At 38.9% G+C, this 72,089-nt stretch overlaps 1 long non-coding RNA gene across 2 annotated transcripts; it reads right to left on the minus strand.

Annotated features, from left to right (window-relative positions):
* Positions 1-5,610: 5,610 nt before the first annotated feature.
* On the minus strand, positions 5,611-23,396 carry LOC129457584 (uncharacterized). Of its 2 annotated transcripts, XR_008649313.1 has the most exons (4): positions 23,298-23,396; positions 21,032-21,188; positions 8,387-8,599; positions 5,611-5,764 (listed from the first exon to the last, which is right to left on the minus strand). It is a non-coding gene; the product is annotated as an uncharacterized lncRNA (long non-coding RNA). The 2 variants fall into 2 exon arrangements; XR_008649314.1 differs by lacking the exon at positions 8,387-8,599.
* Between the last annotated feature and the right edge of the window lie 48,693 nt (positions 23,397-72,089).

Consider the following 72,089-nt stretch of genomic DNA (forward strand, 5'->3'; position numbering starts at 1 on the left):
CAAAAATTATGGGAGGACTTTTTTTTTTTTTTTGAGACAGAGTCTCACTCTCGCTCAGATTGGAGTGCAGTGGTGTGATCTCTGCTCACTGCAACTTCTGCCTCCTGGGTTCATGCAATTCTCATGCCTCAGCTTCCCAAGAAGCTAGGACTACAGGCACGTGCCACACCTGGCTAATTTTTGTATTTTTAATAGAGACAGAGTTTCACCATGTTGCCTAGGCTGGTCTTGAACTCCTGGCCTCACGTGATCCTCCTGCCTCAGCCTCCCAGAGTGCTGGGATTACAGGTGTGAGCCACCGTGCCTGGCCAGGAGGCCATTATTTTGAAAGGAGGTCTTGCATTTGACCCCAACAGACCAGACCAAACCAAAGTCACTCATGCTAAATGCCACATAATAAAACTGAAACTTGAAAGAAAAGATCCCCAAACAGATCAGTGTTTCCTAAAAACCATAGATTTTAGTCTGCCTGAGGCACTGTAATAAGAAAGTGTCTTCAGCTTTATCCCTTACCTAAAAGTAACCTAAAGTAACTTTATGGTAACCAATCAGCTTTTTTTTTTTTCTATTGTTTTGTGTCCTTGCTCCCACTTTATGAAATCCACTGTTTTGCCATTTCCCAGGGGGGTGTTCTGATTCTACTTTGTAGAATAGAGGCTGCCCTGATTTGTGAATCACAAATGAAAGCCAATTAAATCTATGACTAAATATCTTGTAATTTTGTCTTTTGACATAACCTCAATAACTAATAAAAGAACAAAAAAATTAAAAGGTAGAAATGAGAAAGTTAACATACATATACACACAGTCACACACACACAAGATAGTCATCCCAGGAACACGTAGAAGAAATAGGGAAGGTGAATATAATTCAAAAATGTACCAAGATTAGAGGGCTTTGAAGAACAGACAATTTTTATGTTATTTAAATAAACTCAGGCTATGAAAGAAGATGGAAAGTTTGTCAGTTTGCTTTATGGAGCAAGCATAGCTTTAACTTTAAAACTAACAAGCATAGTTCAAATAATTAAAAAGATAGATAGAAATATGATATCAGATATAATATATTATTAAGTCTGTTGTCATAATCAAATATATGAGTAAATTTAGCAAGATCTATTATATCCTCACATTTTGAAAATATATTTTCTAAATTCAGTGGAATAAGAAAAATAAATCAGCTATATGTGATAAGTAATGCTTACTAAAAATGGTAGCAAATACATCCCAAAGAGAAAAATATTCAGACAACTTCAAAATCAAATCATGAACTTCACGGCGATATTTGTCATCACCATTATTACCTTTCCTCTCTTGAATCTTTTAAAAATGTAATATAACAAGAAAATTAAGTGACTATTATAAATATTGAAGAATGAGCAGTATAACTTTCATTGAAAAGTAGTTTAAAATACAAGAGAATAAAAAATAGAATTATTGAACAGGTTTTATAATGTGAAAAATGAAAGGAAAAAATAGCTTCTGCTGTTTTAGAAAACAGTATATAGAAATTAAAATGGGAAAAATAATTCATTTTTAATATTGTAAACAAATGTAAGAATACCTTGTACAAGATAGCAGAGAAACTGTCAAGAAAGTGCTTATATCTTATTGAAAGAGAAAATTCAATTTGCAACTAATGGAAATAAATGACTTGCTCTTTAATTTAAAAATTTAAGCATTATAATTAATTTTTCCAAGATTTATAAAATAAAATTATTGGCCAAGTTAGATATATTTCAGGAATTTAAAGATGGTATAATATTACCAATCCATTATCATAATCATTTGTATCACAAATTAAGAGAAAAAAAGATATGTATCATCCAGTTTTGCTGAAAATATATTTGTAAAATTCAGTAGGTATATTTTGTCTAGTTTTTATGATTAATTTCTAAATCTTAAATTTTATCCCAAAGAATACATGTCTGAAATTATCCAAAAAATATGACAAAGAAGGACCATGTAAGAATATTTGACAAAAGAGTTATATTTAAAACAACAACAAAAAAACAATAAGAATTTTGCCAGAAAGTACAGGAAACTACATTTACAATCTAGAAGGTAGCACATTCTTAATCAATAATGAAAATACAGAAGTTAAGAGGTAAAGTCTACGTATGTCAATAAAAACCAAAAAGCAGAAACAAAGCCGATAAACATTAATAGAGATGGAAAAATCAAATTGCATCATTGATAATAAATCGTAATGTCTGTAGTATACAAATGCTTCTATATGTTGCCAAGAAAAAAACGAAGAGTACAACAGAAAGATTGGACAAAAAATATGATTTACGGAAGTGCAAATCAAAATGGCTAACAAGTATATTTTAAAAGTGCTCCATTCACTAGTCATGATGGAATGCAAATTCAAGTAACAGTGAAATACCACTTTACCTCCATCGGACTGAAGTAGCCATTTTGGCTGCTTGATATGGAGAAAGTTTACTTCAAGTATTGCTGGTGGAAATTCAAAGAACTTCTGCCTTTGGAAAACAATCTAGCAGTAGCAATTTAACTTTAAAAACATTTACTCTTTGAGGTAATAATCTCATTTCTGGGAATCAAGAGCCTGAAAATCAAAGCACCTATATATAATGCTCATGATGGGAGTAGGGGATGGGAAAGAGAATACCCACTGATCAGTGAACAGGTATATAAATTGTGGCATATTCACAACATGAAAATAATAATTATTCAAATGAATGAGTATAGTGAAGTTTGACAACGTGTGTATAATAGCTGTTATTGTAAAACAAATTACAACTAAGGAAAACATACCATCAGGTTAGCCTATACAGCACTTCAAGAGCACGGAGAAAAATATGGAAAGATATAGATTGATGCATACGTTCTCTTGTTGGTGATGGCAGGTCTTACATACTGATTTATGTAAAACCAATTGTGGGGATGTATATAGACAAGATTGAGGAAGAGAATAACAAGTGTGTTGAGGCATTTAGAGTTCCAAAGGTAGGATGCTCACAAAGTGTTAATATGAATCACAAGAGACCTAATATTCCTACTGACTTGGTTGGGACTTAGATAGAAAAAAAAAAAAAAAAACAACTTCAGAATTAATCCTCTGCTGGGGATGGAGAACCATCTCCTCAGTCACAACATCCGTGAATAACCAACTATTTACACATATCTTTTTTCCCATTATTCCCTTTCATTCTGGGTAATCACTTTTGAAAACCTCCTCCAAAGACGGAAAGCTAATTTCCTTGGGATCAGATATATTCCCTAGGAATGTAAGGTTCAGAAAAGTTGAGTAGTGTAATCTGTGTTTCTTACTGTGGTTCATATAATAGAATGACAAGATTTTTGAGGAATTGCATGGGGCACAGAAGAGTCCAGCGTGGCTTACTGGTCGAGGTTGTGAATGAGTAGCTACAGGAAGGGACATTAGTCCTAGGCAAGGTGACTGTCAGAATCTCTGTGAACCATCAGAGTGATGGAAGGGTAAAACTGGGAGGAGACTGGATGAAATATTGGGAGTTAACTTTTTTTTTTTTTTTTTTTTTTTTTTTTCCCGAGACAGAGTCTCACTCTGTCACCCAGGCTGGAGGGCAGTGGTGCAATATCGGCTCACGGTAACCTCTGCCTCCCGGGTTCAAGCGATTCTTCTGCCTCAGCCTCCTCAGTAGCTGGGATTACAGGTGGGCTGTAATTACAAAATGCCCGGCTAATTTTTGTATGTTTAGTAGAGTCAGGGTTTCACCATGTTGATCAGGCTGGTCTCAAACTCCTGGCCTCGTGATCCGATACACTCGCCTCGGCCTCCCAAAGTGCTGGGATTACAGGAGTGAGCCACCGTGCCTGGCTGGGAATTAACTTTTAAAGCTTCCCATTCTGATGAAGACATGAACTAGGGCATAGCTTGATTCCCTGAATGGGAGGAAAACAAAACACCCAACATGGTATCTTGCATTTTAGCAAAAACAAAAATAAGTAAAAATGCAGTCATGGCATTTAAGGGAAGAGATCTGGGTTCAGATCTTAGCCCTACCATGAACTTGCGCTAATTGCTCGGTTTCTTCAACCCTCACTCTCATCTGTACATAAATGGTCACAGAAACCCTTGTCCTGTGGAGCTTTTGTGAACAGTAAATGGGATCTTGGCACGTGGCACTCAGGGATCAGTGTCTGGTATCATGTTTTTGCATGAAATAAAATATCTGGGCGAGAAAATGTGCTGGCCCCATATGCCAAGAGTGAACAAGAAAGCTTCAGTGCACAATCAAGTCTTCCAGGAGTATGTCTGAAAAGGTTCCAATGGAAACGGACACTAAGTGGCAAACAAAACGCTTTGTCAGCCTTAACTGGGAAGATGCTGGTAAGGAAGTTATTAATTAATCACCAACCAGCCATAAGGTGTTATGGAGCCCGCTAAGTTTAAATATGCTTTATTATCCGACATCCAACATATGGCACATGGTTATGAGGTGGATGACACTAGTTTTAAAGGTCATCATTACCCAAATAAGCGGATCTGAAATGGAGAAATTAGTTAATGCTCTCATCTGCTGATTTAGTGTGAACACATCCAAGACAGCCGAGGCACTCCAGATGGCAGGCAGCAAAAATAGATAAGAAAGTTGATGTGTGTTAACTGTTTCTTAATGACACCGGTGGTTCACCAGGGGAGGACGGGTGAGGAAGAAGGAAGGAATCCTTCGCCAAGTACTGATCGAACTTAACGGGTGAAATGAAGATCTCTTTACCTGGTTCTCAGGAGATTAAATTCCACCTGTAACAAATGGAAAACCTGCCCTTCCATCCATATTACTGGTATTGCTACTGAGGATGATGATGATTTGTTGTTTCGGCTACATTTAATAAGCACGTCCATATGCTTGGCACTGTTTTGTGTTTAACGTTCATCTTTTTAGTTATTTCTCTCAACAACGTACTGAGGCAGTTATGGTTAAGAATGGTGGCCGACAGGTGCAGTGACTCACGCCTGCAATCCCAGCACTTTGGGAGGCCGAGGCGGGTGGATCACAAGGTCAAGAGATTGAGACCATCCTGGCCAAGATGGTGGAACCCTGTCTCGACTAAAAATACAAAAAATTAGCTGGGCGTGGTGGCACGTGCCTGTAGTCCCAGCTACTCAGGAGGCTGAGGCAGGAGAATGGCGTGAACCTGGGAGGCGGAACTTGCAGTGAGCCGAGATCTCGCCACTGCACTCCAGCCTGGGTGACAGAGTGAGACTCCATCTCAAAAAAAAAAAAAAAAAAAAAGAATGGTGGCCAAGGAGCCAGATTTCCTGGATTCCAATCTTATTTGTGTGGCTTTCAACGAGTTACTTCTCTGTGGCAGTTTGTCTGTGAGGTCCAGATGATGTTACTATCTATCTCACAGGTAACTGTAGGCTCACATGAGATAACACATATAAAGCACTGAGAAGAAGAAATGTTTGGGACATAGTCAATGCTCAGTAAATATTAGTGCCACCTCCTCCACCCCGCACCCAGGTGATTTTCTCCTTTTTTGCATAAAAGGAGAAGGAAAGTTTCAGATGTTAAAGAGGATGACCAAGCTCACTTGACTCAAATGTGCAGACAGATTCAAGTCTGCCTTCTACACTTGTGTTGCACTGTCCCACGCAGCAAATCTTTCTCCCAAATGCACGCAAGTGACATTTTCAGGATAGCAGCAGAGAAACAAGAAAGGTACTTGCCAGTCTTCAGAACACCACTGTATCACAAGCAGGAAAATTCAGGAGCGTCATCAAGGCCAGACCCAAGTTATTTTCCTTCTATTAAAAAACAAACAAAACTGTTCAGACTTTGGGTGGGATGGTGAGGAAATACATTGGAAAAGTAATCTAAAATCATTAAATCATAATAATGACAAGTAGCATTTAGCAAGTCCTTATACTGCGTGCCAGGTGTTGGATTAAATGTCTTATATGCATTTATATTTTTCATCCTTCTGGCAACTCAACGTTTGTCCTGTCATTATCCACATTTTACACATAAGAGGATTATGGCAGAGGAAGGATAAATATCATTCCCAGAGTTGTATAGTTAAAAAGTGAAAGATCTGGGATTTCAACTCAGGGATTCAAGAGGCAGGACACATGGACTCTACGATTGCACTCTCCTGGCCTGGCTTGATGGATTAGGGGCAGGGATCCTCTCTCAAACCGGGGCCACACTTTAAGAGCCAGTGGATAATTAGACTTTAGAGCCTAGATTAGAGTCACAGAAAACTTCCCAGTGCCACCACTTTGTAGTTGTACAACACTGAGCAAGTCCTGTAACTCCTCGGAGCTTCAGTTTCCTTATCTGCTCAGTAGGAGTATAAGTCATTCTAGTCTTATTGACTATGTAAATAGTCATTAAAAGGATGCAGTTAATAAAACCTATCTCCTAGAGCTGTTATGGAGATTAAATAAAATACCATGTATAAAGTACCTAGTAAGTATCCCGGAACACAATAATAGCTCTCACATGGTGGTCAATAAATAAACTTGTCACAAAATTATTAAGTCCTCTCTGTGTACAGAGCACATGGAGAGAGAGAAAGATGAAGTCACATTTCCTATCTGTAACAAGTAGATTTAACAACTGAAAAGATCCAAGAAGAAACATAGATGCACACCCAGACCCCAGGACACACACACACGTGCACACGCAAATACCAAGAAGCAAAAAGTGACTGTGTCTGTCTGGGGGCCTGCAAAGCACTAAGAAAACTTGAGAATGAGCACAGACGTTCAAGTGGAGAAATTACCAGAGGTTTATGGAGAGAGGACCATCTGAGCTGACTCTGAAAGTAGCCAGGCAGACATATAATTATTCTTATTTTTTATTTTGAAAGATTGAGTGCTGACTATGTGTGAGACACTGTGTTTGGAATTTTGTGCTTAATTCTTGTAGCCCCCAGCTGGCTAGAGGCTGGGGATTGCTATTCTTATTTGACAGAGGAACAAACAGGTCTGAAAATATTAAGCAATTTGCCTTAAGTCACACCGTGTGCATGTGGCGCGTGGGCCTTGGGAGTGGGAGTGGCACAGGCAGGAAGCCTTGTTTCTTTGTACTTAAGCCCCAAGCAGTGATCTTGTCATTCTGCCCCGTGATTTCCTCTAGTGGAGTACTGGCAAGCTGAGCTCTGTAACTTCACATTCTCATCCTCTTTACTTAAAGCTGGTCCCCCGAGGAAGGCAGCGGAAATGTAACTGCATATACAAAACTGAGCTTGGAACATCTGAGACAAAGCTGGGGGAGTTCCAGGGAATCCTGATGAGCAGCTGTTTGGAGCCCCAGGACAGCTGTGCCATTTGATGACTCCCATTCCAGTTGGGCATAAACCTACCTCTGCAACTACCTGCCATACCCCCACTTCCTTCTTCTGAATGCAGGAAGCTCATCTGAGCAATAATGTGTAGGAAAGGTTGTGGTTCTCTCCAAATCCATAACAAACACACCCTCGGAAAGAGAAACTTCAGGTCTTTGTCTCTCTTTTGCACATAGTATGTTGTTTGGGAGCAGGGTGATGATGTTTCTCACTGGAACATGGGAACAATTCCTTTGAATTCCCAATCTGTTCACAAAACACATCCACCAGTCACTGCAGAGATGCAGAGCCTGGGATTCATAGGATACTTGGTGTCTTTTTATGAACAATGATGCCCCACTTACCTAGAGGCCAGACTTCTAGCAACTTTACCAAAATGTATTCCTGAAATTTGAAATAAGAGAGAAGGGCTTGCAATAGACAGAGATGGTTTTCAAAAAGCCCTTTAAACACATGCACACACGCACACACACGCGCACACACATACACACACATACACACTATGGGATGAGCCTTTAGAACTTCAGTCAGTACACACAGGCTCTAACTCTATACATGTTTCTAATAAATCTTTTTACCTGGTTTCCAACTCATAGAAGACAATTAGGGAGGTGCCTTCTACTGCTTGGGGCACTGACAGTAGGAAGGTTAGATAAAGCAGGTTACTTGCCAGCTTAGAGAAAGATCCAGATACAGAGACCTAGGAATCTCTGTCCTCCAAAATAGTCACACACATGAGCAATAATAACAAAATAAGCAAGTGGCAGTGTGGAGTCGGAGAACTCTACAATTAGTGTCAGTATTGGCAAAAGAGAGAAATGGCAGTCAAGGGGTGAGGATATAAGTTGGCGGGGCCAGTAGCCCTAGGAGTTGGAATGCATGTCTGACTCAGAATCAGATCCATTTCCTAGGAGGTTGTGGTTTGGCATGGAATTATCACGAGAGTAGGTGAGTCCCAAAGGAGCGGAAGTGCAGATTGTCCTCCATGCACAATAATGCTTTTAGCCTTTGACTAGGTGGGCTTCCCAAAGGGCCAATTAATGCTTTCCTTGGCAAAAGAATGCAAATCAATCCAAACCTCCATGACCATGATCCTTGGAGAGTTTCCTTTGTGCTTGGACTGATATGAGTTGTTTAGTTTTGTCTGAAACAGCAGCCTGAGTGCGGCCAGGGCTTCCTTGGAGTTACTCAGGTCTCCAAATTCCTGGGGCCTCTTGTGTGTCGGAGCACTGCTTGGAGTGTCTCCTTCTGTGCAAATTCCTGAGTCCAGGATGTGGACCTCTGTTCCCTGCTGTGGGCAAAGGACACAGGTCGTTTCCTTTGTTTATTTTTGCTATGGTTTGCAACAAGGATAGATCTGAATCCTGGCAAAAACGGGCTGCCAAGACCCCACTGAGATCAAGTAGAGGACTGAGAGGTGAGGAGAAACAATTGTATGTCAATGCTCAGCATAAAGAATGCAATTCTAAGCCATGTTTGGGGCCACAGCTAATTAGAATACCACATTCTGACTTCACTCACGTATTCCATGGTTCCCTAACTCAGGAACCACCAGGTGAGAGAGATCTCTGGTATCAATGCAAGGAAAAGCTGAGCTTCCCTTGAAATACCAGCTCTTCTTTTCTACTCTCCCCCAAGCCCCTCTTTAGTGTTGTGTTACAGAAATCAAGAATCACGTAAACAATTGTATTTCCTGCATTTTTTGGACACTGGGAAGCTTAAATGAAAATCTGGGCCAATATTTAGGCTTCCATAAGGCCATGTAGAATGCTTATATAGTGGCTATTGCTTTTCTCTGAGGGTCGTTCCTTTCCCTGATCAGGAAACAGGTTCACTCATTTACTCAACTACAGGGATGACATTGGAATGAGACTGGCTCCATCATAATAAACATCCTCCTAGCCAGAGTGAATTGTCCAGAGATGTCCATGGGACCCAAGCTGTGCCAACTGGGGTCCTACTCTAAGAACTGGTAGAGAAATGCAGATGTTCCAGTAAGTCAGACCATCTCCTTGCCTTTAAATAATGGAAAAGTGAGGACTCGGTGCACAGAGCAACAGAGATGAGAAACTTATGGAGAGAGTCCTGACAGTGTTCAGAAGCTATTTCTGGTCAACCTCAAGGCCATTTCTGCCATTGTTTACTACTGCAGTATTTTATATGCAGCAATTAATTCTTCATTGGTCCTCAGGCAATTTCAAGCTGGATTTCCATCACTTGCAGCCAGCGTGCTAAGTCAGGATCCTGGCTCACTAATCTTTTTCCTGGCTTTTGTATTTGCTTTCCTGTATTTTCTCCTCATCTTGATTCCTTCAATTATTTGTCATTTTTCTTCTGTATTACATATAATTTCATAAGCCGCCCTCAAATTCTTTGTGAAGAAAAGCAGAGTGTAAACATGAATGTAGTATCAAGTAACTTCAAATCCAGCACTTTTTCTCTCTGCCACAGCTATTGATAATGGCAGACTGTGACATCAAGAAAAGGTTAGCTTGGTTTCTGTATTTCTGTTTCAAAAAGCCAAGACGTATGTGATACAATAAATTACAGTTTCTTTTAAAAATAGTTAATATAAGCAATTACCACTGGGATCAATACTAAGTCTTAGTTATCTGGAAAATTCGTTCATGTGAAAAAGTATACTCACTAATTTGGCCAAACACACACAATATCACCGTTCAGTAGTCGCCCCTTATCTGTAGGGAATATGTTCCAATATCCCTATAGGCTGCCTGAAACTGCAGATAGTACTAAACCCTATATACGCTTTTTATTCCTATACATACATATCTATAATAATGTTTAATTTATAAATTAGGCACAGTAAGAGATTAACAACAATAACTAGTAATAAAAAAGAATAATTATAAAAATATAGTGGCATAAAAGTTATATGAATGTGCTCTCTCTCTATCTCTCTCAAAATATCTCATTCTATATTCACCTATTTTTGGACTTTGGTTAATTGTAGGTAGCTGAAACTGCAGAAAGCAAAACCACCACAGAAAAGGAATGACTATGGTATTTAAAATATATGTATATATATATATATATATATATATATATATATATAAATGAAGTCAATTTACAAGACAACCAAAAGCGACTTAGTGGCTGTTATTTTAGTTTTGATATATTTTTCAGAAACAGTTCTCTAGGCTATAGAGACTTCCTAAAGCATATTTTAGCCCAGGTCCTAATTTCTTGGAGAATATTATACATGATGATTTTGTGTGCATGTCTCTGTATACGTTGTCCAGTCAAATAAATACTTCTGGCTGGGCATGGTGGCTCATGCCTGTAATCCCAGCACTTTGGGAGGCTGAAGCTGGCAGATCGCTTGAGGCCAAGAATTTGAGACCAGCCTGGCTAGCATGGTGAAACCCCATCTTTACTAAAACCACAAAAAAATTGGCTGAGTGAGGTGGCGCATGCCTGTAATCCCAGCTACCTGAGAGGCTGAGGCATAAGAATCACTTGAACCATGGAGGCAGAGGTTGCAGTGAGTTGAGACTGGACCACTGCAATCCAGCCTGGGTAACAGAGCGAAACTCTGCCTCAAAAAACAAAAACAAAAGCAAATAAATACTTCTGTGCAATGATGTCTAATTTGATAGAGCAAATCAAATGATTATAGGACCAGTTTCTTTGGTGATCCATGGCTTTAAACACAGAAACCTTCTGGATTTTTATTTTAAATTACATTCTTTTATAAATAAGTCATCTTGGAGGGGTACTTATTCCAAATGTGAATGATACAACTGACCCAACCCACTAATGGGAATACAGAGATTATGTTGTCACACCCCGAGGTAGTGCTGAGCCTGTTGACAGGTGATACTTAATGGGGCTGAAGAGGGTTATTGAGGACTGTCTTTATCTAATGGATAATCTATTTTTGCCATAAACCCCCAGTTGGAATTAATTCTTTCCTTGGAAAAACATGTAAAACACTTGTCCGTAAACCACAGTGGTCAAATGACTCTCACCCCTAAATACAGACACCACCAACTCTATCACCGCTGCAGAGAAAGCAGGGGCAGAATTCAGCATTCAGGTTGGCAAAAAAGAGAGCTCCTTTGAATACTCAAACAAGCATGGATATCAATAGGAAGCATGTTGGAAGGAGGCAGAAATAAATGGAGGTATACCCTTACTGATGTATACACTTAACTGAGAGATAGGGGATCTGGACTGGTTCAGGATTCATGGCAGAAAGTGGGGTCACACACACATAGAAACCCACAATATGGCTTTTTCCAGTTGTGTGCCCATCAGACACAGTTGTCAAGCATTTCTACCAGCACTTCTGGGAAGAGGAATAAGGTCAACATCAGAACCGGATCGAACAGCCCTCTCTATAATTGCACTTTTCTTATTTCAGATGATAGTTAAAAATGCCTTTCTCTGCATGGCACATTTCACAAAGTTTTCAAAACAGAATATAGGCTCACTCATGCTTCACAATACAAGGTATCCAACAAAGCATGGTGAGGCATACATGACCTTTGCATTTGGGTCACCCAGTTCTGTCTTATGCCACCTCTGTGACCTTGACAAGTGCCTTAGCCTTTACAGGTTTCAAGCTTTTCATGCTTAAATAGCGATATTAATAGTACCAATTAGAGTTGTGAGGATTTATAAGATTATATGTATGTAAGGAGCTTGGTTCCATGCCTAGTGCATTTACATGTTTAATAAATGTTAGCTATGATAATTTTATTATCATCATAATTAGTATTATTACCAGGATTATCATGTTCATAAATCCTTTAAGGGACTTCATCTTTCTTTTAGTTATTAAAGTAGAAAGGATGGGAAAAGAAAGATGGTAGAGAAGGACCAAAGAGTAAAGAAGATAGAGAGGGATGGTAGAGAAGGAAAAAGAAAGAAAACGGGACAGAAAGAAAGAGGAAGGAAGGAAGGGAAAAATAAGGGCGAAACTATGATCTTATTAGGATTGGGAAGTACTGTGTATTTATTTCAATTAAGATTCAGATGACCAGAACAGGACAAAGCATAAAACATGTCTGTTTTGTAGATGTCTGCCTTGAGTTATTTCTGCTTGGGGATATTAGGCATTAGAATAGCACTTATAGATTCAGCTTTCAGAAGGCATGCCAGGATCCGAGTGGCTGGTTACAATAGGAAGAGGATGAAGACCTGTCTAGATTCCTGAGCGGATATTCAACAGTAGCTCGACCCTCAGTCTGCCAAGAGGCAACACATTGAATTCAGACTTAGCTGGGATAGCTAAGCAAGTGGAAGTGATGGGAGAGTAATGGAGAAGAGATATCTAGATAGCCATCACTACCAGCATCAGAGGGAAAAAGGGGTAGCCAAGTAGCAGCCCAGACAGTAAACAGAAACCCTGTGGTGAGGATGGAGTTTTGACTCCAGAGAAGAAGTACAGAAGCCCCCTTACGGGAAAGTTTCCTACAAGACAAAGTTTGGAGGGAAGTCCCAATCCTGAGTGTTGAGCAAGAGTCTATATAAATAAGATCAAGTTTCATCTCCACTTGCAACCCTTCAAAACTTTCCACTTCCTGTAAAATTCTAACTTCTTTTTAGGGTTGGCAGGTGTCTAAATGATAAGATTTGGCTGTACACCACAACCCCCCCACCAAATCTCATCTAGAATTGTAGCTCCCACAATTCTCATGTTTCATGGTAGAGACTCAGTGGGAAGTAATTGAATCACAGGGGCAAGTCTTTCCCATGCTGTTCTCATGATAGTGAGTAAGTCTCATGAGATCTGATGGTTTTATGAAGAGGAGTTTTCCTGCACAAGTTCTCTCTCTTCTCTGCCGCCATGTAAGATGTGACTTGGTCCTGCTTGCCTTCCACCATGATTGTGAGGTGTTCCCAGCCATGTGGAACTGTGAGTCAATTAAATCTGTTTTCTTTATAAATGACCCTGTCTTGGGTATGTCTTTATCAGCAGCATGAAAACGGACTAATACACTAAGTGATCTGGATCCTGCCCAGTCTTCTGAACTCCTCTTTTGCTACTTGCTCCATTTCCTTGAACATACCAAGCTCTTCTCATTGTGGGCCCTCTGTACTTCCTTTTTCTTTTTATTGTAATGTATTTCTGCCCATCTCCACATGATTAGCTTTGTCTCATCACTCCAGTCTCAACTCCAATGCCATTTCCTTATAGAAGTCCTCCTCTGCAGAGTAGACTTATTGTATATGGTACCACCATGTTTATTCCCATTAGAGCATGCATCAAAATCAATAATCACTTTGTTTCTTTTTTTTAGTCTTATTATCTCTCTCCCACTGTTTCCAGGGGCCATGCTTATCTTGTTGCATTCCACACTGCTATATCCTCAGCACCAAGCACAAGATCTGACAGTGGACAGATGCTCCAGAAATACTTGTTAATTAGGTGGGTGAAAACTCTTAGGGCTGAATACGATGCTCTAAGCTCATGTGCTATTAACTGCTCAAGGTTAACATGGTAACCTGGTTAGGAGTTCCTGCCTCAATAGGGCTCACTAGAATCAGCCAAGTAAGCTATGACATCTGTTTGGGTCACAGTATGTGTATTCCCAATTTGGCTACATGTTGTAACTTAAGAACAGATACTTGGTGGAAAAAAGAAGCAGAGGATCACATTAGTGTTTCTCAAGGACAATAGGTATGAGCAGTAACGGTATTAGTGGAGGGTGTATTATGCAGGGCACAGGAGAAAGAATGCAGCTTCTCTTCCATCTCTAGCAAAGAGAAGGAAGAACCTCTTTTCACATGTCACTACTGAGGGCTGCTTTGTAGAATTCTAAGAGTGGAAGGAAGAACTCCACTGCCTCCTAACTTACAGGTCATGTCAAAAGAGAATTAGAGATTTTTCTTCTATGAACACTGCATCATTTGACATAAAATAGAACATTTTTTTTAAAAGTTTAGAAATATTTTGATGCTGTTTGATATTGCCATCCTGAACTTTTTGGATATCTCATAATATTCACAAAAGAAACTTTTAAAACCCAATTTTAATGCTTTAGTGCCAGTTTGCAAACCAGGTACTATTCTCATCTGACTGAAGATTTAAAAAGACAAAGAAACAAAAAACCTTTTATGAGAATTCAGTATTTGAGAAATATGGTTTCCAGTCACTCAGAAGAGCTGTAGAGATGGAAAACATGTGGGGTGAATAATATATGCTGTAGACAAGGCAAAATATGTGAAAAACTTATATTTGTACTTTTGTTTTTGCTATGCAGTTTACACAAATCACTGCCTAAGCATTAATATTTATACTCCTAAGCGTTTTTTTCTACCATGCCCATCAAACTGTCGCATAATCAGGGTAGTCAGTATATCACATCACACAGGGGAGAACAACTTGTCGGCCTCAGTTCCTGTAAATATTTTTCTTTTGTGCTGGATTAAGGTTATCCTCATGGTAGGGGTCCTTGTGGAAGTAAAGTTTGCCAACATATTTTATGATTTAAAAAAATATGGACACTTCATGACTCTACAAAAAGTTGGTGTTTATGTTCTGCATGGAAGATATGTTTCTGACCTAGCCCCTGAAGTTTTTGAGGTTTATTCATCCTGAATTTATTTTTAAGCTAAAAAGAGGGCTCTTTTCTGCAGAGAGATATTTTGCTTGGCAGAAAACACAAATACCAAATTTGTTCTTGGGTTATGGCATGTTAGAAAGTGTTCCTGCTACCCCCATGCTTCCTAAAGAAGGTAAGCACTTTTGTACTACTTTTGCTAAAATAATTGTAGGACTGCTTACTATCTTCAGCACATAAGCAGGTAAAGCTCTTTGCCCTGGTGTCTAAAAGCATGTAGATTTAACCTCAATCTTCCTTTATCATGGTATTAATTTTTCAGTGCTTCCCTTTTGTGTGAGAGAGGATAGGATGGCACAACAAGCGTGTGAGTTTAGGATGAGGCAGACGTGACTTTGCATCTTGTTTCTGCTTCTTCATATGTGCCCGATTTTACTTATTCCAAATATAACTGCAACATTTGGATCATATGGATAGGCAGTATCAGCAAGTGGTTAAGCCTTCTGACTCTAGAAAAAGGACAATCTGAATTAAAATACTAGCTACACGTGACCTAGTACAAGTGACTTCGCTTCTCTAAAGCTTTAGTTATTTCACCTTTAAAATGGGGATGTGTAACAGTACCTATTTCACAGTTGGTTGTGAGCAGCATATGTATATCAGCTAGCTGTTGCTGCATAACAAACTAACAGCACTCAATGGCTTAAAACAATAACTGTTTATTATGGCTCATGAGTCTACCGGTGATTTGGGCAGCTCTTCTGTTTTACCTGGGCTCATTTTTGCTTGTATGTTCAGCTACAAGATGGGTAGGTGGCTTTGCTGATTCTGTCTGAGTTCTTTCACGTGTTTGGGAGTTGGGTAGCTCAAGATTCTATCATGGTCTTTGCTGGAAAAACTGGGTTTTCTTTCTCCAGTAGGCTACCCTGGACTTATACTCTTGGTGGTTGGACAAAGTTCTACGGGAGAGAGAAGGTGGGGAGAGACAGAGAGTTTGAAAGAGACAAAAGGAGAGAGAGAGAGAGAGAGAGAGAAGGAGATGGAGACAGAGAGAAAGAGAGATTCAAAACCTATTGAGGCTTGGGCTCAGATCTAGTATAACAACATCTTTGCCACAAAACAAGCCCAAAATCAGAAAGGCAGTTACAAAGTTGCAGCAATATCCACAGCTACAGGGAAGTCAATTATTTTGGCCAAAAATACCACAAAATTCAAAATGCTTAGCATAAAGGTGATCATATTGTAACTGCTTAATAAAAAGTTTTCTGTCATGACAGATTGGATATTGAACGATAGAATTATGCTGAGGATTAAAAGCTCATAGAGACAACCCTAACTAAAGTAACAGCATCTATGATGCAATAAGTTATCACAAAATAGTGTCAGTGATGCCCCCTGTGGCCTAGACCAAAAACACTGTATCTCCTCTTCTTTTTAGATGTCTTTGCTATGAATGCTTACCCACCCTAGGATGCTGTGATAGTTAATTTTATGTTTCAACTTTTGACTGGGCTAAGGGATGCCCAGAAAGCTGGTAAAACTTGGGGCTCTGTCTGTGAGAATGTTTTTAGAGGAAATTAGTATTTGACTTGGTAGACTGAGTAGAGCAGATTTCTCTTCCCCATGTATTTTATATTTATAAATTGTATTTTCCTTTTTAGCTTAAGAAATATTGGCCAATCTGATAATATGTGGGTAGAAGCCAACCAATCCTTTGAAGACCTGAACAGAACAAAAATGTGGAAGGGTGAATTTGCTCTTTCTGCTTTAGCTGGAATATCCGCTTTCTGTTGCCTTCGGATGTCAGTGCACCTGGTTCTCAGGCCTTCAGACTGGGGAGTGGCACTTACATCATTGACTCCTTTGGTTGTCAGGCTTTTGGGTTTGGACGGGAACCAGATTTCCTGGGCCTCCAGCTAATGTATGGAAAGTTTTGGGTCTTCTCAGCGTTCATAATTATGTAAGCCAGTTCCTCATAATAAATCTTTATCTATATATCCTATTGGTTCTGTTTCTCTGGATGCCCTTTCTCTATCTCTATAGGTCACAAAATCTTCTCCAAGGTCTTACTTCTGATTGTTACCATCCCTCATGAGGTCATCCTCCCACTAATCCTACAGAGACTCTATCTGCACATTGTGTCATCCAGCTACTTCCTTCCTAGATTTTGGTTATGTTGACGTTTTTATCTCCTTGTTGATTCTACTCACTTCTTGAGCTCAGAGACTGTTTAAAAATCGTGTTTTATTTCCTTCTGCACATGATAACTACTTAGCAAATATAGGTATTTGAGAATTAGTGTGTACAAGAGAGAATCAGGGAGAAAAATAAATTGTATTTTCCTTCTTAGCTTAAGAAATATTGGCCAATCTGATAATATTAAATTATTCTTTCACCACATACTGCATGGTTAACTTGAAGAAATAGAAAGACCTATAATTAGGTTCAATATCTTATTTTCTCTCTGTTTACTTTTATGTTTAAAATTTTACCATTAGAAATTTGTTTCTTATGTCTCAGACATTGTTACCCCTTAGAATGGCTCCTCTATAAATTACTTTTATGGTAATTGATGCGGTGTTTCTGTATTAGTCTGTTCTCATGCTGTTAATAAAGACACACCCAAGACTGGGTAATTTATAAAGGTAAGAGGTTTAAAGGACTCATGGTTCCACATGGCTGGGGAAGCTTCAGAATCATGGCAGAAAGCAAAGGAGAAGTAAAGGCATGTTTTATATGGGCAGCAGGCAAGAGAACTTGGAGGAGTTCAGGAGCTCCCATTTATAAAACCATCAGATCCCATGATACTTATTCACTACCAAGAGAACAGCATAGGGAAAACTGCCCCCATGATCACATTATCTCAACCTGGCCCTGCCCTTGACATATGGGGATTATTACCATTCAAGGTAAGATTTGAGGTGTGGACACAGCCAAACCATTTCAGTTTCAAATGAGGTGTTTACTTATATTAATTTATACCTAATAACCCGCTTATCCAGATGCCAGCCTGTTCTCTTGACCCTGCTGGTCTCTTAGTCTTGACCTGGAGTCCACTGATACGTATTCAAATTGGCAACTGTTTACATTCCCCAGAAATAATCACTTTGTGTCCAAAGACTTAGAAAATAATTTTGATTTTGCTTTATATCCCTGACAAGTGAGGAATGTGAACTTGCCCATGTTTTTTATACATTTTACTGCTCTACTTTTCTCCAAAGTCAAAATTAAACCAACATCCACCCTGAGGGTAGGTGTTACAACTAGTCACAGGTGACATATGACTTTCTTGTCATCCTACAGGCCAAATTTTCTATGCTTTGCAAAACTATTCATTTCCAGCTTGTCAGAGAGCCTTATATTGTGTTTTCTGACTTTTTTTTTGAAGGGGCGTGTCAAACTGGTATTAATTTAGGGGTTTATTTTTTAATATCAATGTTAGATTTACTTTACTCTGCCAACATTTCCAGAAGAAAGGCAGTGGATAAATACAAAGCATCATTATTAAGTATTATTACATTGATGTATAAAACACCACTATTATTACTGTCAGTTTGGTCTGCTGGAATTATATGACACTTAAATATTTTAGGCCAGTTATCAATACCTGTGATTTTTGCCCATGTGTTTGATGTTTTCATCCTTTAGAACCATAGTTCACTAAGCAGGCAAACTATTTTATGGAGGCAGAGCACAGTGGGATGGAAACTGCATGGGCTTATGGAAATCAAGTTTTAAATTCGACTCTCTAAGCACTGGATGGAGAAGCCCTATCTAAATGGCAGTCCCTGCAGAAAAATGGGCTGCATTGGTTGACCTCATGCTCACCATGACCAGCAGCATAAAATAGCTGCTCGAAAAAGCAATCATGAACTTAGTCTAATAAAAATCAGTGACAAAGAGAAGAGATAAGTAAATCATCTTCTTTTATAGAGACTGCAGCTATGGTCACATGCTGCATTGGGGTATTGCATTTGAACAGGGTGTTGAAAAAGCATGACATCTCCCCCACCTGCAGGAGAGTTGAGGCTGTTAAGATATTTAGGCTGGAAAAGAGATCTAAGCAGAATGATGATAGTAGAAAAATGACTGGGTTCAATCGTGTGATTGGTAGATACATAAGAAAGATGTTAGAATTGTTCCTCTTTTCCAAAAGGCAGAGCAAAGCCAAAGAAAGTGTTGTTTCAGAGAAGTTAATTTTGGCTCTATGAAAAATTCCTAGAGATAAGGATAATTCAATAGGAAGTACAGCTACCTAAAAATGAAGAGATCATTTTGTCACTGAACATAGAGTGGGGATAGTATTATTCATTACCGTGGAGGTGGGCAACGAAATTACTCAACTGGGTTGAGTGTGCCCATAGATGATCTAGCTATCTTTAAGATTCCATGGCCTAGTTGGGGAAGATTAGGAGAGAGTTGAGTTCAGAGCTGGGGCTTACCTGAAGCTTAGAAATTTCATAGGTAGAGGTCACATGAGATGGGAGAAACAGCAAAAGCAAAGCTTATGAGTAAGTATGAGTTTTCCTGTGAACATGAGGAGAATGATGAAAAGCACTTATGTGGAGTGCAAGATTCATGGAGAGGGAGGAAGATAAGTCTTGATGTACATAACATGAGTCTAGAACATCGAGGATACCCTAAGGATTTAGTCTCAATTATATAGGTAACTTGACAAGTTAGTAGGTTAAAAGAGGTTGGAGAAAACATATTTGGATCAGTATTTAAGGAAGGTGACCCAAGTTCCAGAATGTACTGAAATGTGAAGTGTGGCAGAGAAGGAGAGAAAATATGAAATTAAGTGAAATAAGCCACCTCTAAATTCACATCTCCATCCCATCAAGAGAGAAGGTCACTATTCTTTGCATTATATTGTATTAACCAACTTTTCATGTCTGTCTCTCACACCATGAGCTTGAGGTTAGCAGAGTCTCTGTCCCAATGACCACTTTATCTGACTCTTAATAAGTGCGTAATTTGTAATTATTGAATAAGCATTTCAGTTGCAGTGTAAAATGAGGAGAGCTTGGGCATGTGACAAAGACAAGCAAACAAGAAAATCAAATAATTTTTGGAATTATGGAAATAGATCATTTGAAGAGTCTATGATGGTGGGTGGTTTGGGTCTGGAAGTAGAACCTACCCTGAATCTTTGATGAATATTTATTTATTTCTAAATATTTTGAGCCCTTCTCCTTTTGTTGTTGTTTTATTTTTTGTTTTGTTTTGTTTCTACAATAAAAAAGATATATATTCCTAAAATGGAATAGAAATAGAATATAACAACTCATGAGGATGCCAAAATGCCCCCCACCCCATATTTTAAAGATTAATCTCCTCAGTTGTGTAGCAAAGGTAGGTTGTGGTCATAGTTGTTTGTATAGGTGAAGTCATAAATTTTCCCTTGCAGGAAATCATAGCCAGAAAAGTAGAACTGTAGTCAAATAGGAAGTAGAACTTTAGTCAAATAGGAAATGGAAAATTTGTATAGCAGGTGGATAGCTAACAAGCCAAATTCTCAAGGCAGGTGGAGTGGGTTGGTGATGAAATATTCTGTTCTACTCCTGAGAATGGAAACAGATCTGTGCATGAGTCTAATGATTGCCTGTCCTCCTCTCCCTGATCGCCTTCAAGTTCAGGGGATTTTTGGTCGACTGAGACCTCTGTCCAATTGACTGACCATGTACACCCATGGGCTTGGTTCTCCTGTGGTCCAAAGAAACGCCTCTGGACCTAGACAGACAGCCTGTTAGAAGATTGGATCATACACTGAGCTTCCTTTGGACTCAACTTCATGTTCAAAGTTGAATATATTTGATTTATAGTAAAATATTTCAGATGACCTTAGGTAAAGGAATATTGTAGAAGGAACATGAATTAGGAACCAGACACTACTGAGTTTGATTTGCAACTTCATCACTATATGAGTATGGAAGCTCTTTACATCTCTGGGACCCTTAATCATCTCATCTGTTTAAGAGGAATAATTTTAATACTTAAAGTATGTAAGAGCCCTAGTACCAAAGCCAATTCTAGTAGAATTCTTCAAATTATTGAGTATTTATAATTTAACATATTTATATTGTGTGTGTGTGTGTGTTTAAATAGTGCATCCATTCTTTACTTATCTTTAAAATGACATCTTATGACTTGGGGGAATTGTCAAAGGTCAAAGGCAGAATGAAAACAAATACCTCAAGTTTCTTGATTTGCAGGCTTGTACTATTTCTACCCCACTACTCTTCTCCAGGAGATGTTAAATGACAGCCAGGCCCATAAGAATTTAGATGTTGGCTCTTCATATTTTCGTCACTGAAAGAATTAGCTTCACAGAAATTGTCCTTGAAGGGTCTAAAGTGGATAAAAGTAAGCTTCATCCTAAATGAGGAGATATCTAACAAATTGTCAAACTTTCTGGAACTGTATCTCTTATAGCATTATTAAGAGAACTGATATATTTCATCATTTGTAAATTGAATGACTTCACTCTCACAAAGGTAGCACAAACCACCAGACAGCAGATGTTTGGGTTAATATGGATATTTTATAATATGTGGAATCATAGTACAGTATGAAGAGTCAAATCAGTGTGGGTTTGAATCTATACTTTCGAGCCTAAATGAATTGTACGAATTTGCCAAAATTACTTACCTGAGTCTCAGTTTCCTAGTCAGCAAAATGGGTATATTATCCCTAATTTAAAATTAATGCAATATGAAATAATGAGCATTATATATCAGACAACAAATAACTAGTACATAAAAATAAAAACATTTTATTATCCTTCTGCCTTTGAAAGATGTTGCTTTATAAAACCTCTATTGCTGACAACCTTTTCTGCAAAAGAAACTCAGTGGCTGTGAAGTCTCCCTAAGCCTTTATTAGGAAATCAAATCCAGTTGCCGATTTTACATAGACGTTGAAAGTAAAGCCCCAATGACAAAGTCAGGCAACTCAATATCTTTGGCATTTCTGGTGTCAAGACCTAGCCAGAGCTGTCACGGATGATGTGGGTGAAAAGTCTCCCATTGTATTTTTTATTTTTCAAATCAAGGTCACAAGGGACAAACACATAAATTAATAAAAGAATGCCCTGGAAGCCCTAAGAAGCCCAGGAGGCTGAGAATACCCCAAGCCCTAAGGCCAGGGGTACAGAAGGACAGTACCACTCATGAGCTCACATTTGGGCTGGCTCAATGAATGCAGCACTGTTTTTCTGCATCGCTGAGATCACAGCAGGTTTTGACAAATCCCTTTATATCCCCCACTGAAAGTGAATTCATAAACATTGCCCCTTTTGAAGGGAATTTAAAGATAGTTCTATTTTGTGATCACACGTCAAAGTAGGGATGACATTTCTCTTGTTCTTAAGTGAACTGTTATTAGCCTACAAACTAAATCTGTGGAGGGTCTTAAGGGGGGAATTAACATTTAATTTTCAGAATGTAAAAAAAAAAAAATGACAGCTTTGGCGGTCATATAGGTTTATTGCCTGGAAGGTAAATGCACCTTGGATCTCTTTTATTGCTGTGCATGCCAGGGCTGCACAAAACTAATTTTAAGTTGATATTGGAGGAATCTAGAAGACTTTGCCCCTCTTCTAAGGGAGTCGAGCACTAAAATTACAGTAGCTGTTCTTCTGCTTGAGATTCTGACTGCCTCATAAAGAGAACATGAAACATCCAGACATGATGGGATAAAATACGTGTACTAGCATAGCATCATGCTACGACCAGGATAGTCCTGTTCTCTTAGCTATTTGACCTGAGGCAAGTAGCTTCACCCCGTTGAGTCTTACTTTTCCTCTCTATAAAATGGGAATGTAAGCACAATGTGATGCCACCATACTCCCACAAGAATGCCAATAATAAAAAAAATAGATGTTGGCATGGATATGGTGAAAAGGGAACACTTCGACATGGCTGGTGGGAATGTAAACTATATACGTACAATGGAATGCCACTCAGCCATAAAAAGGAATGAATTAATGGCAGTCACAGCAACCTGGATGAGATTAGACACTATTATTCTAAGTGAAGTAATGCAGGGATGGAAAACTAAACATCATATGTTCTCACTCATAAGTGGGAGCTAAGCCATGAGGGTGCAAAGGCATAAGAATAATACAATGGACTTTGGGGACTCGGGGAGAAAGGGCGGGAAGGGAGTGAGGGATAAAAGGCTACAAACTGGGTTCAGTGTATACTGCTCAGGTGATGGGTACACCAAAATCTCACAAAACACCACTAAAGAACTTACTTATGTAACAAAATACCACCTGTTCCCAAAAAACCTATGGAATTGTTTTTAAAGGGAATGTTGGTGCCATCTTTATAATACCTTGGAGGATATATATAGCACTCTGATAAGGTCCAATTTCTCATGCCAGTGAGAAGGTGTTATGGATCAACTTGTGCCGCCCACCCCAAATTCCATATGTTGATGTCCTAAGCTCCATACCTCAGAATGTGACCTTATAGGAGTGACTATAAAATGCAGGTCCCAGAGTTGAATAGGACTCTCCTTCTCCACCAAAGCCCTCTCCAGAAATGACTGGCCCTTCGGAATACTCCGATTGGGATTTAATTGTCTCAGAAACACAGTTGTCATGACAACTGGATATAAAGTTTAGTTCCAGAACTTAAACCTAAATATGTTAAAATCTCCACAAGACATTTTCTTTGACTGGGAGTGAATTAAGAAAAGCATGTGCATGCACACACAGACACAATCTCTTAAAAATGTTAAAAAGGGACTATGTCCTCTGACTCACACATCAGTGTTCTGGAATAGGAGACATTCATTACCATCACCCTTCTATTCACTCACCTGACATTTATTCATTTAATTGGCATTTACTGAGCAACTACGATGTGCCAAGCACAGAAGGAAAGTTCTTGGCAGATGAACTGCTTACATCAGAAAGCTTGAGATTATTTGAATATCTGGATTGAAAAGTGGCATATTTACTTGTGACAGATTAAGGACCACCATGAGCTTCACGAGAAAGGGGGGCTATGGCTTGCTCATTCATTTCTTCTTCCCCAGGGATGTAATGCAGTTCCAAGGACTTTATAGCTGCCTAGCAGATATTTACTGAACAAATGAATGAATGGTTGAACAAAAGACAATTCAAAGACAGCACTGAAACCAGTCGGGGATTCTTGAAGCATTAAAATTACAACTAAAAGCATCTAGTTGTGGATGTAACATTAATGTTAGCCAGTATTTACTGAGCACTGACTATGTTCCTGGCTCCAAGCACTCCACAGATGATGGTACAGGTTTTGCGTAATATTTGCAAAGCTCTTTGCTGAAGTGAGGCATAGCCTCATTTTATATATGAAGTGAATGAGACTTTTAGAGCTATCGTGAATTGCCTTTGGCTATACAGAAACACACAGACCTGCATTTGAGCCCAGGCCTGTCCAAATTCAATGCTTGTGCTCCCTAATGTAGCTGCTCACCTCCCTCTTTCTTTAGACTCTGTTGCCTCCTCTCTCCAGAGAAAAGGAAGAGTGAATGAGAGTCGATTTCTAAATCTATTAGTTGCTCGTTTACACCCTCTTAAATGGTTTTCATTAATTTTCATAAATGACAGCACTAAGAAGAAATCTGAAGAATCTCGATGTGTGTTTTGTCTTCTTCACTGTCTCAGGAAACCATCCAGAGATTCTTTTTTTCAATCTTACAAACAAAAACCCCCCAAAACTAAAATATGATCCACCTACAATACTTTCCTACAGGATCATAATGTAGCTCCCAATGATGCCCCTCTTGGCAGGATTTTAGCACCAATTCCAAAAAATGTCAAGGAATGTCATTGGTTTGAATTTACATAATTAATAGAGTACGGTATTGATTCAGATTAGTAAACCCGAAGCCTTGAACCTGAGATGTGAGTTAATTGGGGTTAAATGGTATCATCTCTTGATGGAGAAAAATGTTTTAGCCTGGTTCTGTTGGATTCTGCAAATTATTGCTGCCTTCCCAGTCCCCATTCAAATAAGAGAGACTTCTCTTCTGGAATTGATGAATGTGGAGTCAAACTGAATGTAACATAACAGGCTCTTTAATTAAAAAAAAATGAGAGTAAAGCAACTTGACCTTCCACTTTAAAGGTGAGTTTTCCGGAATAAAGTACAAATACTAGATAAAGTTGCTTTGAAATTAAAGGTATGTCTGTAGGGAGGGGAAGAGGAAAGAGTGACAAGTGTATGATAAAGGCTGACTTATTTTTAATGCACAGTATGAACATTCCAGTGAGTGACTCTCCATGTGTCATGAACTTGACTTACCACCATGATATATGGATGCTTGAATTCTGTTCAACATTGCCTATCTGCTGAGCCTGACACTGTGCTGGGCAACTGGCACAGAAGCTGACAATGCTGAGCTAGACCTCTATGATTACTTAAAGGGTTCCAAGACTAATAAAATATGGAGATGTAAAAGAAGTAATCACAGTAGGGCAGCACGCTATGGGGCACAGCAGCAGGTATGGCCCACTCTGCTTGGGCAGGTGGAGTTAGACTGCTCGCAAGGGAAGGAGCCCAATCCGGCGACCTTTGAATGTGGACGATTTGAGTTACTCAGAGTTTGAGGAGCCTAGGACACCATGTCAGAGGTGTTTGCATGGGTGAGCACAGCTAGTGTTGGAACTCACAAGAGATTCAGCATGACTGGAATAGAGAGAAACGCGATCTCACAGCACCTTGTCCTTTTACTTCCTAGCCTTTGTCAAAGTTGCAACTCATTCGTTCATCACGATTTTTTGTTTGTTAGATGGAGTTTCACTCTTATTGCCCAGGCTGGAGTGCAATGGTGCGATCTCAGCTCACCGCAACCTCTGCCTCCTGGGTTCAAGTGATTCTCCTACCTCAGCCTCCTGAGTAGCTGCGATTACAGGCATGTGCCACTATGCCCAGCTAATTTTATGTTTTTAGTAGAGATGGAGTTTCTCCACGTTGGTTAGGCTGGTCTCAAACTCCTGACCTCAGGTAATATGCCTGCCTCGGCCTCCCAAAGTGCTAGGATTACAGTCATGAGCCACCACGCCTGACCCATTGTGATTGTCTTTAACAACACCCTCATTAGGCTGAAAGCTCCATGAGGACTGGAATTCTAATAGGCTTGTCCACTACTTATTCTCAGCTCAAACAGCGACTGGCAGATTTTAAACAGCCAGTATCTGTGGATTGAATAAGTGAATGAATGTGTATACAGGCATGTCACAACACGAGATCAGAATCAGGCCATTATCATATAGAGAGCCTTGAATGCCACTATATAGGTGCTCAAGAGATAGTTATTGAATAAATGAACAAATGAATGAATGAAAATCCAAAAGAACACTGAAACTGCTCTGGGAACCATGGAATCTACAGTGAGGGGGAGATTTTGAAGGATCCTACAGAGGGCATTGACGTGGTTTATTCTAGGAAAGAATCACTTATTAGGGGCTTGTGATGTCGGTTATTTGAGGACAAATGAAATATAGCCCTATTTGATGAAGATTATAATCCAGGAAGTAAAGGGATTTACTTTATACCTTTAAATATTTTGGACGCTTCTCTACATGCAAATATCTAGATATTTTTTCATTCAATGCAATGAAAAACAGGATCCGTACTGAAAATAATTATTTTTACCATCATATGTATATTTTCTAATGGTACAAACCATAGTGAGAAACAGCTACAGTTCCTCTATATTAGGGACCAGAAACTATGGCAGGAGGGGCAAATCCAGCCCACTGCTCATTCGTGTATAACTGAGCTAAAAATATTTTTCATATTTAAAAATTATTTTTCAAAATCAAAAAAAGAATAAAATTTTATGTCATGTGAAAAGCATGTAAAATTCAAATTTCAGTGTCCATAGATAAAGTTTATTGGAACACAGCTATGCCTGTTCCTTTTTGTATTCTCTGTGGCTGCTTTCTTGTTACAGAGCAGAGTCGCTAGTAACTACAATTTGGCCCACAAAGCCTACAGTAATTACCATCTGGCCCTCTACAGAAAAAGTTTGCCGACCCCTGATCTAGATTCACAGTAATTTTTAGTGGCACGATTTGTGCCAGTATCCATTTTGGTGACCTTCCCTTAAAGGAGTTCCTTTTCCCGAATCAGTGGTTCCCTGCAAATTAGAATGTAACCACATTTGGGGAATTTCATTTCCTACTTCTCAAAATGAATGCCTTGCAAATGATGATTGATTACACCTTTGATTAGGAAGTAAGGGGACATACTGCTTAGTATGAAATGCAAAGCTATTTAGGTCAGGGCAGCATAGTTAAAATAACAGCAGCTTAGGATCAGGAAGCCCATAGTTCACCCTGCAAGCTTGGGCAGCTCACATCCGTATCAGGACCAAGGCCCCCTTATTTATCCAACTACAGGGCCTAGAAAGCAGTCTTTAAGATTTTTTTTTTCCCCTGAGGCTAAGAGTCTGTAATTCAGAAAAGTCACTGTGCTCAGAGCTCTACCTACTCCTAGTAGATATACGTTTTACAAAAAAAACACTCATTGACCACTAGATACCTTTGATTATTTACCCATGTGTGGAGTTAACAAGAACTGCATGGGAATGAAGCACAAGCTGGAATTTCAAATCTTCAGGAAGCATGGGAACACTTAGAATTCTGTAGTTCATCTCGTAGCTTTGGGAGGCATTTTGTCTTTTTATCTGGAGGTGGCTGGGGAAAGAAATTTACTTACAACATTGTGGAAGGAAACAGTCAATTTTAAAAAAGGAAGTATGGTTGCAACCTGTAGTTACAACCTCTTCACCCCATGCCAATTTCTCTATGCTTTAAAAATTGCAATCTCTTTCCTGCTTAGTCCCATGATTATTCTACCTTAGAGTTTCCTGGCAGAATACAGGCAGCTGATAACCAGGGAGGGATTCAAACAAACAGCAAAAGTGACCAGTGAGCACTCCTATGTGGTTTTTCTGGGCCCCTAAGTGATCGCTCATTGTTCTCCCTTTTTAGGCCAGATTGTGGGTGGGAACATTAGAAAGCAGCTTGCAAAATATCAATGCTTAAGTGACTGTTCCAGTCGTTAAATCATAATACAGCGTGATTTCACTGAAATGAAGTAATTACAGGAGGGAAGAAGAAAAGTCAAATGATATAAAAACAGGTCTTTTTGGATTGTCTAAGTACTAATGCGCTCTCTGATGCATATGCATTTCTCATTTCTGAAACACTCACCACACAAAAGGTTCCACTCTGTTAAGAGTGGAGGTTCGTGTTATTTTGGCTCAAGCTCTCATCCCCAAATTTGGGCAAAGATAGCTGCACTTACAAGCCCTCAAACATTTCAACTACAAAGAGGCTGTAATTATTCTAAATCAACACATCTCATGTTTTAATATTTTCATCTGAAATATACAATTCAATCTCCCTGCTCTCCAGCCTTTACATTTAGCAAACAGCATCCTTGTTCAAATCTTGGCCCTCCTCTGTCCCAACTGTGTGATCTTGAACAAATTGCTTCAAGTTTTCAATCCTCAGTTTCTGCATCTTTTTAAAGAGGGATAATAATAGAATACACTTCATATGGCTTTTGTTACCTTAAATATAGATGAAAAGCACTTCCTAGTGCCTGGCACACAGTAAGCACTTACCAGATATGAGCTATTATTCTCTGCCCTTTGGGTTCAGATGTTACTAGTCTGGGAATCTGTCCTTGCTTCCTGAGGGCTGGTAAGGAGGCTTACCCTATTACCCTTTCTAGGCTTTTCTTTCTCTTACCATTATTTTCACTGTTGTATCATTATCTAGCTACTTCCCTCTTTTCTAAACAATGGGTTTCTCGAGGATTGTAAACCTGTCTGATTTATTTCTCCATCTCTGGCTTCCTTCTCAGACAGATACATAGTTCTGGCCAAGAAGTGTGGTTTTGAAGAGGTAAGTATATAAAAGCAGTATGCATTTTGAAGCAACGCAATCATGGAAATTACTTGTCTATGGAAACCTGCTGCTCTAAGAATAATAAAGAGAAAAATCCAAAACCTTAGCAAGGAATCTGTATAGCTCCTCCCTTGACTTTCAGCCTCTTCTCAGAACATGCCTACTCTCTGTATTCCCAGCCACAATAGAAATTTTTGAGGACCCCTGGCCACAGGATCTTTGCAAGTACTGCTCCCACTGTTTGGGTCTACCACACTTACCTTTCAGTTCACAGCTCAAGTCTCACTTCCTTGGAGAGCCTTATGTCACCTCTCAGTCTAAGTCATGTCTGCTTGCTACATGCTCTCATAGAAATGTGTTTCTTCCTATTTGAGCTCTAATTTCAGTTTTAATTAATTATTTAGTTTTGTGATTATTTTAGTAATGTCTATCATTTCTCAAGAGATAGAAAATTCCATGGAAACAGGAATTATGTCTGTTTTTTGCTGTTTGACATCCTCAGGGTTACAAATAATGCCCAACACATAGTAGGAACTCAGTAAATATTTGTTAAAAATTAATGAATGAAGAACCAGCATCTTGTATTTCAGAAATGGATATGAAACAATTTTAGTTGCTTGACAAGGCATTAAAATTTTTTATTCAGTTAGTCTAACCAATGGCAGGCTTTCTACATGTTTACCAAGAGACAGGGCTTCACCTGCCTCACCATGCCAGGCTTATTTAAGAAGCTGTATCGCACCGTTCCTGCCAATACTGGGTGAGACATAAACTGACAATGATCAAAGATGGATTAAACTCCCCTAGGTGAGAAGTATAGGCTAATGGAGGACTGGTTCTTAAGCTGCCCACGTGGCCTTTGCTTACTTTATCATTTTTTAAAAGCTTTTGACCACTTTTTTGTGGGCTCTCCTGACATGTCTGGGATATCAGTTTAACTCCATTTGTTTCTTTCTGGTCACAGCCATGATTCCTCCACAGACTATTCTGTTCTGTTTTTCCTCCCATACCCACTCCACTCTTTAGCCCAAACTGTATCTGTTACCTGATTTCAAAGAATATTCCACCTAGGAGAGACCCAGGTCCTGTAGACTTCCTCTGGACACTTTTGGCAGTCATTGTTCCCAGCTGATTGGGCAAGAGATGAAGGACGGAGGATAGAATCATGAGTAACAACGTCTTAGGTTTGCTGATTGGGTAAGGAACTCAAGGTTTCAGGTGAGGGTGGGAGAGGAGAAGCAAGATGTGCTCTCATGCCTTCTTCACCAGTTTACCTGATGTGGTTGAAACACACCTACGCCAATAATCCTTAAAGATCACTCTTCTAAGCTCAGGTATATGATCTGGAAGCTAATTACAGGTATGAGTCCTGCTGTGATTCATTGGATGATCTGAATATTGGTGTCCCCTGAAAAGTCATACTTTGAAAGCCTAACCCCTAAGGTGATGATATTAGGAGGTGGGACATTTGGATGGTGATTATATCATGAGGGTGATGCCTGAATGAATTGATTAGTGTCTTTATAAAAGAGGCCGAAGAGAGTCCCCATTTCCTCTTCTACCATGTGAGAATGCAGCTAGGAGTCTCTGTCTATGCACCAGGCAGTGGGCCCTCACCAGATACTAAATCTGCCAGTGCCTTAATCTTGAACTCCCCAGTCTCCATAACTGTAAGAAACAAATCTCTGTTGTTTATAAGCTACTCAGTTTATGGTATTTTGTTATGTTATCTAGCAGCCAAAACAGTCAAGACTTGCAGCCCAGGTCATCTTCCTTCATCCCCTCACTCACAGCGTACAGTGTCTTAATTTGCAAGTCTTTTTATCTTTGGTTTCAACGTATCTGTTTTAAATGAACTGGTCTTTGTTCTTCGCTTTTTTGAAATTATGTAACTTTTAACTCATTTCATAAAAAAAATTCCTTCCATCCCTACTCAGCCATTCTTGATTCCTCCACATTCTTACTTTCATGTTCAATTTATATGCATTTTATTTATCCCCAGAAAGCTTTTGATACCTTCAATGACCTGATCTATTTTTCTTCATTCCATTCCACAGTCTTGGTTCAAACTGTCATCATTTTATTTACTGCAAAAAATAGTTAATTAGTAGGCATTTTTTCCTATTCTACCACCCAAGAGGCTGACAGTGTCATCTTAAAACAGAACAAAACAAAAACTATACTTATTAAATTGTAATTTCAAGCAATGGGCATCTTCCAATTTCTCTCTCTTCACCTGCCTCATCCCGTGCCCTGAATTAGGTACCCCACCTACATAAAACTTTCCACCAATACCTTCTACAACTCCAGACCTTTGAAAGGACTGCTAACCCCTGATGAGATCCAGCGGCCTTTGGTCCAGTGGAAAATATCCTTTTACCTGCCCTTCAAGAATCAGATTGGCCAAGCGCAGCAGCTCACATTTGTAATCCCAGCACTTTGGGGAGCTGAGGCGGGTGGATCGCTTGAGCCCAGGAGTTCAAGACAAGCCTAGGTGACATGGCAAAACCTCATCTCTACTAAAAATACAAAAATTAGCCATGAGTGATGGCACATGCCTATAGTTCCAGCTCCTCAGGGGGCTGAGGTGGGAGAGTCACCTGAGCCTAAAAAGTTGAGGTTGCAGTGAGCCGTGATTATGCCACTGCACTCCAGCCTGGGTGACTGGAGTGAGACCCTGTCTAAAAATAATAAGATTTTTAAAAAATCATATTTTCTCTGAAGCCATTTCTAACTTTCCAGAAAGAATCAGTTATCACACCTTCTGCAAAACCATAACTCTATACATAAAGCAGAAATAAATACTTTAAAACACAATGGGATTTCAAAAAGTTCATGGAAAAATGGAATTAAAAGTTACAAAATAAAGACAAACTTTATTTCTCAACGTAAGCTCCACTAGGTGTAAGACACTTTTATAAGCCACAATAATAGCCATTCGGACCATCCCTAAAAAAATTGAGAACCCTGGGAATTTAACCACCTCAATGCAATCTTTTTTATATTATTAACTGAAGAAAAATTGCTGCCCTTTACAGATTTTCTTAGAATTAGGAAACAAAAAAAACAAAGTCAGAAAGCGTCAGATCAGGACTGTAAAGTGGATGCCCAGTGATTTTCTACAGAAACTATTGATAAATTTCCCTGGTTTGATGAGAGAATGAGCAAGAGCATTGCCATGGTTGTGAAGGATGCTTAGGTGAAGATTTCCTGGGCATTTTTCTGCTAAAGCTTTGGCTAATTTTCTCAGAACACACTCATAAGAAACCCTTTGGCCCTCTGGAAAGTCACCAAGCAAAATGTCTTGAGCATCCCCAAAACTGTTGCCACAATCTGGCTGGTCCATTTTTGCTTTGACTGGACCACTTCCACCTCTTGGTAGCTGTATTATTCCATTTTCATACTGCTATGAAGAAATACCAAGAAATAGAAAAAGAGGTTTAATGGACTCACAGTTCCACGTGGCTGGGGAGGCCACATAATCATGGTGGAAGGTGAAGGAGGAGCAAAGGCATGTCTTACATGGTCGCAGGCAAGACAGTGTGTGCAGGGGAACTGCACTTTGTAAAACCATCAGATCTCATGAGACTTATTCACGATTACGAGAACAAGATGGGAAAAACCCACCCCTATGATTCAGTTACCTCCCACTGGGTCTCCCCCATGACACATGTGAATTATGGGAGCTACAATTCAAGGTGAGATTTGAGTGGGGACACAGCCAAACCATATCAGTAGCCTTTGCTTTAATTGTGCCTTGTCTTCAGTATTGTACTGGTAAAGCCATGCTTCATCTTCTATTACAATTATTTGAAGAAATGCTTCAGGCTCTTAATCCCACTTATTAAAAATTTCCACTGAAAGCTGAGCTCTTTTCTGTAGCTGATCTGGGTATAACACTTTTGCCACCTATTGATAGAGTGAAAAGTTTGTTTAACTTTCATTTTTCATTCAGAATTGTGTAAGCTGAGCTAATTGAGATGTCTAGGTATCGGCTGTTGTTTATACTGTAATTGCCAGTCCTCTTCAATTAGAGCATAAACAAAATGAAGTTTTTCCTCCAAAATTGATGTGGCTGGTCTACCACTGTGGGCTTCATCTTCAACATCATCTTGTCCTCTTGTACCCATTTGCAAACTGCTTATTTCTTTGGGGCACTGTGTCCCATAATTTTTTTTTTTTTTTTTTTTTTTTGATACGGAGTCTTACTCTGTCGCCCAGGCTGGAGTGCAGTGGTGTGAGCTCCACTTACTGCAAGCTCCACCTCCCGGGTTCGTGCCATTCTCCTGCCCCAGCCTCCTGAGTAGCTGGGACCACAGGCACCTGCCACCAGGCCCTGCTAATTTTTTGTATTCTTCGTAGAGACGGGGTTTCACCGTGGTAGCCAAGATGGTCTTGACCTCCTGGCCTTGTGATCCACCCGCCTCGGCCTCCCAAAGTGCTAGGATTACAGGCATGAGCCACTGCATGCGGCCTCCATAAACTTTTTTTAAACATCAATGATTTGACCATTGTTCCACTCAAACTTTACCATAAATTTGATATTCATTCTTGTTTCAACTTTAGCAGAATTCATGTTGCTGAGAGAGGTGCTCCTTTCAAACTGATGTCCTTCTTAGTGCCTCAAACTAGATGCCCTTCAGACATGTTATAACAAGTCAGTATGAGGTTTTTTTTTTTGGTGCAAACATTTTTTAAATCAATGAATAGTTTTTTTTGTAATATGCATTTTCTAAGAAATTTTTGAGGTCCCCTCATAATGATCTCATGGCATCTTTCTATCTTAATGAATTGGGAGGTTTGTGAGTGTGAGACCTATGACTTACAGTACAAATGTTCCCTTTGTGCTCAGTACAACACCTGGCACATTATAAGCATTATAATATTTTCAGTGAATAAAGAGTTTAGCTTAAAAATATATCTTTTTTCCTTTGATAACAAGCATTTACTCCAAAAAAGAAATGTGTTCCCTCCTGACATTGAAATGGTGTTTTGTTGAAGCAGCAGCCATTTGAGAAATACAAAAAGTGGGGTAACATCTGCATTTTGATGTGTGTATGTCTGTAGTAAATTGTCGTTTATGATGATCAAAAAGAAAGGGAAGATAAGGATATTTTAAGACAGACTACAAAAATAACCTAGATTGTGATTCTGCCATTTTAATTTTATCTCAGTTCTGATAAATATTTCTCTTTAACATGCTTGCCCTCCTAAAGAGTGCTGATAAGCCCTCCAAACAGATCCCCCCACTCCTTGCATTTCTAAGCCTTTGATTTAGGTTCTTAGTAAATGCTAAATGATAAGAATAATCTTCAATGATGTTTGTGAATTTTTGGAAATACTCTTTTCATCTAATTTTCCTTTTCATAGCTTAATCTATATTAGCATTCCAATGCTTCTCTTTAAGTACGATCTTTATTTCAAGAATTCAAGTCATTCCAATTTTCTATGAACATTTTTTGAGTGCCTACTGTACCCCAGGCTTTAAATTGAGTGCTGGTTGTTCTGTAATACATAAGACAGTGTGTCTAAGCTTAAGAGGTTCCAAGTCTGAGCCAAAGATTTAAAGGAATAAGGACTTAGTAACAATTGTATTAAAGGAAATATGTTTAACGTAAGGGAACGATTAGACTGACTGTTGGGAAACTGGATGGCAGAGTTGACTTCAGAAAGTGATGGCTTCTGAGCTGGGCTTTGAGGGCTGAACAGGAGTTTGCCATTACACAGAATAAGAAGCAAATAAAAAGATTTAATAATGTGTTTATAAACTAATATCACAATTGATTTTAATCAAGTCCAGAGAATGGATATTACAGAGGAGGGAGGAGAGATAGGGGGATGATGTGATTTGAAAAAACTTTCCCCTTTTGACATTTTTGCTGTGATTTCATTGTCTTTGAGGCCGCGGGAAAAAATACTTTGTGAGGGCTGCTTTGATGTGTATGAATTATTCATCATTAAGAAGTCAGGCAGCTGACACTACTCTTTATTAATGCTATTGAGTGTATTATGGCCCCCCTGGAAAAGCAACGTGTTTTTTTATTCCTCTCTGCCCTGTGTGAGGGTCATCCGCATGTGTAGGAAGGTCTTGGTCAGCTTCTCTCTGATTGGTGCAAATGAGAGGACATTTTGAGCCTTCCTGTCCTGTTGTTTTTTTTCTCTAGTCTTTTTTTAGGATGAAAACTGTTTATCATTGGAGACACAGGCACACATACACACACCCAAGCTGCCTGAGTGTGTGGGTTGCTTGCTTTATTAAAAACCCAGAGTCTAGTCAGACGGAAAGACACGACCACCTAGTCCATTAGCGTTCTTGCTCTGACACAGGCAGCTTGACCTGGGAGCAGCCAGAGCTAACGGGATGTCTCATTAAAACAGCTTTCGTCAGAGTGTTTTCCCCACCATTTAACATTCTCCTGTGCATTGTGCAGGATGTAGTGTGAGGAGCCAGCTGTCTCTTCTCAGGACAGAACAATGTAGGCAATAGAAAGACTTCAATGCGTGCTGAGGACCTACTGTGTGCCAGAATTACCCAGCTCTCTCAATATCTCCACTAAAGCCACCATGAATTGTCATTTTGCATACATGCTAATAGTATGAGTCAAAGCTAACATTCATACTTGTTGGCTGGGTCTCATTGTTCTATAAATGCTTATATAGATAGATTATATCATTTACCCTAAGAATTCTATGATAGATGCATTATTACTGTTCCCATATTACAAATGAAAAAAGCAAGAGTAAAACAGATTATGTTACTTGCTCAAAGTTAAGAACAAGTTTATTTGATAAAACCATACTCAGTGTGTTTGCTCTTTGTACAATATCATTATACTTCTAATCTGGTGTTTTATCTCCACAGTAGGCTAAGCAGCATAGAATAAACTCAATAACAAGAAAAATGCTTGGGTTGGTGGTTGTGATTGTCATTGTTACAATTAAAACCAGCAATTGCTGAGGTCTTGCTATATGCCATGCCTCGAACTAATTACTTTATTTACATATCTCATTTAATTCTGTTTTCAGCCCCATAAAGTAGGTTCTCTATCTGTTCCTATTTCACAAATGTAGAAATAGAGGCTTAAATTAGTTAAATACGAATGTCAGCCTACTTTGATTCCAAATCTGTATGACTTTAAATCAGAAGGAAGAAATGATGGTGGCTAGGGCTAGGGTAATACACTGAGAGAAATGAACAATTTTGAAAGATGTCTGTGATTTATGATTGATAAAACTTGGCTATTTATTGTTGAAATGTAATTCAATTTAATAGCTTTTTATTGGGCAAAGCTACTGGTATGAGATATTATGCTAAGCCCTAAGTATATCCAGGTAACTATCACACAATCTCTATGTTATGATTCTAATTAACAAGAAGATCAATGAACATGTGAATTTTATGATACATGTGTCTACCTATATGTAAATATGATACATGAACAAAAACAGTGATCCACTGATTTATTTTTATTCATGAAATATGCAAATAATAATAAGAACAAACACTTGGCATTTGCTTGTGTGATACCTATGCATTTATTTTTAAAATCTTCTTAGAAGCTTGATGTGATAGGTGTTACTATCACTCCCATATTACAGATGATGGAAACAGAGACACAGGGAAGATGAGTAACTTCTGTGAGTTCCTAGAGCTAGCCATAGTCTCTGAAAACAAAATGAGGAAACAATTACTTCCACCTGGCTGGGGAAGTGTGAGTTATGGTCTGGAATAAATCCTACAGAGAAATAAAATTTGAAACGGGGGAAAGTAGAAACAATCTCCAAGGAAAAATCAGATAAGTACTGAAAACAGTTGATAATTTACACAATAAAAGTGCAAGTTGTCTCTCAGCATATGGCAAACTCTTGGACTCATGCAAGTTAACATTGTCTTGTTTTGAATTCTAATTGCACAACTTACTGAGCCTTCATTTCATGTGAAAAAGTGTGTTTTGAATACCTATCTGATAGGGTTGTGATGAGAGTTAAAAGTGATAAAGCAGGTAGCAGCCCCAGCATAGTCGGTTTCGGACATAGTAAATGCTCAATAAGTGTGCAATCAGTTAATCAATCAATCAATAAATGTGGAAGATATTGTAATGGGCCACCCTTTTGTGAAGCTGTGGTAGTCTCAGCAACTAGGAGTGCCATCTGCAAATGACTTTCAACTCTTGCCCCTGCAGGGATTATCTCATGTTGTGGATCTCAAGATCGTGATCCTTACTGGGGCAACCCAGAGTCAAGAATTGATCACTGTAGGGGTATAAGGTTCTGGCCATTGGCTCTGGTTCAGAACAACTCTGATGTACCATTCTAACTGCATGGTTCTCTTTGGGGTCAGCCAAATCTGTCTTGTCTGCATCACATCTTGAATTTTTTGAAATCTTACTTACTTTCTCTTACTTCCACAGGTACTGGTTCTAAGGATACCGCCGATAGACATCTTTCATGCTAAAACCCATTCCAGAACTTACTTCCCAGCTATCTTTGATGTTCATATTGTCAGAGGTGGTAGCCGCTGAAATAGGCAAAGACATGGAGCATATCTTGGGTCCAGGTTAGTGTCTTAGGATGTGTGACAAGTGCCAGCTTGCTAAGAGACAGCTCTAATATGATGTTGTTTTAAAAGGGGCTTGCATTTTTCCTATGCCAGCCAACAGGACCCTTCACTTAAAATGTTAATTGTTAATAAAATCACTACTCGTCCATTTTATAGGTAAAGGAGGTGGGTGCACACAAGTGAAAAGATGTTGCTGAAGTCACGTGGCTTCAAGCAGTAGAGCTGACTGACTGTCCTCTAGTCCAGTGGTCCCTACAGGATGAAAGCTTCTCTCCATTACAGATCATGTGTATATTTTTTTCTTTGTCTGAAGTTATCTGGGGCTGAATCAGATTTGCCACCTCTTCACACAAAAATGATGCTGTCTACCTTACAGGACCTTGGGAGTCCACAGGAAGGTCTTTTTACCATCAGCATTCTCTCCTATGTTCAAGGAGTGTCAGCCAAAGATGGCCAGGTAAGTGATGGAGCTTTAAAAGGTTAATTACCATTAATCATTATGAAAAGGTGGCTTTTATCCATTCATAAATTCAGAATAAATTTATTTTGCTGACAAGCAAAATGTCCCATTTGCCCTGTGGACCTGGTTCCCATTTTGAAAAATATATATATTTTTTAGATTATGGTCTTTGTATGAACTGCTGTCTTTTCCAACACACCATGTGGGGAAAAGCTTAATTAAATTCATAAAGTTGGTTAAGTTATTCCACATTTATCAAAAACCTTTAGGATTACACATATATGAGTTTCTGTGCAGACTCAGATGTACAGTTACATATCTATGAATAGAGATACACAGAGGTTGTTAACCAACACCTTTAAAGTGTGTTCTACAGGTGACTCACAGATGAATCTTACTTTAAAACTTCTACAAAACGTTTCTTGTATTATATTTTAATAAACACAAAGCTTAAGCATTCAAGGTTGCAACCTGCAAAACTCAATCTAGCCCAACTCTAGGTTGCAGTTCAGGTATTATTAAAACTATCTCTATCCTTCATTATCCTTTAGAATGTATTTATTAATTGCTTGCATTTTCATGAATGAAACTATGAGGCAAAATAAGGCGATCTAAAATATTAAAAGTAACAAGAATAAATAATATCTGCCATTTTACCATTTATGTGTCAGGTTCTCTACTGTGATGGTGAATTTTATGTGTCAATTTGGACCGTGGGATGCTCAGGTACTTGGTAAAACATTTCTCTGAGGATGTTTCTGGATGAGATTAACATTTAAATTGGTAGACTGAGTAAAGCATATTGCCCTCCCTAATGTGAGTGGACTTCATCCAATCTATTTGAGGCCTGAAGAGAGCAGCTGATTCCTTATAATAAATCTATTTTTATATATGTATACATTCCAATGATTTTGTCTCTTTGGTGAATCCTACTACCATTTATAGTACTCAATAGTATACTGGTATGATATTATCTTTCACTACCCATTCCGTATTCCCTTTGCCTTCAGCAAGTACCTTAGTTGATTGTGGTTCTTTGCCTGGTGGGGTGACCCAAACCTTCATTCCTGATGAGTCTGAGCCATTAGTAGGATTGAATTGTTGTAGTTTTTCATTGACCTTAATCACAGGGCATGACCTTAATCACCCTAAAGGATTTCTTGTATTCCAGACATATTCTTCCTACCTCCATTGGGCAGAAGTGCTTCCATTTCTCCTTGGTGGTCATAAGCAGTCACCCCAGTCAGCACTGGGTGACTCCCTTTTTGCCTGTTGATTTAGAGGCAGGGGAGCCCAAAGTGACCTGGTGGCTGCCTTAACTTCCTGTTTAATGCAATCATTGTTGGGTCCTAGTGGAAGCACTCCTCCCTTTGGAACTAAGTAAGACCTTTAGGCCAGTAGAGCATAAGGTCACAGCAAATAGAAAGCAAGGTTTGGGGTGGAAAGATAAAGAGTATGCCTTAGCTGCACTCATCTACTTGAAAGTATCAGCATACCGTCTACCCTGTGTCTAGCTTCCTGCCCTGGTAATTAAAGGGCAGGTAAACAGGTCAACTAAGGCTTCAATATGGAGACATTTTTGGTGGTCTGCCCAGTATTTATGGACAATTTTCTTGGCCCCACCCCATCTTCTTTTCTGTGGCCCAAAGGAGAAGACCCTCTCCCTTCCTCCACAAAAAGAGATAGAATAACATCTTTCTGAGAACACTGAACTTCCCCCAAACCTGAATTCTATCTTCTTGTTTAATCAAGGAGGACAGGGTTGGTGTTAGGGTAAGCTCCCCAAATTGCTTCCTTTCAGTAAGCCCTGCAGAAAAATGACCACAAGAACTAGCATTCTTCTGCACATATAATTGACATATTTATTAGCATTGTCAGCATTTAAATATGTATTCTTTTTCACTTATTCCCCCCATCCATTTCTCTTTTGTTATTTGCTTTTTCTAAACTACCCTTCTCTCTTTCTCTAACTTTGCCCCATTCTGTCTCTTTCTTGGTCGCTCAGAAATTAATTTTAATAAAAAAGAAAAATTATTGCTCTGATATTCCTTCTACTTGTACCATCTAGGAATGAAAAATCTTAATCTTCACCTGTCCCAAACATCTGGGCGAAATGAGTTCTCCCCATCCCTGCCCAAGTTCGACCCTCTGCTATATCTTCCCTGGTTCCGTAGCACCAACGGGATGGAATGCTTTCCCTCCAACTGCTTACCTAATTTTAAGGATGCAGTGGAAACACACACACACACACACACACACACACACACACACACACACACACACACACGGCAAAGGTTATAAGATTGCTAAGTATGTTCCTTTCTTGAACATTATAATAAGGGCACTTTGGTATGGAGCATGTGAGATTTGTGGGGAGGGAGTGTCCCAGAACTTGATATCATTGGCAGTCTTTCTTATGATGGCATCTGAAATTTTTGAAGCCCATTCTTCCAGGTGTTCTCAGCACATTACCCTGATTTGGTTTGGCAGAAGACCTTGTTTAAACCTGAAATAACAACAGGTGTTCTTTCCTATATTGGCTCACCATCTAGTCCTATCTTGAGTTCCTGTGGGGACACAGGTGCTGATTTCATAAGCAATCCCTCTCAAAGAGTGGACCAGAACATCATCCTTCTGGAAGGAAAATGCTTTCCAGAGGAAGGATAAGGAGCGGGGAAGATCACTGGGGTCTCAGTTCCAGTCCTTCCTTCATTGTTCATTGACATTGTAACCCTAGAAAAAATCTTTCTTCTCTCAGAAAGTATTTACATATCTCAAAATGAGATGAGGTGGTGGAACATGAGCTTCTAAATTACTTTTAGTTTTAACATTCTATAATGTCATATACTCTTCTTCCAAATTAAATTCCAACTCACTTTGCTTACACCTTTCCTTCAGAAAGAAATGCATTCAAAGAACCTACATTCACAACATAAAGAAATAAAGGTAACTATATAATAAAATTGACTTGCTATTTAAAATGCTTATTAATATTTTTATCGATGTGGAAAATGGGTATCAGTGAGTATGGACAAGAACAGGACAATGTAAGTGCCATGGGTCATATGATACCTGATAGGTGAACAAATATGATAAATTCAAGAAAGAAAGAATTTATGAAACTATGAACAGCTACTTCTGAGGGGTGAGATTATGTGTGCTTTATGTTTTCTTTACTTTTTGCAGCCATTCCCAAATTTCTCAAAGTGATTGTGCATTCTCATCAGGAGAAAAAAAAACCCTGCGTTTTTCAAATAAGTTATTTTTCATGTGAATTGGATGTGATTTTGAATCAAGAAGCTTACCATTTTAGCTTTTCTATGTCATTCCTTTGAGAACAAATTCATGTAAAAAATGTATTCCAACTTTTAAAAAAAGCAGTGTGTGCCCGTCATATGCATGTATCTGTATGTAGTTAGGTATCTATTTTAAAGTTGGCAATGGAGTTGAATTCCAGATGTTCACTGAACCTATGTATGGAATCTCATGGAGCCAATAAGATGATCTAACATGAGGCTATAATTTTAATTAGATTGTTTTTATTCTCTCTAATGGAAGAGAAATGCAAAAGCATCAGTGACCTCAATTTTAAAAATTCATTCCTCAACACATATTTCTGCATGTAATTATATTAAAAATCACCTTCTCCCCAAATTCTTCTACTCTTTGAAAACTATTGGTAACTAGTGGTCTGACACCCAAAATTCCTGATAGTCATCATTCATTTGCTCATTATATACTATGAAAATGCCCACACCTCCATTCCTGCCTTTGGCCATGACTCCAATCTCAGCCTGTTTCTAGAGAAGGTGAATCATGTTTAATAAGGGTGTATGTGTGCAGGAGGGAATCTAAGGGAGATATTAGGGTCAAAGCAGAATCTTGCTTTGCAAGCCCATTTTTTAGAAATTTAATATATTCCTTTAAATTCATTCCTTGTGCTGGGAAAAAAAGATTTATTCGGAAGAAGCTGCTAAGGTAATAAGAAAATATAAATCTTTTGGCTGATTGTGGAGATTTTTAAACGATTCAGGGAGAGAAGCTGAGCTTGTGTTGCCAGGTAAGCTAGGAATGAGGATGCACTATAAACTCCCACCCCCTACTTCCTCTGCAGAAACATCACGTTTTTCTAAGCCTCATTTTGCCCATCTGTAAAGGAAGCAAGATGTTTCTCTATTACAAGGTATAAGAAAGCTTAATGAAATCATGGTCTTAAAGAGCTTCTGATGAAAGCCCTATCCTGATATAATGTGGTTTCAGGACTAAGATCAATTATCCCGCCTGAAGCCTACAAGCAATGTCCTTCTTAGGCAGGTGTAGACAGAATGATGCAATGAGTCTTATTCATCTTTGCATACCTAGACTGAATCCTTTTCAAAGTGGTTTTCAGCAGACCTGAGCTCTCGGATACGTGAAATATCTACCTCCAGGAGAACAATGGCAGATTATAGGCTCATCTCTGTGGCTGCCTTTTCTCTCTGAGGGTCTAAGTTTCACTTTTCAGATAAATCTCATGCATACCTAAGTACAGGCACCCTCTGAAATGGGTAGACGGGCTTATTTCCCCATCCCCTTCAGTAGGCAAACACATCTGGCATTGAATTCCCTAGAGCCCACCTATTGTGACCCAATTCTAATACCTGGGAGGTGATTTTCACCAACCTGCACCTCCTTATTAAAATCATTAAATTTTCATTGTCTACCACTTTTCACTTTGTTCAGGATGGCTGAAAATGAAGTCAAGAAAGAAAAGGTCTTTCCACTTAAATGTAGTCACTCAGATGCAAACCTCCCTGAAGCTCATTCTCTTTCCTGTCAATTTCGACACCCACTGAACAATCCACAAATGTTGACTCATTGACTAAACATCTATAAGGTTAATGAGCTATAAGAGAGTGTGTTCAGAAAGGAAACACACTGTAGATTTGGTCTTGATGGGCAGGGGAGATTTGAACAGTCAGAGAAGTGTGAGAGAGAGGAAGAAGACATGAAAATGACCAGATGTACGTTGGGAATAGAGAAGCTTCCATCTATCTTTCTAGAACAAGCCTTCCACTCACGCATTCATTCACTTTATATTCCTTAATTCAATAAACATTCGCTGTCTCCATTCAGCAGGTCAAATAATCTTCTAAGCTTGGGGGAAGTGATGCTTCAGCCAGTCTTTTCCCTTAAAATTTTCCCAAACACATAGACTCAGCCACACCCAAACACAAATCTGCAAGTTGAATTGATGGTTGGGTGAGCTCAGGGCAAAAAAGAACAAAAACATATCTCTGTTGCACTGGGTTTAGAAAATCTCAACATATGAGGTGATTGTTGCAGTGCTCTTTAGGTGTGCATTCACGGTTGTACACAGGGGCCAATAGAACACACAAGGAAAATGGAGAAATGATGTTGGTAGATTTGATAATGCACCATGAAAGCCAGGGTAAGCATCATTGGTTTTCAAGCAAAGCAGTGATATAGTGGAGGTGGGAGGGTTAGGAATGGAGATGCATTTGCAGAAATAAAATATTCTCCAAAGGATGCTGGATTTTCAAGGGTGGAAATTGCAGGTGAGTCCCCAGTTTTGAAGGAAGTCTTGACTCTCCCTCTCCCCAAGATCAGAGTGTTGCTCTGGGCAAGAAAATAAAAGATCCAGGGGACACTGAAGTTTCCTAAGAGGGAATGTGCATTCTTTGAGCCTTGCTGGGCATAGGATATCTTGGTATAATACAGGCAGTATGACAGGAAGGTCACATCACTGTGTAACCCACTGTTTTAAAATATTATTTAGAAGCATCCCTAAAGATCTGAGTGTAATTTTGTTCAACCTTTATTTAAAAATCCACCTCTATGACGACCAATTTTTACTGGCCCCTTAGGTGATAACTTAAGACAGATTTCTCTTTAATAGTTTTATAACAATTTAAGTCTCAGGCTCATTCATCTCATTTTATTTCCCACATCCATAAAAAGAGCCTGGGTTCTCACTAGGAAAGAAAGAGGAAATCAGGTACCTGGAAGGAAGCGGCAAGTCTCAAGCCTCCCTGACTGGTTGTGGCTTTGCCTAGAGTTCTACTTCTCCCAGGCCTCTGAGCTTCACTCAGCATCCTGGACATGTGGCTAGTCAATCCTAGGTGCAGAACCTAATAATTCTCCAATTTAAAGACTGTGTGACTTGAGAAGTCATTAAAACTCTCCAACAATCAGTTTGCTAATCTGAAAAATGGAGGTAAATGTCGCCCATACGTTATGTAACTCAAATGAAGCAACCTGCAAATGTGCCCAAGGTAGGTGGGTAACTCGAAAACATAAACCATCGTCATGGTTATCTAACCAGAAGGACCATGGTCATTTGCATTTCCTATTGTACTCCCCTTTCTAGTTCACTGTTTCTCCTTCTTCTACTTTTTACAGTCATAAGAAAAACTAGTTACTATATGTTCCAATCCCCAAATTTTCCAAAGCAGCTAGATTCAAAGGAGACCAGCTTACGCAGAGTTGAGGGCACACGCAATTTCCAGTCCAGGACTGCCCCATAAATACACTAACTTTAGTGTTTACTTGTAGAAATTAATCTATGTGTTCTGTAAATGTATGTCAATAAACTCTGAATTCATTACCATCATGAGGTCTCTAAGGAAACATACCCCCATATGCAAGAAAGCCAAAGGACCAAGAAAAAGAAAAAAAGAAAAAAAAAATTCTACATCTTTGTGTGATTTTCCATTAGCAGAAGAAATGCTTCTTTTCATCGTCGATCAAGACACAGTCATTGTTCTGAGCTGCACACAAATGAGTGTCCTTGTATCATCAACTGGAGACACATCATCAGTTAAAAAAAAAAAAAAAAACCAACAGACTAGAGCCAAATTCTGAGAATTTTAGAAACTAGAAAGGTAGAAAGTAAATGCAAGACTCTGATTTTTCAGCCAGTAAATGTAGCTCAAGGCTGAATTTTCAAACTCTTTCGATCCTAGCTAAATATAACTCAGAGGTTTGAATTACTATAAATTCATATTACATTTATCCACAGGATGAGGGTCACATACTAAGTGCTTTTCCAAACATAAAAAAGGTCCCAGACCATGAATTCATTCTCTTTTCAGCATATTTTGCCAATGTTTCTTTAGTTGTAAATAGCAGTGATATTTCTATTAAATTCATTTTCTCCCTTGGTGGCATATCTACTCCAAATATGGTCTCATTATCTGCAAGGAGGCAGATTCCCGCTGGACCTTTCCAAATTAGGCCATCAGACTCCCTTGTTTATGCCTTTTAAACTCATTCATACGCGGGCAATGCTATCTCATCCTTCAGAGAGCAGAAAGTCACCAGTCCACTCTGCAGAAGATAAAGAAAAATGAAGCTAATATTTCTCTTTGCTATGCCCATATTTACTGCTTCAGCACGACGTAGCTCTTTGCTACCCTCTCTGATGGACACTAATGCAGAGCCAATGCATTTTGTTCCAAGTGCTGCTTAATGTGCCCACAGATAAATCTTCTGCCCTGCTCTGTATCAAAAACATCTTGCAAAGCTAGGTAAATTATACACCACTGCTCCGGTTTTGTCTACTAATTTTTTAATGTACATGAAATATTCAAGGTGATTTGTGAGGCATGAAATATCTCTCATGAATCCATCCTGACACTTCCCTTGCTGAGAATACATTTCTAAAGGCTGCCCACGTCCATCTGGGGTTGAAGTTTTCAAACTAGATTAAAGATCCACTGGCTGAACTGATAGAAAGACAGAGCCTAAGCATCCCCTCAGGCATGCTACTAGTTCTTTGCTTCCCTCCTTTGCTGCCAGTGGCTTTTGGAGTCTGTAATTTCTCCTTGCGTCTCCTGCTCCATGGCATATTTACTGGGATGGAGGGTTGGAGAAACGAGCTGGAGTAATTTTTGAACTTCATGAACTCCTAAGACATCCCATGTCTTGAGAGTCTTTTCTCTACCCTACGGATTGGAGGTGAAAACAAAACTGTAAAAGCAAACTGTTTGAATATGATAGAGAACCCAAGACTCTAAATGGTAACAACAAGGTCATAGCTTTCAGGCATCTGAACTGGGCAAATTAAGATAGCCCACGTATTTTAATCGACTGGTGTAATGCAAAAACTGGCCTTTGATTTCCAGATTTATCAATCATTAGTGGCAAGGCCCAAGACATTTAATTTAAGCCTTCTGTACCTCCATTTGGGGGAAATTAGTGTCACTCTCATAGGGTTGTTGTGAGGATTGAATGTGTGTATGTGCCCAGAACACTGCCAGGGCTCAGTCAAGATTAATTTCCTTCCCTCCCTCCTAGTTCATTTCTGTAATAGCTCTTTCTACGATGCCACCCTACGTTGAAATTGGAATAGCTTCCATGTAGAGAGCTGTTTGGCAGGTCATTTACACACATTTTTTTTTATATCTGATGCTCACAACAGTACCGTACAGTTGGTATTAGTATTTCCACACAACAAAGAAAATACTGAGGATAAAAAGGTTAGAAAAATTGGCAAAGGGCACACTTTCTTTGTATCATAATTTTTATATCCTAATGCCCAATGGTATGATCCCAAAATTCATCTATGCTCTTTTAACTATGCCTGTTCACTCTTCTTCACATCATTTGCCCTTCATTCTGTAAGAGGAAAAAAAAAAATCCCTGGAATCTGGAATATAACATCTCTCTTCTTCTTTTTCTACTATATGATGGCAATATCTCAGGTTGCTTTAAATGTCTGTCTAATCCCTGCCTTTGGGGCTACCCTATTGTCATCCTAATTTCATCAGGGTTTTATGAGCTACACGCTTTTCACCAATTAGAGATTTCTCACAAGGTTTTGAAACATTACTTATCCTCATTTTTGCCAGATGCACTTCATTCTTGCCTTTTTATTTTTTACACATCCATTCCTGCATTTTTATATCTTTGATGACAGTTTAGGATTTTAGTGTCTTGCATTACTGGCCATTCATTCTTGGCTTTATTTATTCATTTATTCTCTTCTACTTCTGCTTCGATTTATCATTGAACAGCGCTCCTACTTTTCCAGATGCATTAAGTTATTAACTCCATCCATTTCTTTCCTGTCTTCACCTACAATAATATTACTCCACATATTCATTCCTCTTCAACTTTGTCTACCAGAGATCCAATATCTGTGGCTTATGTTTTCCCTTAGCTGCCATATGCTCTTCTTTTTAGCCTAATTATGAGCATAATAAAGTTTTGATTGTGATTTTTCCAGGTTTCCTCTTCAATGACTTGAGTCATAACCTCTCTAGTTGCCAACTCTGGTACTTTCACCTATTAGAAGTATAAATAAAATATTAAATTAGAAAACTATCCTGCCCTATATCGCAAATAGTCAGCCACTGTCACCTCCTGCTTTATTCTGTGCAATCTTAATTACATTGGGTAATTAGAAATGACCCAATTTGAGGACCCTTGTCTTTTTGTTCAGCTGTGGAAAGGGACTGACACTGTGGTTAGGTTTCTAAGTGTGCAGGCCATGTTCAATGTCAAGCCCAGTGTGGTAAAATTAGAGAACATGAACCCTGGAAGGGCCTTTAAGTGTCATTTTTAAAAAGTGACATAAAATTGTGAAGTTAAAAAAAAAAAAAAAAGGACCTGGAAGGGATCACTTACAAGGATGTGGGAAGGATCACTTACCAGCTATGCCATTTTAAATAAGTCCCTTAACTTTGCTAAGCCTCACTTTCCTCCCTTGCAAGACAGGATTACAAAAGCATGTATTTACCTTATGAAGCTGTGTTGTGGCATATATGTCAGTATTTGTGAAATAGTCCAGCACAATTCTAGGCACATAGTATCTTTTTAAATAAATGCCAATTAAATATGAAGCTAGTACCAGCACAAGGCTGATCCCTGATGGTTCTTGAATATCGGCACCTTGTGGCCAGCCAGTCTATATTTGAGCAATTCCAGTGGCAGAAACCTCACAATCTTCCAGGTTTGTCCATTCTACTCCCACAAAATAGTGGCTTCTAGAATGTTCTTTCAGTATGGGGCAAGGCCTATATCATAGTTCAGGACATGTAGTCAAAACTGTTCTCCAAACAGAAAGCCATCATTTGTCTCCATCCAAAATCTACCCATGGGCCCTTGTCTCTTTCTTCTAGGCCATATGGACACTCTCATTACAAGCATGAGAGTTATTCGTATTTTTGAATAGAGTTCTCAGGTACTGCTCCAGCTCCTTCAACAATGCCTCATAGTTTTCATGATTTTCAGTCCCCTTCGGCATCTGCTTCTCTCACTTCTGGACTGTTCAAATATATAAGTTCCCAGAATCCCAAACCTGAATGAAATATTTCAGGAGCAGCCTACACAGTGCAGAGTAGAACAGAAGTGCCACATTTCTTGTTCTGAATAGTCTACTTCTCTTTACAAAGCCCAAGATTAAAATCACTTTTTCAGCAATGATAACCAGCAGTATTTCATTTTAATTAAGCTTATAGTCAGGCAAGAATTCTCTGTTTATATATATATATATATATGTGTGTGTGTGTGTGTGTGTGTGTGTGTGTGTGTATACACATATATATATATATATTTTTTTTCCTCCATGTATTCTCAGAAAATTGATCTTTGGGATTCAGGCTCAGAACTTTACATTTACTTGGGCCCATCTGATTCATCAGGATAATCCATTGTGATTATAAGAAATCAAAGATCACCCATGAAAATCGTTTATCCATTTTATATGTGCTTTTTGATTACTCAGTTTCAGATGCCTTTTCAGGCTCTGAGGATACATTGGTTAACAGAATACATGAATACATCTTTTCCATTTCTTTTCTTTTCTTTCTTTCTTTCTTTATTTTTTTTGACACAGAGTCTCACTCTGTCACCCAGGCTGGAGTATAGCGGCATGATCTCGACTCACCACAACTTCTGTTTCCTGGGCCCAAGCGATTCTCCTGCCTCAGCCTCCTTGTAGCTGGGAATACAGGTGTGTGCCACCACACCCAGCTAATTTTGTATTTTTTTGTAGAGACAGGGTTTCACCATGTTGGTCAGGTTGGTCTTGAACTCCTGAACTCAAGTGATCTGCCTGCCTCGGCCTCCCAAAGTGCTGGGATAATAGGCATGAGCCACAGCAACTGGCCAGCATACATCTTTTCTTAAATTAATGGAACTTACAGTTCTAGCAGAATAGTTAGTTATTAAACAACTAATTTCAACAATCATGGTAAAAACAGTATCAGGGAAGCATAATAGGAGCCTGACTTAGTCTAGGTGGTGTGGGAAAGCTTCTCTTGTAGACTTTTATTTCTAGGTAACAGGAAAATCGCTTTGCATTTTAAGTAACAAAAAAGGGAAAGGCATGTAGGAAGGAAGGCCTTCAAGACAGAAGAAGCGTGGCAAATCCAGGGATCTACAAGAAGAACAAATACTAATGTAAGAAGAAAAAATATTGTTCTAGTATTATCAGACAAATTTACGGTGATAAATCAGGGTCTTATTATAAGGGAATATGTAGTTTCATTACTGATTTTTTAAGAACAATGAGAAACTGCTAAGCAATGGGGCAGGATAGAGGGCATGATTAGATTTACATTTTTAAAAGAATAATGTGGGCAGCTGTAGGTGAAACAGTGAATTCAACTGGGAACAAAAGGGACATGTACTAACCCAAGATTGAGGCAACCATTCAGAGCAATAGTACCTTGGACATGGATGGCGGTGGTGGAGAGAGGGAAAAGTGATAGATTTTAAGGACAATTCAGGAACTGGACTATATAGAATATAGACATTAATTGGAAAATAAGGGAGAGGGAAAATAGGTATAAAGGAGGACACCCATGTTTTTGATTTGCAGGTGTAGATGAATGTTAGTACGTACTATTTACCAAATTTGGGAAAACAAGAAATGGAGAGAGTTGCCATAGAGAGCATGAGTTAAGTTTAAGAGGTATTGAGTTTGAAGTGCTCACTACCTAGCCAAGTGAAGACTTAGGATTGAATATTCATTACTTTTTCTTATTTCCTTGTATCTGCAAATATACGACTACTTTGTGTCTCTTCCTAGATCTTGATGTTCAATGACTAGTTACGCTAGCAAAGCTAAAATAGCTCTGTTGATGGTGTGTACTCACGTGTGTGTGTAGCAAGAGAGCAAAAGTGAGTGGGAGAGAGAGAAAAAAAAGGAAAGGGGGAGGAGAGAGAGAGAGAATTTAAGTTAATTTGCTTCCATCTTGTTTTTATCTTGTTCCGTAGCATAACAGAAGAAACTGTTTTTCCTGAATTAGCTCTGCCCTAAAAACTTCTTATTTAATAAGTTTATGCTCAAAACCATCTCCCAGACTCTCCCCTGCCCAGCTGATTTCACGCTGAGTGTCCTGATAAAGTAACTGCCCAATTACCAGATTTTTGTAATTGCTACATCGAGGCATTAAGCCTGAAGAATATGCATGTTCACGACCTCTGTGCCGCCTGTATTTTTCATCCCTCCATTTTGAGTTTGAAAAATTGGCATGAAAATTGTTTTCTGACACTTCTTTTGAACCCTTAAATTATGTATCTATGACTAATAGCAATGTCTCAGGATGTTCTTTCAGAGAGGAAATCTAGTTTGAAAATCTGTCTTTTGTTTTTCATTTTCCAATTTCCTAAAAAGATCAGTGCAGGGATGTTCTTTGCCCCCCATCCCCCAACAAACGCCCTCCCTACAGCACACAAAGCCTACTCCCTGCAACTGCTAAAAGGCACCTTCTTCATATTATCCAGCAGCTTGTTTTTGTCCAGCATTTTCATGTGTTTAAAATTAAAGCAGCAGCAGGAAAATGGAGAGGGGCTTAAACATTGAGAGAATTCGCAACGGGGTTTAAAGTCAAACCAGGGTGTGTGAAGCCAAATCTCAGCCATAGGTGCTAGGAATAGACGAGGTACACTATATGCTCCCTGCAGGTAAAGATGAGTCTGTCCTGTCCACTCTTGTTGCAGTCACATCTACCATATGACCTTGAATAAGTAGCTACTCACCAAATTTTGAATTCAGAAGAGTCCCAAATACTCTTTCCAGTCTTTGATTCATCTGGGTTCTGTCTAGGTTCATCTACTTTTTTTTTTTTTTTTTGAAACAGGGTGTGTGGTTCTACTACTCAGGCTGGAGTGCAGTGGTGTCATCACAGCTCACAGCAGCCTCAACATCCTGGACTCAAATGACCTCCCACCTCAGCCACCCTAGTAGCTAGGACTACAAAAATGCACCACCATGCCTGGCTAATTTATTTTTTTATTATTATTTTTTTAGATACAGGGTCTCGCTGTGGTGCTCAGGTTGGTCTCAAACCCTTGGGCTCAAGCAGTCCTCCTTCCTCAGCCTCCCAAAGTGTTGGAATTAAAGGTGCTAGCCACCATGCCTGGCCTCATCTACCTCTTTTAAATTCTCCACCTTATTTCTGTAGGCATGACTCATAAAACCAGCTCCAAAGGCTGTCACACTTTATGGTCTTTCTCCTGAGTCTTTCTGTTAACCAGCCCTGGACTTGTAATCTCAACCTGTGATCAATCTGAAATCATAGACCCTAACCTCCACCTGTGGCTTTGGGTGGAGGTTGATTCAACCAGCCCCTAAATGGTAACACTTAGCCCTCCTACTTCACTACTTCACTTTCCAGCATTTGCATATGAATCCCAGTGATGTGGATGCTGACTTCTGCTCAGAATGACACTCCTGCTATGCATACACAACGCTTCCCCATGAACTGAGATTTCCACAAGTTTCCCCAGCTCCAGGTGGTCTCTGGGTCACCTGGACACAACCCCTGCACTCACCCAGCATGTACTCTGCCTTCTCCAGGTATGACTCCTGCTACCTGCAAGAACTGAATTCCTGCTTGTTCACTACCCTGTCTCACTCCATCCTGTTCCCCCGTCCCCGCTGGCCTGATTAGTACTTTTATTTGGGCAAACAATGTATTCCCTGTTGGTCTACATTATCAGACAGAGACTAGGCAAACTGTGACAGGAATCTCATAGAAGTGATTCAAGCATTAACAGAAGGGCCAAATTAAATTATCTTTGATGCCTCTTTCAATCCTGAACTTCTGACTCTATGAAATATATCACATAAAATACGTAGAAGTCAAAGTTTGCCTCAGCCATGCTATTTTATGCAGTGTGACTCAAAACTCTACTAAAGGATCTGAGATTTCATACAAAGGTTATGTAGGAGGATTTTATCCTTTACTGAAGGGAGGGACTAAATCATGCTGTCCAGAGTGCAGATTTCAGTAAGGATGGCTGCATGTTAGAAAGATGCCCAAGGGGCCCTTTCTGACTATTCCACAATGTCTCTATATCTCATAAGATGCTTTACCTAACTGCAGAGTCTCTTCCATGGAGATGCTGGGGTTGTCTTTTACGTAATGTGCATTCATCTTTGTCTTGCTGAAGTCCTTCTGTGGCTTTCTGCTCCCCGTGGGAAGTCACAGACATGACCTTTGAAGCCCACAAGGACCGGGAGCCTTCTTGCCCAGTAGTTTCAGTTCACACAGTGTCCGCCTGGGGACATGGACTTCAGCACTCCCGGCTAGCCGCACTCTGAAGTATGCATAGCTACCTCACATCTTCTTGCCTTCTTGACGTTGCCCTAAAAGTTTCCTCTGTTTGAGGGTTTCCTCTGTTTGGGATTCTCCTTGCCCACCATCTCCCAGTCAAAGTCTTAGCCTTCTTCAACATGTAACTTGAACACCATCTCCTGTGGACATCCTCTTTCAATTCTTCCTTTATGAAGATGACTCATTTCACTGGCTATTCTCCCAACATGATCTTCTCCTGGAACCCATTTCACTAAGCTAGTATGACTTTTGCATCTCTTTCCCTCAGCGAGCTCCATGCAGCAGATGTCCAGGGCTCATTCATCTTTGTATCTTCTTTGTTCATCCCAATTCTAGGTATTAGGAAATCCATGATAGATATAAATTGAATGAATATATGTTAATTTATTAAATAAATTAGATGAACATAGTTCTATTGACATAAACCAACTTTCTAAATGATTTTCTAACCATTATAATTATGGATAAAGATGTTCAAAAGTACAGATTTCTTGACTTTAAGATGACTCCATTCTAAATATTCAAAGATAACTCTTTCATCACTTTTCGAAATTATTTGAACTCAGGGTCCTCAGAGGCTTTACTTAATCCACTCAAAGTCATCTTCAATTCCAAACTTATGTCACTAAAACATAATATTCTCATCACCACTCTTCTATTCCTTCAAAGTTAATTAAACTCTTGTAATCCCTCTCACCCTTACTGATAGTGTTTCACAAAAGTCTAAGTTATAGCCCACAAACTCCTAGAGAAATAATATGACCTTTTGAGGCCACTGAGTTGGGAGTGTAGAGAAATTTCTACCATTTTGTACGTATACCTTTTGGACAAAATCCTGGCACGTGAAATAATATTTTAATCTGTATTAATCACTCTGAGCTTTACTGGCTAATGTGACATGTCATTTGCCAAATTCTGATAGATTCCTAATATTTTGCAGACTTCTACCAAACAGCCACAGCACATCCCCTGAGTCCCCATTTGGTTGTCACACATGATCCAGCTGCCCCACGTCTCATTCATGTTCTTGCTCTGTGACTTTCTTCTCTTTTAATTTTCTTTCCACCTTTCTTTTTTTCCTCTTCTTTCTCTTCAAGCGCCTTATGACTGGTCATTTATTCCAGACTGGGAGGATTAAGAACAAGTTCTTAATGATAAGTAACAACCCACTTGTTGCTAAGAACAGGTTCTTCTCAAGGAGATAATTCTGGGTTTATTTTCTACTTTTCCAGTTCTGGCTGTGTGATCTCAGACATGTCACATATTTCTAGTAAACGTAGTTGTCTCATAGGAAATGCCCGCTTCATGGCATTGCCGTGATGCTTAAATGAGGCACTGCAAACTTAACATGGGGCATATGGTAAGTGCTCATTTACAGTGAGATCTCCTTTATCGGCTTCCCAAAATATCTGTCCAGAGGGCCGTCTAAAACAGAGACCGGGCTTTCATTTGAAAAAATATATAAGATTCTGCAAAGCAGGAAGCATCTTATTCATGATTATATTTCCAGTCTTTTAGAGATTTCGTAGAATAGAATGGATCGAAGAAAGGAGCTGAGGTGAATTTTTTTTTTGAGTTGGAATCTCGGTCTGTCACCTAGGCTGGAGTGCAGTGGCACGATCTCGTCTTACTGCAAGCTCTGCCTCCCGAGTTCACGCCATTCTCCTGCCTCAGCCTCCGGAGCAGCTGGGACTACAGGCGCCCGCCACCACGCCCAGCTAATTTTTTGTATTTTTAGTAGAGACGGGGTTTCTCCGTGTTAGCCAGGATGGTCTCCATCTCCTGGCCTCGTGATCCGCCCACCTCAGCCTTCCGAAGTTCTGGGATTACAGGCGTGAGCCACCGCGCCCGGCCGCTAAGGTGAATTTAAACCTATTACGTGCCAGGTGCTTTCCTAATCATTTGAACCTTACAGTAATACTGCAAGGTAGCTATTATTATCTTTATTTTTCCAAAAGGTGAAAGTAAGGCTCTGAGAGCTGAAGTAGCTTATGATGTGAGATTGCAATGCGTCTAAGTTCCAGACAGAAGCCCAGACATGTCTGTCTGCGAACTTCTGTTTTTTTTTTCCAGTGAAAATCTGATATTAGGTATAGGCTAAGGCTCTCTTTCCTGAAGTATGTTCTACAAGATGTTGAAAGAGGTTACAAGGTGAAGATAGTTTCTGTAATTAACTTGGTTTGGGAAACATTAGACTACACAAACAAGCAAAATACATTCCTTTGCAGGACTTCTTCAGAACCTTGAATGAGTGAATACAGTTACCTCTAAATCTCCTAGACTGTAGGGAGCTACATTTGCTCATCTTTCATAGAACATTCAGGAAAACCCTGATCTAGGGAAATGATCTGTAAGTAAGTGTCCACCTGTTCTACTGAAGGATCCAGTATTTCAATATATTCTACTTTAACGAAATAACCAAGATCAAATTTGTTCTTTGGATGCCTATAAAATGCTCATTATTAAATCTTGTGAGACACCTGGGGGTTCTCAGCAAATATCACTGTGGTGGTTAATGAGGGCAGATCTACACAAAACATGCATTTTCCAGTAGTATTTTCTACTATTTATTGTGTCGTGATGGCTCCTAGGTACCAGAACCCCTGACACCCAGCTGCTGTAAATCTCCCAAGAAAGGTGATCATTAAATAGATTAAAATGCATAGAAATTACCTAAATGTGGACCATTAGATTAAATGAAGCAGCTACAGTATAATGCCCTGATGTTTCCAGCAACTCTATTCAGATTATAACTGCACTAGTGTTGTGCAACTCACATGATTAAAAAGAATATTACAAATCTTAAACCCCATCCCCCCCAACTGAAGGTTTGCAATTGAAATTTCTCCAAGGCTTAGCAAACAGTTACCTCCAAGAAGGCACTTTGAAACTGACTTTCTAGACCAATCTGCATTTTGATGTGGTTCAGAGCAAAACCTTATCTCTGTGTGGCATGTTTGCAGGAATAACAATGTTTAAATAATGTCTGAAATGGAGCATAAAAATCCTTTGTAACTCAAATGGACATATTGAGAAATCTTAAGCTTCAGCTCACATTACCTTTTTGATATTTCTTTCAAAGACTGACAGTAAGACATCATCACTTCCAGAAAGTATCTCTCCAAAAGCCCTCTGCATATTTTTGATGTAGTTTTCTCTTGCAACCTCTCCTCATAACTCTAATAGATGCCAACTTGGGGAGCAGGAGTGGTTAGAGTTCTAAATTTTTCATCAAATTCTATGCGAAATTGAAGTAGTCTATTTCTTTCTGTCTAACCTGATCACTGCAAAAAGAGGGGAAAAAAACCCTGTACGTGTGTGTCTTCAAAAAATACCTCTTAATTGGAGTCATTTAAGAAGCTCTGGATAAGATCTTTTTGGCAGAGGAAATATCAGCCAAGGTGGTTTTTTTCTGTGTCATGTCAAGAGGATTTTTGTTCCCTTATTAGATCATCCTATTTTATTGAGGCTGAAAGCATGGAAGGCAAGGAAAGAGAAGGGAGCTCATATTAGTGGTGTCTATTCAGTGCCGAGTACTGTGCTTGGTGTTTTCCGTCTTACCACAGTTCACAGTGTCTGATCCTCATAACAACCTTCCCAGGCAGACATTATTGACTCATTTATTGATTAATAAAACTGAAGCTTGAAAGGATTAGTTCATAAGCCATCATGGAAGAAACACATTTTGGACCTATTTCTATCTTGAACAAGTCCATGCTCTTCTCAATATATTCTGCTGCTCGGTTAAGTGTTATCATGTGTGAACACCAAGTATCAACAATAAAGTCATTAAACATGGTGACTGCTATTCAGGTGGGAGCCATGTTTGCAGGTGTTAGGAAGTGGCAGACATGACTAAGCCTGGATCCCTTTTGCAAAATGGAAGAATGAAAAAAAGGCAACAATTAACAAGGTACTTAGATGTACCAGGCTCGCTGCTAAGCATTTTACATGCACTGTTTAATCCTCATGGCAATCCCAGGACATGGGCACTGTTATTTCTACTTTAAGATGGAAAAAACTGAGGCTCAGAAGGTATGCTACCAAAAGTCGTAGAGGTAATGAGTGAGAGAACTGTGATTAGAAGTAATTTGCATGAATCCAGATCCCACTCCAGGAGTATAGTATACTGTTTAAATACTACATAGTAAAAGAACATGGGTTTTCTTACTTGTTTGTTTGTTTGACTGTTTACCTGTATTTTTAAAGCAGCTTAATTGAGGTAATCCATTTGCCATACACAAATCATTTCAAGTTCAATATGTAACATTTTTAGTAAATACACTAGGTTGTGAAACCATAACCTTAACCTAATTCTAGAATATTTATATCTCTCTGAAAAGAAGTCCCATATCCATAATAGTCACTCCCCATCCCCAGTCCTATGCAACCACTAAATCCACTTTTTGTTTCTGTTGATTTGCCTCTTCTGGACATTTCAGGTAAATGGGATCATAGGATACATGGTCATCTGTGACTGGTTCTTATACTTATGATAATGTCTCAGGATTTATCCCCATGTTTTAGCATGTATCAGTACTTCATTTGTATTGCTGAATAATAGTCCATTGTATGGTTATGTAACACTGTATTTATCTTAACAACAGTTGATGGATACATGGTTTGTTTCCACCTTTTGACTATTATGAATAATGCTGCTGTGCATTGTTTATGTACAAGTTTTTGTGCAGGTGTACATTCTCAGTTATCATAGGTATATATCTAAGGCTGCAGTTGCTGGATCACAGGATAAATCTATGTTTAACATTTTGAGGAACTTTCAAACTGTTTTCCAAAGTGACTATACCATTTTACATTTCCACCAGCATTGTAGGAGACTTCCAATTTTTCCACATTCTCACCCACACTTGTTTTCTATCCATTTGATTTTAGCCATCCTAATGAGTATAAAGTGTTACTCATTATAAATTTGATATGCATTTTTTTTTTTTAATTTGAGACAGAGTCTCGCTCTGTCGCCCAGGCTGGAGTGCAGTGGCGTGATCTCAGCTCACTGCAACATCCGCCTTCTGGGTTCAAGCGATTCTCCTGCCTCAGCCTCCTGAGTAGCTAGGAATACAGGTACCTGCAACCACGCCTAGCTAGTTTTTGTATTTGTAGTAGAGACAGGGTTTCACCATATTGGCCAGGCTGGTCTCGAACTCCTGACCTCATGATCCATCTGCCTCAGCCTCCCAAAGTGCTGGGATTACAGGCGTGAGCCACCACGCCTGGCCTGCATTTCTTCAATGACTAAGAATGTTCAGCATCTTTTTATGTATGTATTAACCATTGTATACCTTTTGGGAGAAACATCAATTTTTTTTCCTATGTTTTCATTGGGTTGTCTCTATATTATTGAATAGTAAGTTGTCTTTTCATTTATAATATATTTTACAGCACAAGAGTGTTTAATTTTGATGTTATTCAATTTATCCATTTTTCCTGTTTTCACTTGTGCTTTTAGTGTCTTATCCAGGAAACAATTGTTTATCCTAAGATCATGAAATATTACCTTTAAGTTTTCTTCAAAGATTTAAAAAAAAATTGTTTAATGTGCATCTATCTCCCTCAAACTGCATGTAGGCTCCAATAGAGAGGGGCAGCTCTTGTTTTGTTCTCTACATAATTTCTGTTACTTTGATCAGAATCTGTCATATATTGGACATCTAATAAATGGATAATTGAATTACTGGCCAGCTGACCATGTTAGGCAATATAACCTTCAGTATACAGCTATTTACTGGTAAACCTGGAAAGCAATCACAGCTCCTATTATCTCTAAGACCATTGTTCTTACTACTGAGAAATTAGTTTTTATTTATCCACACATTAAAATATTGAGAAATTTTTTTAACTTTTAAGGGGTTCACATGTAGGTTTGTTACACAAGTAAACTTGTGTCATGGCAGTTTGAGTTTTAGCTCTTATGTTTAATTCTAAGATCCATTTTGAGTTAATTTTTGTGTATGGTGTGGAGCTAGGATCCAAATTCTTTTGCATACGGATATCCAGTCGTCCCTGAATCTTTGTTGAAAAGAGCATTATTTTTGACGAGGCAGTCCTTTTTACTGATTTTTATTCCTCCACTTAGTAGCAATGGAAGCTTGAGTTACTCAACCTCAGTTTCCTCATCTGTGAGGCTACTGCTAAACCTACATCTCAATGCCAATGTCAAGAAGAGATAAGTATCTTTGTATTGAGACCTTACCACTTTTTTTAGAATGCCATTATTCAATAGACATCCAACATCCCACACCTCTGAAACATCTTGCTGAAATTAAATGATTAATTCCAACACTATGAGTTTAAATAAATAGGAAATAATTTCATGAATTCGATCTTCCCAGCCCCCACAGGGAGACCATTAGTCATTGTACATTCTTCAGCTGTTCCTCCTAGGGCATAAATATAGAGAAGTTACTGTATGTGAGATATTTGAGAAGGAAGACATTTTCAGTAAGTAGCTCCCCATGTGATACCATGTGATAGGTAGCATGGTTACTCCTTGTTGCACATGAAGCAGTCCATCTTTCCACCATATATGTACCCGTCAGACTCTCTGTCTATTCAGAAAGGAGAGATTGGGAAGAATTCCATTTCCATTTCTTTTTCCTTTCTTTTTTTTCCAGTTACAGGGTCTCCCTATGTTGCCCAGGCTGGAAGGCAGTGACTATTCACAGGCATGATCATAGTGCACAACAGCACTGGACTCCTGGGTTCAAGTGCTCCTCCTGCCTCAGCCTACGCAGTAGTTGTGACTACAGGAGTACATCACTGTGCTTGGCTTAGAGAATTCCATTTATTTTGCAGCTTTTAGATTTTAGTCTCTATATTGTATTTCCTCTCCAGAATCTAACGATTCTGAGTATATGGTTTTGTGTTATGTTTCTTTTTTTCTGGAAGGGTTTTAAGTTTTGCTTCTAAAAAATAAGTTGTATATTTTCACTTTGCTTCCAAAGTGGCTGATTCCCTTGGTTATCAAAATTAACAAACCCATTCCATTCTTAGATAAGGTTCCCAGGTCAGTATTATTTAGCACCAAAAGCAGAGAATAGCAAGCTTGTTGATTCTTCCAGACCTTGGTATGGTGTTGGATGCAGCCTCATGTCTTTTCCTGGGGCCAGGAGGCTTCTTGTTCAAATTGAAAAAGCATGCTTTGGACTGATTTATATGTGAGGAAAAAAATATCCTTTCTTAGTAACTGTCCCATAACCCTGGGCCCTTTCTCAGATTCGAACAGGTATTTCATGCATACCACCCATTCCCCATCCCTCATGATGAGGTTTACTATTATAACCCACTTGGCTTTCTTTCTCTATAGCTTCCTTAATCTACTCTGATGCCCTGGGGAAGTTTGCACCCCTGCCTGTGTAGTAGTTTCCCAGTTCCTCTTTGTTTTGCTTCTCTTGAAGAAAAATGCCCAAACACCCATATTCCTTTTAAAGTTTCACTGATAACTATTTTGACAGAACGAGAAGAGATTAACATGTATGGGAAAGTATCAGAAGTTCCGGTGTTTGACACTTCATTATCTTTATCCTTTGTTAATTTCACAGATGGAACTAGAAGCTGCATTGAACTCCTGTCCTCCCTGCTAGCTAGTGATGGAGTTCACCAAACTCCATTGTTTCTTCTTTCTTTGGAGAAATCCTGCTGGCTGATGGCTTTCTGCAGAGCTGCACTTCATTACTTGATTATACAAAACTCTGCACTTTATCGATACCAAAGTACTTGGATTATTTTATAACACACCAGACATTTCTCACTTCCGTGCCTTGCAAATGTAGCTCCTGCTTCCTGGAGTTCCATACCTTCCCCCTTGTTTAAAATGCAAACCCATTTCATTCTCCTCTTCAAAAATGACTCAAATCTTAAGCATTTAAAAAAGACTTTCCTGAGCAATCTCATCACCATATACAACTAGTTTATCTTGTTTCTGTGCCTATCCATTTCTTAGAATGATACTCATCACTTTGCATGATGATGTCTTTTTTGTCTGTCTGTCTTTCATCCTAGACTGTTTCCTGAGAGCACATCCTACCTCGTTTACTTCCTTTTTAGCAGCAACTGCTACCTGTCACAGAGTAGTAACTAATTAATATTTAGTAAATTGATTTAAATTGAAAGAAATCAGGAGTTTGTAACTCCATTTTTCCTGCTCTAGAAGGTTACTTACACGATGTACATCTGTTCAGCTCACCAACCCACCAACAGCTTACAAACACCATTCATGGGGAAGGTCTTCAATAAATTAACATTCCCACCTCTACTGACTCCTCTGGCAAGAACAACAAGTTCACAAGTTAATGGGAATAAAGAAGAGGGGAGGAGGAATATAGGAAGAGAGGAGGAGAGAGGAAGACATTTCATAATTTAACATCATGTGAGCCCTGGCACCTTATTTATTTTACAGAAAGGACTGCTGATGTTCATATTTTTATGAGTTGGAACTCAAAACAGGCTTTCTGCTTTTCCTTCACCAGACACCAGCCTTGCAGCCTGTAGACTTGTTGTTTATTCACTGGTTGGTTCTCTGGGATCATCTTTTTTCCTTTCTTAAGCCATCAGCTGGGGCTTCTTCATTCCCAATGGCTGCTGTGTTGGTGCTAAATGTATCTTTCCTCACAGAGCATTAAGTCTCATCCTCCTTAATCAATACTGAGCACAAAATCAATGAAATGGCAATGTGCATCTGCACACTTCCCTTGAAGCTGATCAACCCATTTAGAATGAACATCTAATTGGCAAGCAATCATGCCTAATACTTTTTAGATTTGTTTATTATTCAGCGTCACATCTCTCAAAACACGGTCAATAGAACAATTATATAGAATCTTCTCGTTGGAAGTCAGTAGAGAAACATCTTGTTATGTTCTTCTAATTATTACTCAAGGCAAGTTCTTCTAGCTCAGCTTCGTGCAATAATAATAATAATAGTGACAATAAATAAGATAAAATTATATTGGATATCTCAGCAAAATTGGAGAAACAAGATTTTTCAGCCAAGTCTATAGAATGTGCCTATCTTCCAGGAGTTTGTGGTTTTTTTTTTCTCTGCCAAATTCTAATCAGTTTTATATCACCTCTCCACCTCTTTCCTCCCGGTTTTTGTCCTCAAGGACCAGAGCAGGAGAACTTTCAAAACAATCCTTGGACCTCTACATCCTTTCCAGAAAACCCCTGGGTTTTCTTTATGATGTCAGCCATCCGTTTCATTTTTTAAACAATATTTTTTCATATTGAGTCTGGAGCCAAAAAAGACAGAACAGGAAAATGTCACATGGAAAAAGATTAGGCCAGATCAACCTAGGCTTGGAAAAATAAACTTGAGGTTTTGAGAATTTTTTTTTAATACTGTTCTTGTTCAAAATACTTTACATGCTATAAGGCATTCTGTTTTAGTTATTCTATGCAGGGAACAGTGATACAGAGTTGATCCTTTTTTCCCCCAGAAAACAGCAATGACAAGGATATGCCTATATTTTATAGCAGGGCTACAAATGGAAGTTCGTACCATCTCTGCACAAAGACAAATCAGAGGAGGTTCAAGGGTGTCATGCTCTGTCTGTTGTTCTAGAAGAAGCTTGAGAACCTGAAACATTTTATTTGGCTGAATTTAAATACATCCTATATCTGCCACCCATTCCACTCTTGTTCTCCCTGCCTAGAGTGGTGCCAGCCACCTGACAACATGAATGGAAGTTGCCATACGAGGGGCTTCTGATGCCTGCCTTGTGCAGCCAGGTTTTCTAATGCCTTCTTTGGCTGTCTTTGCAGAGTCTCTTTCCTCCTTACTCTTGGAGGAGTAAGAAAGTCCCACCAACAAGTGAGAGTGTTCCTTCAGATGTTTTGCTCACTACTCCTAATATATTTACATAAATTACTCTGGGTCTTCACTGAGAGTCAATTGAGTCCCAAGTCACTGACACAGAGCCAGGGACCTTGACAAGATTTCACTCTGTGTTGCAGAGTGACTCTCAGGATCTCAGAATACTTTTACCAAACTGAATCTCTTCTGCCTCTTTATTATCTGAAGCCCTGAAGTTTTAGATTCCAAATATTAGGTTGAAAAGCTTCTTCAACATTTCCTCAAGAAGACGTAAGTAGTTCCTCATGAAGTGTGGACTTCTTTTGGACCACTCTGGTATGTTACAGTCTCCAATGTGGGTATGCAAATCAAAGCCCACCCCTTGAATCCTCATTAGGGTGTGTGTGTACATGCATGTGTGTGTTTGCTTGTGTGTGTGTTTGAAAGTGATGCATGAAGAAGGAGAAAGAAGAAGAGAAAAAAATATGTATCACATTTTCTTTATCCAGTCTACCACTGATGGGCATTTAGGTTGATTCCATGTCTTTGCTATTGTGAATAGTACAATGATCATATGCATGCATGTGTCTTTATACCAGAATGATTTATATTCCTTTCAGTGTAAGCCCAGTAATGGGATTGCTGGGTTGAATGATATTTCTCTTTTTAGGTCTTTGAGGAATCACTACACTATCTTCCACAGTGGTTGAACTGATTTATACTCTACCAAGGGTGTATAAGCTTTCCTTTTTCTCTACAACCTTGCCAGTATCTGTTATTTTTTGACTTTTTATTAATAACCATTCTGACTGGTGTGAGATGGTGTCTAATTGCGTTTTTGATTATGTCGAGCTTTCTTTCATATGATTATTGGCTGCATGTATGTCTTTTTTTGAAAAGTGTCTGTTCATGTCCTTTGCTCACTTTTTAATACACCATAGAATACTACATAGCCATAAAAAAGAATAAGATCATATTCTTTGCAAGATCATATCCTTTGCAGGAACATGGATGGAGCTGAAGGACATTATCCTTAGCAAAGTAATGCAGGAACAGAAAACCAAATACCACATGTTCTCACTTACAAGTGAGAGCTAAATGATGAGAACATATGAACACATAGAGGGGAACAACACACACTGGGATCTATTGGAGGGTGGAGGGTCAGAGGAGGGTGAGGATCAGGAGAAATAACTAATGGGTATTGGGCTTCATACCTGCGTGACAAAATAATCTGTACAACAAACCCCCACATTACAAGTTTACCTATATAGCAAACCTGCACTTGTACCCCTGAACTCAAAATGAAAGTTAAAAAAAGAAGATGAAAAATGAAAGACAGAAGAAGAGAGATAAATGAAGAAGCAAGAGGAGGAAGAGAATGAGGAGGAGGATGTAGAGGAAAAGGAGAAGCCATACCCTGCCAAAGCATTTGTGAGTTTAGCCTAAAATCCATTGTCTCATTTTTCTTTTTCTGGCTACATAATATCAACAAACAGTTTGTCTAATTTTTCTTGGCACCGAAATGAGTGCTACATCTTTTAGGATTGAATTTTCCAACAGTTTTGCCCTTGTGTAAAAATGAAGACACTCTTCCCCACCCCTACCCATTTAAACATCACTTCAGCAAAATTCTCCAAGGAAGCAAAAATATTTCATGGGCTCCTTTCTATAGTTCCTCGCAAGCATGCACCATGTCTTTGTGATTCTGATCACTGCCCGGGCGGTGGATGTCTAGATGTCCTAGCCCTCAAGCGAGTTACTTCAGATAGCATTGCTTTCTCCTAAAATACTCATATTGTGAAGATCACCATATTCTTCTTACCTCTAAGGAAAAGCATATGGTACTGAGTCAGTGTTAAGATTCCTGCTAACCTCCTCCACTCAACAAAGATTTCTGTTTCTTCCTCCTCCCTTCCTCTTTTCCTCTCTCCCTCCCTCCTTTCTTCCTTCCTTCCTTCCTTCCCACTTGCCTGAGAGTTATTAATACTTTGCCCAAGTAATTCAATCTTCCCGGCCTTCATTTTCCTGGGGTAAAAATGCTACGTATGAGGGTTTAAGGTGCCAAAATATTTAGTTTTTTACAACCATAACTTTCTGTCTTCAGTTCAAATTCCTCACTCTGTGACCAACCTCTTTAGCTCTTTAATGTAGTATTTCATTGAGTATTTTAGTAACTATTTGGTTCAACCCCTTCCTTTTATCCTGGTTTTCATGAGTTTCAGTGTGATGTGTCTGGGCAGCGTTTTATTGAGTTTATTCTGTTTAGAGTTTCCTGAACTTCTTGAACCTGTAAATATATGTCTTTCACCAAATTTGGGAGAAAATAATTATTACTTCAAATTTTTTTCTAACCCAATCTATTTCTCACTTCCTCTCAGACTCCAGTGACAAGAATAGCGGACCTTTTTGTATTGTCTCAAGTTTCTGAAGCACTGTTCTTTCTCCTTCACCCCCACTCATTTTTTTCTTTATGTTCTTCAGTTTGAATAATTTAATTGATGTATCTGTAAGCTTACTTTTTCTTCTCTTATCTCCGTTCTGTTATTGATTCTATCTAGTGAATATCTTTGCTTAAGACACTGCATTTTTCAATTCTAAAATTTTGATTTGGTTCTGTTTTTAGAGTTGTTTTTTGAGAACCGCTGTCTTTCTATACACTAATCTTTATCTCATTGAATGTGACTATAATATCTACATTAAAGTCTTTGTCTGGTAATTCCAACATCTAGGTCATCTCAAGCATGGATATTTGTTGGGATTCTGTTTTTCTGTGGTAAGGATCAGCACACTTTTTCTGTCAAGGGTCAGATAGTAATTGTTTTTAGCTGTGTGGGACATAGCGTCTCTGCGGCAACTTCTCAACTCTGACATTGCAGTATGAAAGCTGCAGCAGACAACACATGAATGAATGAGTGTAGTATTCCAGTAAGACATTAGACATAGATACTGAAATTTGAATGACATAAAATATTCACATTTTACAAATAGTTTTCCGATTTTTTCAATCATTAAGAAATGTACAAATTATTCTTATCTTCAGAGCCATACTAATCCTGGTACTAGTACAAATTTGCTGCGTGGACTATAGTGCACCAAGGTCTACCCTTAAGAATTCTTCACGATTTTCTGGTCCCTTTTATGTCAGTTCATCTTGGACTGTATTATGGATGGTTAAATATTATATCGTGAGCCTCTAACTCCTGTTAACATCATCTGGAGGACATTGATGTGTTTTGTTTTGACAGTTTTGGTTAGGTACAGATCACAAGCTCTGCCTTGCCTTCGGAGGGTCCAACCTAAGTTCTGTTTCCAGTCTTGGCAATGACCCTGTCCTTCAGGAGTTCGTTTGACTGTGTAAACTGTCACCAACCTTGGGTGATGGTTGATATTCTAACTCAGTTCTTGGAACCTTTGCTGTGCTTCTTAGATCTGTTCTGTGCATGTGCACCTCAGGCATGAACTTGAGATTTCTGGTGGTTAATACACACAAATTTTCCAGCTCTCAACAATCTTTTCCCCTGTTTTGTTTTTCTAACCAGAAAGCAATGTTCTTCAGAGGGTTTATCTGCTGCTGGCCATTCTCAAATATCTGAGGCTGACCTTGGGGCAATACAATCAGAGAAAAATAGAGAAAAAACAATATGGCTTCTGGCCTCCCCCACTAACAAACACACTCTTCGAAGCACAGACTACCTGACCTCAGAGATGGCTTGTTCTTTTGGGGCTTTACTTTTCAACCCTCTGCATTGCTGCCACCATCACACAGCAATTCAAGCTGGCCTCTGGGCATAACCAGGAGAGAAACAAAAATGTATGTCTCTTGTTCATAGGGATCCCGTGCTCTTTGGTACACAGGAACCCCTTTTCTGGCTAGAGTTTCTCTCAAAGGTTTTTATCCACATCTGCTGTGCAGTTTTGTTCTTGGATCAAAACTGGGAGACAAAGGAGAAAAAAAGAATACCTCTGAGATATTGGTCATTCTTCAAATTCTGACTTCTTTTCCCGATCAACCTGTATCCTTTTCAGAGATTGTAGGTGTTTGCTTTTTGCATTCTATCCATAGGTTTTAGTTATAGTCAGTAGGAGAGACAGGATATTGTGAGCCTACTCCATCTTGGCTGGAACTGGAAGTCCCCACCAGGAACTAATGTTCCAAGAAGGAAAGTGACTTGTACAAAGTCACAAAAAAAGGTAGTGAAAGAGGTAGAACCAGAACTTGTGACATCTGGTTCTTTTTGGTTGCCCTCTTTTGAGAGTCAATATGGCATATTTTTATGGAGGAGAGTGAAAGGACAAGTGGAGTCCAATGAATATTGGACTCCCTTCCCCCAAGGTGCTCTGTGATGCTCACCACTCGGACGCCCATATCTCGGTACTCACTGGGGGCTCTGACAGTACCACATCAGCTTGTCTTACCCATGGGTGAGGCCTGCTAAAATTATGTGAGAAAGTTATATAAAACTCCTGCAGTCACGCAATAATAGCAATGATGGTGATGATGGAAATATCTGTATTTCTGAAGAAGGTTGTGTGTTTTTATATGTGTACCTGGGTGAATGTTTATGCATGGTTATTCATGCATATGTGTCAGTGTTCCTTTATAAGTGTGTATGTGCCATATGTGTATGTTAAGACCCTGAGTCTAATTTAAGAAATTAAGTTGCGTAATACAAATTTGGCAGATGAAAAAGCACTATGACTCTGACAATTTAAATAATTACTTTCTAGTGGGTCAAAATTTGAATACCATTTTTCTTAATATGTCATGAGACATAACCAATTACATTCAATCTATCTATTTGGAGACACTAATATATAATAGAATGACAGAGAAAAGACATTAGAGGTAAGTTAGTGATGAGCCTCAGTCTTAAATGCTAGTACAAAACCATAACTAAACCCAGACTCTTTCTGCATAACTTTCCTCTCACCAGAAAGAACGGAGTGTTGAGTCTCTGTCCCTATCTCCCAGTCACATGTACTCTTCTGCAATGCTGGATTTTCTCATGCTATGCCTACATATCTTTGTTTTCAAGACACATATTTTCTCACATAAAATCTACACATTAAAGCACAACCTTGCCTTCAGAATTATTTCTAGGAGATGGGAAATGAAGAGGAGAGGCTGAGTTTGGCTTCAGATATCTGGAATAAAATGCTTTGATGGTTCCAATTAGAAATGGCACTAGAAGGCCTGTCAAAATGTCCCAGATAGCAATCAGGTGGCACACCTCTAGGGTCACATTTTTTGTGGATGAGACAGTGGTTCATATTCCATTCCTGCTGCATTGAACAAGCTTAATTTGCAATCTTCTTTATTGCAATTGGACTCCGATTTATCTAACAGCATGTTTGGGAAAGGAAGGAACATTTTAGTGATTGTGTTTTAGGAAATGGCTTAGGATAAGGTCTGAGCCACTTCAGCATTCCAGCTCTGGGTGGGACACTTGATAAGCATGATTTCATTGGCATGGTGGCTTACGCCTGTAATCCCAGCACTTTGGGAGCCAAGGCAGGTGGATGACTTGAGGTTAGGAGTTCGAGACCAGCCTGACCAACATGGAGAAACCTTGTCTTTACTAAAAATACAAAAAAGTTTAGCCAGGAGTGGTGGCACATGCCTGTAATCCTAGATACTTGGGAGGCTGAGGCTGGAGAATTGCTTGAACCTGGGAGGCAGAGATTGCAGTGAACCAAGATGGTGCCATTGCACTCCATCCTGGGCAACAAGAGCAAAGCTCCATCTCAAGAAAAAAAAAAAAAAATAGAGTAGATAGGTAGTATTATTCCTACGCAATAGATGGACAACTGAAGTTCAGGGAGCTAAAGTAATAAACTGAAATTACAAAAACTAATATTCCTTATCCACATAGCTTTGAAGTCCACTTCTGGAATTAGGTCTTATGTCTGTTAACCTTTTCAATACAACAAACTAACAAAAATATATTGAATTATAAGCAACAATTTATTTGCACACTCATTTTGGGCTGGGCTCAGCTAAGTAGCTCTTCTGCTAAATTCTCCTTGGGTCAAGTATGTGTGCATAGTTATTAGATGGTGAGTGAGGTTATTTATTGCAAGATGGCTGCATTCGCATGTCTAATGAACTGGGATTTCAGCTGAGATGTTTGTCTTTTTTCTCATGTCCTTTCCAGCAGGATAGCACTAGTGTTCTTACAGAGCAAGTTTGTGTGCTAGTGTTTATCAACCCTCTCTGTGTCAAGTTAGCTTACATCTCGTTAGCCAAAGAAATTTACATTATCAAGCCTACAATCAATCTGCTGGTCGGGGGGTGGCGGGGGAGAGTGATTTTCATAACATATTTTAGGAAGCATAATTTATTGAGGGCTATTACTGTAATAATCTCCCGTAGTGGTTTTCAAATCTAGGCCTGTTTGATTTCAATGAAACTACTTTACCTATCAAATAAAGTTGATATCATATTGCTTCAAGGTTTCTTTTTTTTTGAGACGGAGTCTCACTCTGCTGCCCAGGCTGGAGTGCAGTGGCACGATCTCGGCTCACTGCAAGCTCCACCTCCCAGGTTTGTGCCATTCTCCTGCCTCAGTCTCCCGAGTAGCTGGGACTACAGGCGCCCGCCACCACGCCCGGCTAATTTTTTGTATTTTTAGTAGAGATGGGGTTTCACCGTGTTAGCCAGGATGGTCTCGACCTCCTGACCTCGTGATCCACCCGCCTCGGCCTCCCAAAGTGCTGGGAATACAAGTGTGAGCCACTGCGCCTGGCCAAGGTTTCTTATGTGATTCCTCTGTCTATCCCATTATCAACATCACTAAGATGATAAATTAAAACCCATACACATCCACAGGCAAAATTTCCACACACATTTCACAAATGAACTGAAAAGTATGCACAAAAAACAGCCCAATTTAAAAAGCAAGAGACTCAATGTCAAAAGGACACAGGAGCCAATTAAAAGAGTTTCCAATGGCCAAATCTGGAACAATCTATGCAACTAAGTAAAGGAGTATTAGATTGTAGCCCAAAGTACACAATAAATATCCATGAATTCATACTGCTTTAGATAAAAAGAAAGAAAAGATAAATCTCCAATGCAGAAAAATCCCCCCAAAAAGGTATATAGATTCTCCATCCTTTAGAAGGTTGCACATAACCTCCAACATCTTAGTGTGGTCTGTGCATAGTGACTTTCTCCCGAAGATTACAGTATGGAAAGGAATAGAGGGATAGTAACTTTGCAGGAGAGAGATTTGAAAAGCATTACTTCAGCCAGGTGATCAAGTCAACATTGACAGTGATAAGTTGAGTCGTGTTAATGGTCTGTATCCTTGATATGACTGATACAATAAAAATAGCACTTTACATCTGTGTTCTTCCTCTCCAAAACCCCAGTCAGACCCACTAAGCAATGTATTAAAAATTGTCTGGGAGGGGCATGGTGGCTCATGCCTGTAATCCCAGCACTTTGGGAGGCCGACGTGGGAAGATCACGAGGTCAGGAGTTGGAGACCAGCCTGGCCAACATAGTGAAACTCTGTCTCTACTAAAAATACCAAAATTAGCCGGGTGTGGTGGCGTTCACCTGTAATCTCAGCTACTCAGGAGGCTGAGGCAGGAGAATCGCTTGAACCCAGGAGGAGGAGGTTGCACTGAGCTAAGATCATGCCATTGCACTACAGCCTAGGCGACAGAGCAAGACTCTGTCTCAAAAAAAAAAAAAAAAAAAAAATTCTGACCAATACTCCTCAGAACTCTCAAGGTCATCAGAATCAAGGAAAGTCTGAGAAAACTGTCACAGCCAAAAAGCCTAAGACAGCATTACAAATAAATGTAATGTTATATCCTGGATGGGATTCCGGAAGAGAAAAAGGCTATTAGGTAACAAATACAGGGCTCTGAATAAAGTATGGACTTTAATTAGTAGTAATATATCAATATTGATTCATTAATTGTAAAAAAATGCGCCATCTTACTGTAAGATATTAACTGGTTGAGGGCTATTTGGGAACTCTGCACCATATTTGCCATTTTTCTGTAAACCCAAAACTGCTGTGAGAAATAAAGGTAATTAAAAATAAAAGCAAAAAATCAGACTAGAAATATATTCTCAATGTAGATAGTAGACAAAGAGCTGATTTTTTAGCATACGAAAGTATTAACTAAGCTAATAAAAAACCATAGGACCTCAGTACACAATGAACAAGGGACACACACCAATTATTTATAGTTAAAAATAAGCATAAATAGACACCTGGAAAGCAAAGTTCAATAACTAGTAATGAAAAATAATCAATGAAATATGAATTACTTTAACTGTTTTAAACCTAGAACCATTTAAAAAAATAATAATATTCTGTTTTGATTAAGAAGCCGGCCAGGCACAGTGGCTCACGCCTATAATCCTAGCACTTTGGGAGGCTGAGGTGGGCAGATCTTTTGATGACGGGAGTTCCAGAGCAGCTTGGCTAACATAGCGAAACCCTGTCTCTACTAAAAATACAAAAAAAGTAGCGGGGTGTGGTGGTACACGCCTGTAATCCCAGCTACTCAGGAGGCTGAGGCGGGAGAATCACATGAACCTGGAAGTTGGAGACTGCAGTGAGCTGATGTTGTGCCACTGCACTCCAGCCTGGGGGATAGAGCGAGACTCTCTCTCAAAAAAACAGAAAAACCATGCAAGAGATGATAAACCAGTAAACCACAGTTGCAAATTAATTTAAAAATCACTCAATGTGTTAATTATTTTCTTCATAGTAATGCCATTTCTGTTATTTTTTTGGAAAGTAATATATATGTAGCATATTTTCCATAGAAATATAATAATCATAGAACTATTTATAAATATGTAAACTTAAGAACGACTTACATCCTCAGCAATAGAGGAGTAAATTATCCTTTGTTCACCCACTTGATAAAACCATATTAAATAACTAAAATGATATACTTTTTCTTTTTTAAAACTTTTATTTCCATAGGTTTTTGGGAAACAGGTGGTATTTGGTTACATGAGTAAGTTCTTTAGTGGTGATTTGTGAGATTTTAGTGCACACATCACCCAAGCAGTATACACTGAAGCCAATCTTTAGTCTTTTGTCCTTCACACACCTCCTATCCTTCTGTTCAAGTCCCTAAAGTTCATTGTATCATTCTTATGCCTTTGCATCCTTATAGCTTAGCTCCCACTTATGAGTGAGAACAGATGATGTTTGTTTTTCCATTCCTGAGTTACTGCACTTAGAACACTAGTCTCCAGTTCCATCTAGGTTGCTGCAAATGCCATTAATTTGTTCCTTTTTATGGCTGAGTAGTATTCCATTGTGTGTGTGTGTGTGTCTGTGTATTATTGTATATATATACTATATATATATACACTGTATATATAAATATATACAGTGTATATATATACTATATATATATACACTGTATATATAAATATATACAGTGTATATATAATGTACTATATATTTATATATAAATACAATATATATGATAATATATATACACACTATATACAGTATACTATATATAATATATATACAATATATAACATACACAATAATATAGTATATATGTATATATTATATATAGTGTATATATACACAATATATATTGTATACATAGCATATATACAATATATATTATTGTATACATATATGGTATATATACAATTATATATAATATATATACTATACACAATAATATATATATAGTGTGTGTGTGTATATATACATATATCACAATTTATCCACTCATTCATTGATGGACATTTGGGCTGGTTCCATTTTTTTTTTTGCAACTGTGACTTGTGCTGCTATAAACATGGATGTGCAAGTATCTTTTTCATATAATGACTTCTTTTCCTCTGGGTAGATGCCCAGTAGTGAGATTGCTGGATCAAATGGTAATTCTACTTTTAGTTCTTTAAGGAATCTCCACATTGTTTTCCAT

The sequence above is a fragment of the Symphalangus syndactylus genome, chromosome 11 (assembly GCF_028878055.3).
Source record: "Symphalangus syndactylus isolate Jambi chromosome 11, NHGRI_mSymSyn1-v2.1_pri, whole genome shotgun sequence".
NCBI classification, from domain to species: domain Eukaryota; kingdom Metazoa; phylum Chordata; class Mammalia; order Primates; family Hylobatidae; genus Symphalangus; species Symphalangus syndactylus.